Source organism: Hemiscyllium ocellatum, chromosome 19 (assembly GCF_020745735.1).
Source record: "Hemiscyllium ocellatum isolate sHemOce1 chromosome 19, sHemOce1.pat.X.cur, whole genome shotgun sequence".
NCBI lineage: Eukaryota > Metazoa > Chordata > Chondrichthyes > Orectolobiformes > Hemiscylliidae > Hemiscyllium > Hemiscyllium ocellatum.
Genome location: NC_083419.1, coordinates 33,196,479 through 33,268,567, shown reverse-complemented (window position 1 = coordinate 33,268,567; position 72,089 = coordinate 33,196,479). Strand labels below are relative to the sequence as shown.

The window sequence follows — 72,089 nt, the reverse complement described above, 5'->3', positions numbered from 1 at the left end:
TTTCAATGTGGAGATCAGTATTTGGTAGACTGTGACATCTACCAAATGAAAGTGTGGTGCTGGAAAAGCACAGCAGGTCAGGCAGCATTCGAGGAGCAGGAGAATTGACATTTCGGACAAAGATTGGTTCACTAGTCACGACACAATAATATTTTCCAAGATGTTAATCTAATTCTGTATGCACATAGTTCTAGTAGATACAGAACAAACCAAACCAATCTAGGTGACTCCCTCCTTTTCCCATTGCCCCTGTGAATAGTATGGTGAAGAGGGAAGATTGCCTTGATCTGCTACAATTCACCTATTATCACAACTGGTCCATGGCATTTCCCTCGTGCTACACTCACCCCTGAAACATCTGGATAACAAATACATCAGACTCCTATTTATTGACTTCAGCTCCGCCTGCAACACCATAATTTCAACAAAACCCATCTACAAACTCAGAGGTCTAGGATTTTACTCGTCCCTCTGCAACTGAATCCTTGACTTCCTGACTCGTAGGCCAAAAACAGTAAGGAAAGGTAACAAATCTCCTCTACAATAATCCTCAACAGTGGTGACCCTCAAGTCTGAGTATTCAGTCCCTTACCATACTCCCTTATAGACTCACAACTGTGGGTCAAATTCAGCTCCATTTCCATTTACAAACTTGCTGATGATACCACTGCAGTGGGTCAGATTTCAACCAACAAAAGGGAGTACAGCAGAGAGTTAGACAGCTTAATGGCATGGTGTAAAGACAACAATCTCCCCTTCAATACCAGCGAAATGAAAGAACTGGTCATTGACTTCAGGAAGCAAAGTGGAGGACACACTCTTGTCTATATCAATGATGCTGAGGTGAAGGTGGTTGAGAGCTTCAGGTTCCAAGGAGTAAATATCAGTAATAATCTGTCCTGGTCCAACCACATCGACTCTCCAGTGAACAAAGCACACCAATGCCTCTACTTCCTCAGAAGGCTAAGGAAATTTGACATGTTCAGAATGACTCTTATCAATATTTATAGATGCAACATTGAAAGCATCCTACTTGGATGCATCACAGCTTGAAACAGCAAGTGCTCTGCCTAAAATTCCAAGCAATCACCAAAGAGTTATGAACATAGCCCAGTCCATCATGAAAACCAGCCTTCCTTCCATTGATTTCATCTGCACTTCCCGCTGCCTTAAGAAATCAGCCAACATAATCAAAGACCCCTCCCACCCCAGTTATATTCTCTTCCATCGAGCAGAACATATAAAAGTTTGAAAACAGGTACCAAGAGATTTAAGAACAGCTTCTTCCACTCGGTTATCAGACTTATGAGCAGACCTGTCATATATTAGAGTTGATCTTTCCTTGCACCTTCTCTGCAGCTGTAACATTATATTCTGCATTCTGTTCTATTACCCTGATGCACTTATGTAAGCTATGATTAGTTTGGTTAACATGCACAACAATACTTTTCACTGTATCTCAGTGCACGTGACAATAATAAATCAAATCAAATCAAAGTGATGTACACAAATAATTGAGGCAAAGAAATGTCTCTCATGGAGAATACAGGAAATGGCATGTCTGCTAATGGAACATGCTGAATCTGTAATGGGGACATCAAATGATCCACCAGCATGAAGACTTTTTATTGCAGTAATGAAAGTTTAAGTGATCTTTAATTCCAAAGGTCTGCCAATCTTGATTCCAAGCCTGGAACATGATTAATCTGGTGTCACTCTGCCTTTGTTAAAGGAACTGATAAGATGAAACCGTGCAAGTTGGTGCTCTGGGTAAGATTAAATATTACAGCGTTAAGGTTAAAATTACTGCTAAATTTGTAACAAATGCACCACATGGTCTGGTTGCTTGGAAACCAAGAAGTTGTTGGAGATGAGATTTTTCAAAAAGTCATCCACAGGATGCAGGTGTTGCTGGCTAGGCTTGAACTTATTGCCCATCCTTAATTGCTTAGAAGACAGTTAAAAATCAATCACGGTGCTGTGGGTCTGAAGTCACATGGTAAGGACAGCAGTTTCCTTTCCTAAAGCACATTAGCAAACCAGATAAGCTTTTCCTGACAACTGACAATAGTTTCTTAGTCATCATTAGATTCGTAATTCCATATTTTTATTGAATTCAAGTTTCACTAACTGCCATGATTGGACTTGAACCCTCGTCCCCAGGACTTTCACTGGATTTCTGGATTAATAGTCTAGTGATAAAACACTTAGTCATCACGTCCCCAATTTTGTTGTTGATTAGTGGTGTGAAGGCTAGAGAACAGAGAATTGTGAGGTACTGCATTTTGGAAATGCAAATTAGGCAGGACTTATACACTTAATGGTAAGGTCCTGAGGAGTGTTGCTGAACAAAGAGATCTTGGGGTGCAGGTTTATAGTTCCTTGAAAGTGGAGTCCCAGGTAGACCAGATAGTGAAGAAAATGTTTGGCATGCTTTCCTACATTGCTCAGAGCAATGAGCATGGGAGGTGAGAGTTCGTGTTGCAGAATTACAGGACATTGGTTAGGCCACTGTTGGAATATCGTGTGCAATTCTGGTCTCCTTCCTATCGGAAAGATGTTGTGAAACTTGAAAGGGTTCAGAAAAGATTTACAAGGATGTTGCAAGGATTGGAGGATTTGAGCTATTAGGGAGAGGTTGAACAGGCTGAGGCTGTTTTCCTTGGAGCGTCGGAGGCTGAGGGTTGACCTTGTAGAGGCTTATAAAATCATGAGAGGCATGGATAGGTTAAATGCATAGTCTTTTCCCTGGTGTGGGGGAGTCCAGAACTGTAGGGCATAGGTTTAAGGTGAGAGGTGCATGTATGGAATGTGCTGCCAGAGGAAGTAATGGAAGTTGGTACAATTACAACATTTAAAAAATATCTGGATGGGTATATGAATAAGAAGAGTTTAGAGGGCCAAGTGCTGGCAAATGGAACTATATTAATTTAGGATACTTAGTCAGCATGGATGAGTTGGACTGAAGGGTCTATTTCTGTGCTGCATATCTCTCTGACTCTATAACTAGCAAGGAAAGACAATAAAAAAAACCTTAATGTGGCTATCAAGAACTCAATTGACTTATCACTGAACTTGAAGAATGCAGATTTGACCTTTATGGAGTCAATCACATGGGTAAAATGCACTGCTTGGGTAATAACCCAATGTGGTCCGATATAATAGCTCGCTCACTCAGGAAGAAACGGCAAGATTAATTGGAGACCGGAAGTAAAGAAGTGGTCACTTCCTCTATCCTGATGCTGAGATAAGCTGAGTGAACTTTTCATACATGGACACTAGGATATGTTAATTAGATCAAGATGAAGTAGTGTGATCAACTATTTGGAGACCAGAAGGAGAGAGCTGATCACTTCCTTTGTCCTAGCCGAAACGTCTGATTGGGTGCCACTTTACATTACTACTTTGGCTGCCTTCCCACTGAACAGCGATTTCATTGGCTTTCTGATATTCAACAAACTGAGGTGATTGGGGCAGAACTTAGTGGACCACTCCTTTTCCATTCTGCCTCCCTTACCCCACCCAAATAAACATAAAAACCAACCCATGACTTCTAAGTGGACTTGAGTGTCACTTGCGATCTTGTGAGAGATTTGAGGTCTTGGGATTTTATCTAAGATATGGGATGGCATCTCAAACCTGTCCTCTGTCAGCTTGGGTATAAAACCTGGAGTGAAATTGTTTGCAACTGCATGATGCATGCTTCTGACTTTTGATGAGTCTCTACAACATTGAAGATACTTGCAGTAGCAACCTTGTGGGGTCTGGCCTATGGTAGTTCATAGTGGCCTGCCTTTAAACTTCTCTCTTTTCTAATTTACTGATGAGATTTGAGCATTGTTGGTTTGATCACCATTATTCATCCCTAGTTGTGTTTGAGAAGGTGTGGTGAGCTGTCTTCATGAACTGCTGCCGTCCATTCACTGTATATAGACCCTCAATGCTTCAAGGATGGAATTCCGGGATTTTGACCTAGCCACACTAAAGGAATGGTGATATGATTTCCAAGTCAGGGTATTGAGTGGCTTGGAGGGGAATTTTAAAGTGGTAATGTGCCCATCTATCAGTTGCCCTTGTCCTTGTAGATGGTAGTTTCGTCAGTTTGAAAGGTGATATCTAAGAGGCCTTGGTGAATTTCTGCAGTGCCATCTTGTAGAAGAGTTACCCAACATCAGTGGTGGAGCGAGTGGATGGCTGTGGGTTTGCTGCCAATCACATGGGCTGCTTTGTCCTGGATAGTATCAAGATTCTTGAGTGTTTTTGGAGCTGCAATCAGCAGGGAAGGGGAGAAATATTTTGTCATACTCATCTCTATTTATGGCCTGCCTGGACATCTGGCATTTTAATACTGTGTACCCTGAGAGAGGTATTGTGTCTTTAAAGTCACCACTGTGATGAAGTGTAAACCCCGAAGAATGGAACTATATTTTTGAATAATTGCAAAGGGAGAGAGGAACCTTGGTTGGTAACTATTTACTTCACTATATGAGGAAGTGCCTACAAAGCAAGGAGCTGATGACCAGACATAGCCATGCAATGTAACCAGAGAATTAAATACTTCAATGGAAACAAAGAATTGCAGATGCTTGAAATCTGAAATAGAAACTGAAAATGCTAATATCCCTGGAGATGGAAACAGGGTTAACACTTCAGATTGCTCTTTCATCTTATTATGCATTTAACCTGTCCTTAACTTAAGGTGTTCTTTGTTAATACAAATTTCAAAGGACTACAAACTTTAAAGAATGTGTCGTAATGCAAATCATATTTCCTCCCCTTCACTAGCTGTGTTTTGATCAGAACATCTTCCTGCCTACCAGTATTGTTGAGGTATCTACACAATAAGGACCCTAATGGTTAGGAAGGTTACTCACTAGTATTTTCTCAAGGACAATTAGGAAAGGGCAATATAGGCTGGCCTTACCATTAATGTCCAGGTGAAATAAAGAAAGCCAAGAAAAGAAAATCTCTTTGCCTCCCTGTCTTCTCCTTTTTCTGAGATGTCCTTCAAGACATTTTAAAAATGTTTTTAATTACTCCCTTCCTAACACCTCATGTGGCCCAGCTATGAGGCATACCTTGTCTTTGCCTCTGTATTCGACTCACCTTTCTACATAACCCTCTCTATGACTGCCATACCACACTTACTCACCTATTCCCTGAGGCTCCATTGCCATGCCTACAACAATCCAGGATCAATAATTTGTACATTTGAAATAAATTATCCAGATAAACAGGTGAATAACTTGCATGTCAATAAATTTAATGAACAATATAACTTTTTAATTCAAATTTTTACATTCTTAACTGTAACTATTGCAATGTCAGTATCGAATTGTTCAAGCCACAACCTGAAATGTTTTTTATGCACATATTTATCGAAATAACTTTTCACTCTTTTATAAAAAAGCAAATCAAACAAATTATGAAAATATAAAAGTATAGAAAAATAGAAATAATATTATACTATAATATTATATTGCAGCAATGTTGACAATAAACTACTGTCTATTCTTCAAAATACAGTTGTCTCATTTACTTAACCCAAATTAGCATAACCTCAAATTAAATAAAATAACATTAAATTAAATTACAATCCACTAAAATTAAAATACACTACATTGTACTATATTTCATTACTCCCCTTGCTGCACCTCCATCGAGGCTCCAGTCCACGGGAGCAAATGTTATTATACCTGTATTTACTAGGCCTTCTCCCTCTGCCCAGGGTCTAAGGACCACCGTATATGCCCCTCAGGGCTATGCAAAGACCCTAATCAGTACTGCCGACAGGTCCATGACTATGTAATTTAGAAAGGGATTGTGAAGGAGCAAAAATAGCCTTTGCAGTGATATGTATTTCTTGTCAGATGTGGGAGTTTAAAGAGAGTTTAAGGGTTACTGCAGATTATATCTGCCATAAATGCTGTTGGATGCGAATGTTATCAGATCAAGTGGATCGGTTGGAGAGACAGAAGCGATGAGGAACTTGCAACAGCAACAGTATGTGATGGATGGCAGTTATAGGAAGGGGGGGAAAGTCTCCGATACAGTCACATAGATGGGTTAACTCCAGGAAGGGTGAAAGAGGTCAGCACCTAGGGCAGGAGTCTTTTGTGGATATACCCATTTCAAACAGGTACGCTGTTTGCAAAATGTAGGGGGTGATGGATTCTCAGGGGAATGTAACACGAACAGCTAAGTTTCTAGTATTGAGACTGGCTCTAATGGAACGAGGGAGACGTCGGCTTCCAAGAGATCAATTGTGTTAGGGGATTCTGTAGTCAGAGGTACAGACAGACGTTTCTGTGGCCAGTAGAGAAAAAGCAAAATAGTGTGTTGTTACCCTGGTGCCAGGATCAAGGATGTCTCAGAGAGGGTGCAGAATGTTCTCACGGGGGAGAGGGGCCAGCAGGAGGTCATTGTCCACATTGGAACCAACAACATTGGAAGGGAAAAGATTGAGACTCTCAAGGGAGATTACAGAGAGTTAGGCAGAAATTTAAAAAGGAGGTCCTCAAGGGTAGTAATGTCTGGATTCCTCCCAGTGCTACAAGCTAGTGAGGGCAGGGATAGGAGGATAGAGCAGATGAATGCATGGCTGAGGAGCTGGTGTATGGGAGAAGGATTCACTTTTTTGGATCACTGGAATCTCTTTTGGGGTAGAAGTGACCTGTACAAGAGGGACGGATTGAACCTAAATTGGAAAGGGATTAATATACTGGCAGGGAAATTTTCTAGAATAGCTTAAGAGGATTTTTACTAGTAAGGTGGGGGTGGGTGATAGTGAGGAAAGAGATCGATCTGAGTCGGGTACAGCTGAGAACAGAAGTGAGTCAAACAGTCAGGGCAGGCAGGGACAGGTAGGACTAATAAATTAAACTGTATTTATTTCAATGCAAGGGGCCTAACAGGGAAGGCAGATGAACTCAGGGCATAGTTAGGAACATGGGTCTTGGATACCAAAGCAATTACGGAAACATGGCTCAGGGATGGGCAGGACTAGCAGCTTAATGTTCCAGATACAAATGCTACGGGAAGGATAGAAAGGGAGGCAAGAGAGGAGGGGGACTCGCATTTTTGATAAGGGATAACATTCAGCTGTGCTGAGGGAGGATATTCCTTGAAAATACATTCAGGGAAGTTATTTGGGTAGAACTGAGAAATAAGAAAGGGATGATCACCTTATTGGGATTGTATTATAGCTCCCCAAATGGTCAGAGGGATATTGAGAAACAAACTTGTAAGGAGATTTCAGCTATTTGTAAGAATAATAGGGTAGTTATGGTAGGAAATTTTAACTGTCCAAACTTCGGCTGGGACTGCCATCGTGTTAAAGGTTTAGATGGAGTGGAATTTCTTAAGTGTGTACAAGACAATTTTCTGATTCAGTATGTGGATTTACCTACTAGAGAAGCTGCAAAACTTGACCTACTCTTGGGAAATAAGGCAGGGCAGGTGACTGAGGTGTCAGTGGGGGAGCACTTTTGGGCCAGTGAACATAATTTTGTTCGTTTTAAAATCGTGATAGAAAGGGATAGACCAGATCTAAAAGTTGAAGTTCTAAATTGGAGAAAGGCCAATTTTGACGGTATTAGGCAAGAACTTTCGAAAGCTGATTGGAGGCAGATGTCCGCGAGTAAAGGGACGACTGGAAAATGGGAAGCCTTCAGGAATGAGATAACAAGAATCTAGAGGAAGTATATTCCTGAAAGGGAAGGCTGGTAGGTATGGGGAATGTTGGATGACTAAAGAAATTGAAGGTTTGGTTAAGAAAAAGAAGGAAGCATATGACAGGTATAGACAGGATAGATCGAGTGAATCCTTAGAAGAGTATAAAGAAAGAAGGAGTATACTTAAGAGGGAAATCAGGAGGACAAAACGGGGACATAAGATAGCTTTGGCAAATAGAATTAAGGAGAATCCAAAATGTTTTTACAAATATATTAAGGACAAAAGGGTAACTAGGGAGAAAATAGGGCCCCTCAAAGATCAGCAAGGCGGCCTTTGTATGGAGCCACAGAAAATGGGGGCAATACTAAATGAGTATTTTGCATCAGTATTTACTGTGGAAAAGGTTATAGAAGATACAGATTGTAGGGAAATAGATGGTGACATCTTGAAAAATGTCCAGATTACAGAGGAGGAAATGCTGGATGTCTTGAAACGGTTAAAAGTGGATAAATCGCCAGGACCTGATCAGGTGTACCCGAGAACTCTGTGGGAAGCTAGAGACGTGATTGTTGGGCCTCTTGCTGAGATAGTTGTATCATCGATAGTCACAGGTGAGATGCCGGAAGATTGGATGTTGGCAAACGTGGTGCCACTGTTTAAGAAGGGTGGTAAAGACAAGCCAGGGAACTATAGACTGCATTTAGATTAGATTAGACTTACAGTGTGGAAACAGGCCCTTCGGCCCAACAAGTCCACACCGAACCGCCGAAGCACAACCCACCCATACCCCTACATATACCCCTTACCTAACACTACGGGCAATTTAGCATGGCCAATTCACCTGACCCGCACATCTTTGGACTGTGGGAGGAAACCGGAGCATCCGGAGGAAACCCACGCAGACACGGGGAGAACGTGCAAACTCCACACAGTCAGTCGCCTGAGGTGGGAATTGAACCCAGGTCCCTGGCGCTGTGAGGCAGCAGTGCTAACCACTGTGCCACCGTGCCGCCCTCAGCATGATCTCAGTGGTGGGCAAGTTGTTGGAGGGAATCCTGAGGGACAGAATGTACGTGTATTTGGAAAGGCAAGGACTGATTCTGGATCGCGTCGATTCTCCTGCTCCTTGGATGCTGCCTGACTGGCTGCGCTTTTCCAGCAACACATTTTCAGCACTGATTCTGGATAGTCAACATGGCTTTGTGCATGGGAAATCATGTCTTACAAACTTGATTGAGTTTTTTGAAGAAGTAACAAAGAGGATTGATGAGGGCAGAGCAGTAGATGTGATCTATATGGACTTCAGTAAGGCATTCGACAAAGTTCCCCATGGGAGACTGATTAGCAAGGTTAAATCTCATGGAATACAGGGAGAACTAACCATTTGGATACAGAACTGGCTCAAAGGTAGAAGACAAAGGGTGGTTGTGGAGGGTTGTTTTTCAGACTGGAGGCCTATGACCAGTGGAGTGCCACAAGGATTGGTGCTGGGCCCTCTATCTTTTGTCATTTACGTAAATGATTTGGATGCGAACATAAGAGGTACAGTTAGTAAGTTTGCAGATGACACCAAAACTGGAGGTGTAGTGGACAGCGAAGAGGGTTACCTCAGATTACAACAGGATCTGGACAAGATGGGCCAATGGGCTGAGAAGTGGCAGATGGAGTTTAATTCAGATAAATGTAAGGTGCTACATTTTGGGAAAGCAAATCTTAGCAGGACTTATAGACTTAATGGTAAGGTCCTAGGGAGTGTTGCTGAACAAAGTGACCTTGGAGTGCAGGTTCATTACTCCTTGAAAGTGGAGTCGCAGGTAGATAGGATAGTGAAGGCGGTGTTTGGTATGCTTTCCTTTATTGGTCAGAGTATTGAGTACAGGAGTTGGGAGGTCATGTTGTGGCTGTACAGGATGTTGGTTAGGCCACTGTTGGAATACTGTGTGCAATTCTGGTCTCCTTCCTATCGGAAAGATATTGTGAAACTTGAAAGGTTTCAGAAAAGATTTACAAGGATGTTGCCAGGGTTGGAGATTCTGAGCTACAGGGAGAAGCTGAACAAGCTGGGGCTATTTTCCCTGGAGCATCGGAGGCTGAGGGATGACCTTATAGAGATTTACAAAATTATGAGAGGCATGGATAGGATAAATGGATAAAGTCTTTTCCCTGGCGTCGGGGAGTCCAGAACTAGAGGGTATAGGCTTAGGGTGAGAGGAGAAAGATATAAAAGAGACCTAAGGGGAATCTTTTTCACACAGAGGGCGGTACGTGTATGGAATGCGCTGCCAGTGGAAGTGGTGGAGGCTGGTACAAATGCAATGGTCCAAGTCACCCAGCAAACCTCCTTGGCACCTGCTCGGGTCATAACAATGGGAACATCCTCATAGGATATAGCAACCGAGGAAGAACATTCCATGATCGGCGTAGTCCCTCCCATTGCTGCAAGTCCTCATTTATTCTCTCAAACAGCTGCACAAATTTAGCACTGTACAGCTGCTGGAAGTAAGGGATAATAAACATTCCCAGATAGAGAAAACCTTTCTGTTACCATCTGAAAGGCAACTCCATTCCATCCTCCAACTTCAGTACTTCCACCAAATCCCCCCATGGGCATGACTTCTGATTTATGAAATTTATTCTGTATCCCGAAAAGCTGCTGAATAATTAATTTTTTTGTATTAGCTGGGGTATGGAGTTTTTGGGGCTCGCCAAAAACAGAAAGACATCATTCGCATCATGAGTGATTTTGTGTTCCCCAACTCCTACCTTTGATGCCACTGTTGCAGGGTCCTTTCAGATATCCTCCGACAATGGTTCAAGTACCAAGGTAAACAGCAGCAGTGACAGGGACATCCCCATCAGCTGTCTCTCCCAACACTAAAATTGCTCGATTTAACCCCAATCGTGATAACCACCACCTTGGGGTCTTTGTATAACGCTGCCACCCACCTGGCGAAAGCCCCTCCGAGACCAAAATGATCTGGAACAGCAAAGACATATGACCATCCCACCCAATCAAAAGTCTTTTCTGCATCAGGGAGACCACCAAACCTGGAATCATTCTCTGCTGACATATTTGCACTATATTCAATACCCATCCAATATTGTTGGAGGAGCTGGGCCCTTGATAGCATTTAGCCCATATCCCTCTAAATCTTTCATGTACCTGTACAAATGTCTTTTAAAAGTTGTACCTGTATCAGTATCTACCACTTCCTCTGGCAGTTCATTCCACATATGAACCACCCTCTGTGTGAAAAAAATTGCCCCTCAGATTCCTTTTGAACTTTCTCCTCTCACATTAAAATTATGCCCTATAGTTTTTGACTCACCTACCCCAGGGACAAAACATTTGTTATTCACCTTATTTACGCCCTTCATGATTTTACAAACCACAATAAGGTCACTCCTCAACCTCCTACACTCCAGTTAAAAAAAACTCAGCTTATCCAGCCTCTCCCAGTAACATGCTTGTAAATCCTTTCTGCACTCTCTCCAATTTATTAATATCCTTCCGATAGCAAGGTGACTAGAGCAATATGCAGTATTGCAAAAATGGCCTCACCAACATCCTGTACAACTGCAACATAACTCAACTCATATACTAAGTGGTATAAGCAACAAAGGCAAGCATGTTTTCTTTACTATCCTGTCTACCTGTGACCCAATTTTCAAAGGACCATGTGCCTGAAACCCTAGGTCTCTCTGTTTGGCCCTGCCATTAACTGTATAAGTCTTGCCCTTGTTTGTCTTACTTAAATGTAACACATTGCATTTATGCAAATTAAACTCCATCTGCCTCTCCTCAGCCTATTCGCATATTTTACCAAGATCCCATTGCAATCTTAGATAATCTTCTTCACTGTTGACTATACCACCAATTTTGCTGTCATCCACAACCTTTCTGACTATGCTTCCTAAATTCTCATCCAAAGTGTTTGTATGAATGACAAACAACATTGGACTCAGCACCAATATTTGCGGAATACTGCTGGTCACCAGCCTCCAGTCTGAAAAAATAACTCCCACTACCACCCTCTATCTTCTACTGTCAGGCCAGTTTTGTATCCAATTGCCAATTATGACAGTCTTGGCAGTGTGTGTTAGCTAACTATTCAACATTAGACCTCTCAGCAGAAAACACCGGAGAGTGACCAGAAACCCTAGTTGACATGTTCCACAGCCTATATTTCAGGCTTTTCAGACGCAGTATAATTTGCCATTTCTAACTGAATAATCAGGAATGCTGTCCTGCAATTCAAGCAAAGGGAACAGACAATAAAAAGGCCAACTGGAATAATTAGATTATACTTGGGTTTGTAAATCAAATGCTTATGGTGGAGACTTGTAGAAGAACCCTCTTGGTAAACTGTAAAAGACATTTTTCAAAGAAAAAAATAGAAAGGGTATGAGTCTCAGTAAATTGACATTTGGAAAGAAATTCCTAATATTAAAAAAAAGTTAATTTCATTCAATCTTGTCAGATTTAGCAAACATGCATAGTTATAGTTAAGGATGTAAAAATTTGAATAAGAAAATTAATTTCATCCAATAAATACATTGACATGCAGGGTATTCACTGTTTATCTGGATCATTTATTTGAAATGTACAAATGATTGCCACACTACAACAATGCAACAAGGCAGTTTCTTCCACTGTGTGCATGCACATGTACTGTGATTATTTTCAATATGCTATATAATCATTCGTGGCAGATTATGATTCACTGTGAATCAATACCAGAAGATCATTTTTAGAATGTAGAATGTTTGTGGAAGGCAACTCAAGCAGAACATTTTAACTGAATGTAGAATTATGGACTATGTTATTAGAAAAGGCAACAGAAGCGAATAAAAATAGTTCAGAGACAAGTGGGGTGGAGGACCAAATGAAAAGTTGGTAGGAGTGGATAATTTTTAAAACTGGCAAATGGATGCTTAGAGTCATAGAGCTATACAGCACAGAGACAGACCCTTTGGTTCAACTCATCCATGGCAACCAAAATTAATATAGTTCCATTTGCCAGCACTTGGCCCATTTCCCTCTAAACCCTTTCTCTTCAATATCAATCCAAATACCTTTTGATAAAATTGTACCAGCCTCCACCACTTCTTTTGGCAACTCATTCCATGGACACTACATGGTTTGTGTGAAAAAGTTGTCCATTAGGTCCCTTTTAAATCTTTCCCCTCTCACCTTAAAAGTGTCCTTTAGTTCTGGACTCCCTGACCCCAGGAAAAGACTTTGGTTATTTATCCTATCCATGGCCCTCATGATCTTATAGACCTCAATAAGGTGACCACTCAGCTTCTGACATACCAGGAAAAAGAGCCCCAGCCTATTCAGCCTCTCTCGAAAGCTCAAACCCTTCAACCCTGGCAACATCCCTGAACTCTTTCAAGTTTCACAACATCCTTCATATAGCAGGGAGACCAGAACTGAATGCAGTATTCCAAAAGTGGCCAATTCAATGTCTTGTACAACTGCAACATAGCCTACCACTCCTATACTAGTGCACTGACCAATAAAGGCAAGCATACCAAATGCCTTCTTCACTATTCTGTCTACCTGCAACTTCTTTTTCAAGGAACTATGAACCTGCACTCCAAGGTCTCTTTGTTCAGCCACACTCGTCAGAACCTTACCATTAAGTGTGTAAGTCCTTCTCTGATTTGCCTTTCCAAAATGCGCACCTCACATTCACCTCACATACTCCAACTGCCACTACTCAGCCCATTGGGCCATCTGATCAAGGTCCCATTGAACTCTGAGGTAACCTTCTTCATTGTCTACAACAGCACTTCCTTTCTAAATTTTTTTTTGTTTTTACTTAGATTTCCAGCATTCGCAGCAAGTGTTTTGTTTTAGAAAATGTAGTACTGAGAAAGAAAAAGGCAACGCAAGCAGCAAAGAAGTATTTGTTTTTTTGAAAAATGTTTCTAATTTTTGCAAAATTATACAAGTACAAAAGGTAATATAACAATCTTATGTTACAAAAACATTAACAATAAACTGTCTTCTACTCCACAAAACAAAACAATATTATCACAAAGGTACAAAACAATTCAATAGATAAATGAATTTAGTAAATTAGTTTAAATTAACCTAAATTATGCTGGACTAACCTAACTTAGATTGTATCAAATTAGATAAAATCAACTTAAATTAAATTAAAATTAAATTAAATTACACTTCCTGACACACCCCCACCGAGGCTCCCATCCACAGGAATATCAGTTATTATACCCATATTTATTCAAGCTTCCTGCCCCCAAGGCCCACGGACTGCCAAATCCAGACTTCATGGCGATATAAAGTCTCTAGTCAATATGGCTGAAAAGTCTGTGTCTCTATTATTTGAAAAGGGCCGCCACGTCTTATAGAATAATTCGATTTTCTGGTGCACCACATTCATAAGAAAATCCAGAGGAACGTGCTCCATCTCTAATCTATGCCACTCCATGAGACCTGGGATGGTTTCTGAGATCCGGCTTCCTTGCACAACACTTGAGAATGTTGAATAAATGGTATCGAGTACTAACCGAGAGAATGCCCGCACACTGGAGCACTCTTCTCTCCATGTTGGACTTGTACGGTTGAGCTAAAAGTGTGGTCCTTCTCTGTATATAATCACTAATCTGAAAATGACGGAAAAGGTCCCGATAGTTAGCCCACATTTGTGACTTAGCTGGTGAAAATATATCAGGACCTCTCCCTCAAATAGGTCTCCCAAACACAAGACTCCCTTGACCTCACATGCTTTAAAGCTGGAAACCATTGACCCCGGCCTGAATCCTGGGGCTCCAACTAAATGGTGCGGGTTGCCCTCGCCCTGCTGCCTCATCCTTCATGCTTTGACTGTGACCACTAGAAAGGAAATTGTGTTCCATTCTCCAGGATCATACACACCTTTTGATTTTGTAAAATTTATTGTACATCCCGAGAACATGCTGAATAAGTTAATCTTTTGTAGTAACCAGAGTACAGACATTTCTGGGTTAGCCAAAAAGAGAGTGATCTTGTGCATAGAGAGTGATCTTGTGCTCTCCCGTTCCTACCTTTGGGACAACTATTTTAGAGTACTTCCAAATGGCTTCCGCCAACAGTTCGATTACTAAGGTGAATAGCAGCGGCGAGAGAGGACACCCTTGTCGCCTGCCTCTCCCAATGCTAAAGTCAACTGATTTTATACTGTTCTAAAGGATGCTGCCATAGGGTTGTTATAAAGCACTGCCACCTACCTAGTGAAAGCACCCCTAAGGCCAAAATGTTCCAGGATACCAAAAAGATACGGCGACTCCACCTGGTCAAATCGCCTTTTCCAAGATCACCAAGCCCACAATTGAACTCTGCTGCTGTACGTATACTATATTCAACACTCTCCTGAGATTATTGTAAGAGCAATGGCCATTAATAAAAGCTGTCTGTGCTTCCTTTATGATAGTGGGCAGTACCTTCTCCAATCTCAAAGCAAGCATTTTGGACAGGATTTTAAAGTCTTCATTCAGCAGCGAGATAGGTCTATACAAGGCACAAGTCCTCAGGATCTTTCCCTCTCTTTAGAATAAGGGAAATATTAGCTTCCCTAAGAGAGGGCAGAAGGCAGTCATGGCTCTATGAATGATTGTGTATTCTCAATATTGGCTTGGCCAACATGTTTATGAACTCCTTGTAGAACTTGCTCTGAAATGGGTCCATGACAGGTGCTTTGCCACTCTGGAGCTGCCTTACCGCCTCTTGTATCTCTTATATTGTCAAGGGTGCATTCAAAAGGGAGGTCCAGATTTTCAAAAAAGGATTCCATCCTTGCTACTCCATCCTCACCAACCTCTGACCAGTATAAATCTGCATAAAATTTCCTGAATATTGCATTAATCTTTTTAGACTTGTGAGTAATGGCACCAGTTCTCTCCCTAATGGACACAATGGACTGCAAGGCACTTTTCTTCCTAGCCAAATATGCCAGGTATCTACCTGGCTTATCACCATATTCAAATAACCTTTATTTCGCAAAAGAGACCGCTCTCTTTGCTGCCTGATAAGTACTGAATTCAGAGCAATACAGAGAGCTGTGACCCACTGACAGTCTATCATAATATGTTGATTCAGCTGCCTTCAGCCAGGCCTCAGGCATATGTTGCTGTTCTCCTCTCTACCTCTTCCTGTTTGTTGAGTATGAAATAATTAAGCCCTTTAAATAAGCCTTGGTGTTCTCCCAAAGCAGCGATGGGTTACTGCCTGTCCCTGAGTTAATGTCTTTGAAGTCCTGAAACTCACTTGTAAAGTACTCAACCATCACATGGACCATCTCATACACTTGCTATCCTTCAAAAGAAATAGATCCATGTGCCAATGTTGTGTATCTATTCCACTACCTCTGATCTTGACATCCAAGTATGCTGCCGCATGGTCCGAAATGGCTATATTCCCAATCCTGCAGGATAACACCGAATCCAGACAGATTGATGGAACAAAGAACAAATCAATTCTTGTGTGGCACTTGTGCAGGTTGGAGTAAAAGGTAAAATCCCTCGCATTAGGGTGGAGACATCTCCACACATCTACCAACGTCAATTCCCTATATAAGTCCACCAACTATCTGGATGGCAGGGAGATATCCGAGAGTCCCCTTGGCATCCTGTCCACCTCAGGGTCCATGAGATGGTTGAAGTCTCCTCCTATAATCATACTGCGCACCCCAAGAGCCATCAATTTGGAGAATGCATCAATTAAGAATTTAAGGGGGTGTGCCAGGGGTCAATAGACATTCAGGATACCATAGTCTTCCCCATGTATTAAGGCCTTGTGGATGATGAACTGCCAATGTTCATCCTTAATTTGGTCTATTATCTGAAATGGGAGGTTCCTCTGTACTAGTATGGCCACTCCTCTGCTTTTAGAATTGAAAGAGGAAAAGAATACCCTCCCAAAGCCTCCCTGATGTAATTTCAAATGTTCCTTGTCATTCAAGTGTGTTTCTTGTAGCAGGGTGATGTCAACCATTTCCATTCTGAGGTTTGAGAGCAGCTTCTTTCTTTTGTCTCTCCTTTGTGTTGCAGGTGCACCATCTAAATGAACCACTAACCATAATTGTCTACAGTGGCCCACGGCTCCCTGAGGGACAGAAGCTTACTCATGGTGCACCAAGTGGAGAAAAAACAGGATTTATAAAATCTAAACACTGCTGCTAGAGATACTTCAAAAACTAATAAAACAAACCACTTATCTTAAATTAAACAAACAAAACATGCAAACAACAAATAACTGGAGATCTCTCCCCTCACCTATAGAGGCATTCGTCCCAATCGTTACTACCATCATGGTTCCTTCCAGGTAAAGCCACGCCCCAAACCCAAGCAGTACAGAGACAAAGAAAACCTATTATTTACACACATGAAAATTAAAAGTGGATGCCCAACCCATCCCCTCATACATCAACTCCAATGGTCTTTAATAAAATAGATAACTGCCCAGAGAAAACAAGGGATTAGCAGGAATTAGTTTAAAAAAAGGACATTTACATCAAAGCAATGACAAGCATATAAAACCAACAACCAAGAGAGCAAAGGATATACCATTTTTTTTTTCTGATCCAGACCATCTATTTCAGAGTCTCGGAAACCCTTTGCTTTCTATGCTGAGTCAAAGTCGGAAACAGACCCTCCTTGGTTGAAGTGCAGTACAAGGTACCTCACAGAATATTGGATATTCAGGTCTCTCAACCTCTTCTTGAATTCATCAAAAGATTTCCCCTTCTTGATTATAGCCCCAGAGAAGTCTTGAAAAAACAGAATGATCGATCCCTTGTACATCAGGGTCTGTGAGTCTTTTCCCATCGTTCTGGAGGCTTCCGTAATCATTTGCTTCTCTTTGCACTGGAGTCATGCTAGGACCGGGCAGGGGTGCTGATCCCACCCGGATGTGTGCATCGCAATCAGGTGGAACCGCTTCACATGCACCCAGGCCTGACTTAACTCCTAGCCCCAGGAACTGCGAGAGCCACTGCTCTAGGAAGCTAACCAGGTTTTCGCCATCTTCACGTTCTGGGAGCCTGATTATCCATAAGTTCTTCCATTGACCTCAATTCTTGATGTCATCGACCTGGTCTATCAGGGCCTGAACCTTTTTTCCAGCATTCAGATCCTCCCCTTCAAATTCTCTACCACGATCTCTGATACCGCAGTCCTTTGTTTGACGGCCTTGATGCATCGATCAAGCATTTCGACCTCCTGCTCATGTTTTGTAACATGATTTGGAGATGCTGGTGTTGGACTGGGGTATACAAAGTTAAAAATCACACAACACCAGGTTATAATTCAACAGATTTATCTGGAAGCACTAGCTTTCGGAGTGCTGCTCCTTCATCAGATGGTTGTGGAGTATAAGATCGTAAGACCACAGAGTTTATAGCATAAGTTTACAGTGTGATGCAATGAAATTATGTATTGAAAAAAAACATTTATTGTTTGTTAAGTGTCTCATCTGTTAGAATGACCAAGTTGGTTTCAGTTCTTTCATATGTAAATTCCAGAACTTCTTATTTAAAAAGTTACATTCTCAAGAGAACTTTAAAATAGGTGCCATGTCAGCTAAGATAATGCTTTGAAAGTGGGAGATGCCCTGGATGAGACAGTGTGTGCTGCAATTTTCTAAAATTATTTCTCAGAATATTTCTAAAAAAAAACAATACTGGAACAGCTACAATCCTCTGGCATTAAGAATTCCAAAGAATTCACTACACTTTTAAAAGGGATTTCTCCTCATTTCAGTCCTAAAAAAAGACCTCAAATCCTGCATTCCCATCTTCTCCATTTTCCAGCCTCTGCAAACAATCTGCACATTTTGTGCAATAGCCTAACGTGGGGAGACTTATCAAACGCCTTACTGAAATCCATTTACACTACATCAACTGCTTTACCCTCATCCATCTGTTTGGTCACCTTCTCAAAGAACTCAATAGCGCTTGTGAGGCATGGCCAACCCTTCACAAAGCAGTGTTGGCTATCCCTAATCAACTTATTTCTCTCTAGAACATTATAAATTCTATCTCTTATAACCCTTTCCAACATTACCCACAAACGCAGTGAGGATCACTGGTTTATAATTTGCAGGGTTGTCTCTACTCTCCTTCTTGAACAAGGGAACAACATTTGCTATCCCCCAGTCTTCTGGCGCTATGCCTGTAGACAATGACGACATAAAGATCAAAGCCAAAGGCTCGGCAATCACCTCCCTGGTTTCCCAGAGAATCCTAGGATAAATCCCAGCCGGCCCAGGGGACTTACCAATTTTTACACTTTGCAGAATTGCTAACATCTCCTCCTTATGCACCTCAATCCCATCTACTCGAGTAACCTGTATCACAGTATTCTCCTTGACCACAGTCTTTTTTCTAGTGTGATTACTGACGAAAAGTGTTTAGTGATTCCCCTATCTCCTCTGATTCCATGCACAACTTCCTACTACTATGCTTGATTGGCCCTAATCTTTCTCTAGTCATTCTTTTATCCCTGATATAGCCATAGAAAGCCCTAGGGTTTTCTTTGATCCTATCAGCCAATGACTTCTCATGTTCCATTCAGGCTGTTCATGATTGTCTCTTTATGTCTTTTCTGGCTAACCTGTAACTGTCAAGTGCCTTAACTGAGCCATCACATCTCATCCTAACATAAGCCTTCTTCTTCCTCTTGAAGAGAGATTCAACCTCCTTAATAAACTACGGCTAACACGGTCGACAACTTCTTTCCTGCCTGATAGGTACATACTTATAAAGGAACCACAGTAGCTGGTCCTTGAATAAGCTCCACATTTCAATTGTGCCCATCCTATGTATCCTAAATTTTGTCTACTTGCATTGTAATTGCCTTTTCTCCAGCTGTAGCTATTGCCCTCCAGTGTACACCTATCCCTTTCCATGGCTAAAGTAAACATAACTGATTTGTGGTCACTATCATCAATGTGCTCACCGACCTTCAAATCTAACACCTGGCCAGGCTCATTACTCAGTAGCATATCTAAAGTGATCCTTGTTGATCTGTCTACCCTCCTGCATACATTGGACAAAAACTGACCCATCTAAAGTATTTGAACTATAGTAATCCCAGTCAATATTTGGAAAGTTGAAGTTCCCCCATAACAACTACTCTGTCACTTTTGATCCTTTTGAGGATCACCTTTTCTACCCTATCCTCTACATCTCTGCAACTATTTGGAGGTCTATAGAAAACTCCCAACAGGGTGACCTCCCCTTTCCTGTTTCCAACCTCAGCCTATACTGACTCAGTAGAGGAGTCCTCAAACGTCCTTTCTCCAATCATAATACTGTCCTTGACTAACAATGCCACAACACCCCCTCTTTTACCATCTTCTCTATTCTTACTGAAACATCCAAATCCCAGAATCTGCAATAACCATTCCTGTCCTTGCTCTACCTATGTCTCTGAAATGGCCAAAACATCGAAATCCCAGGTACCAACCCATGCTGCAAGTTCACTCACCTTATTCTGGATGCTTCTAGCATTGAAGTAGACACACTTCAAAACAACTTCTTGCTGCCAGTGCCTTCTTGAGATCTTGAAATCTTAGTTCTGACTTCACTACCCTCATCCTCCCCTACAAACTACAATTCAGGTTCCAATCCCCCTGCTGAATTAGCTTAAACCCACCTGAAAAGCATTAGCAAACCCCCTCCCACTCCGCTCCCCCCCCCCAGGATATTTGTATCCCTCTGGTTCAAGTGAAGACCAGCCTGTTTGTAGAGATCCCACCTCCTCCAAAAAGAGCCTCAATTACCCAGGAATCCAAAACTCTCCCTCCTGCACCATCCCTATAGCCATGTGTTCAACTGCTCTTTCTTCCTATTCCTCATTTTGCTAGCATGTGGCATGGGCAACAAACCAAGATACCAACTCTGTTTATTCTAGCACTAAACTTTCATCCCAGCTTCCTGAATTTCTGCTTCCTACCTTTGTCATTGAAGCCTAGGTGGACCATGACTTGGGGCTTCTCCCCCTCCCCATCAAGGATCCTGAAAACACAATCAGAGACATCATGAACCCTGGTACCTGGGAGGCAACACACTAACCATGAATCTCTCTCATTCCCACCGAACCTTCTATGTGTCCCCCTAACTATGGAGTCCCCAATGACTAATGCTCTGCTCCTCTTCCCCCTTCTCTTCTGAGCAACAGAGACAGATTCTGTGCCAGAGACCTGTGCCCCATTGCTTACCCCTGATAAGTTTCACTGCCCCCACCCGCCTCCCCCCCCCCCCACCACAACAGTATCCAAAATGTGATACTTGTTGTTGAGAGGAACGGCCACAGGTGATCCCTGCACTGCCTGCTACTTCCCTTTCCATCCCCGACAGTAACCCACGTATCCTCTTCTTTTACCTGAAGTGCGACTACCTCCCTGTAACTCCTCTCAATAACCCCCTTTGCCTCCCAAATGATTCAAAGTTCATCCAGCTCCAGCTGCAATTCCCTAATACCTTCTCCAAGTATATTGGTGTGGTCACATTATTTCAAAGGTCTCCTCAAAACGTAGCCCTTTGAACCATACCTGCAAGTCTCCCTCCCCAAGTTAGTTATCGATTCACACAGCATTGAAACAGACTGGTCCAACCAGTCCACAGAGATGGTGTTCCCAATCTAAACTAACCCCACCTGCTTGGTTGATATCCTTACAAATCTTTCCTATTCATGAACTTATCCAAATGTCCTTTTAAATGTTGTAACTGTACTTGCATCCACCACTTTCTCTGGCAGTTCATTCCATGCACAGCTTCATTTTCTCAGTGGCAGTTGCAGTGGGAGGAGTGACAGCAAGGACCAGAGCCCCATCGGGAAGGTAGGAATAAGGAATAAGTTGGTAGGTCATGCCTCACAAATCTTATTGAGTTCTTTGAGAAGGTGACCAAACAGGATGAGGTTAAAGCCATTAATGTAGTGTATATGGATTTCAGTAAGGTGTTTGATAAGGTTCCCCATAGTAGACTACTGCACAAAATATGGAGGCATGGGATTGAGGGTGATTTAGCAGTTTGGATCAGAAATTGCATAGCTGAAAGAAGACAGAGTGTGATAGTTGATGGAAAGTGTTCATCCTGGAGTTCAGTTACTAGTAGTGTACTGCAATGATTGGTTTTGCGGCCACTGTTTGTCATTTTTATGAATGATCTGGATAAGGGCATAGAAGGATGGATTAGTAAATTTGCGGACTACACTAAGGTCAATACAGTTGTGGATAGAGCCGAAGGATGTTGCAGGTTACAGAGGGACATAGGTAAGCTGCAGAGCTGGACTGAGAGGTGGCAAATGGAGTTAATGCAGAAAAGTCTGAAGTGATTCACTTTCGAAGGAGTAACAGGAATGCAGAGTACTGAGCTAATGTTAAAATTCTTAGCAGTGTAGATGAGCAGAGAGATCTCTGTGTCCATGTACAGAGATTCCTCAAAGTTGCCATACAGGTTGACAGGGTTGTTAAGAAAGCATGTTGTATGTTCACTTTTATTGGCAGAGGGATTGACTTTCGGAGGCATGAGGTCATGCTGCAGCTGCACAAAACTCTGGTGCGGCCACATTTGGAGTATTGCATACAGTTCTGGTTACCCCTTAGGAGGAAGGATGTGGAAGCTTTGGAAAGAGTTCAGAGGAGATTGATGAGGAGCGAAGGTCTTACAAGGAAAGGTTGAGGGACTTGAGGCTGTTTTCATTAGAGAGAAGAAGGTTGAGAGGTGACTTAATTGAGACATACAGGATAATCAGAGGGTTAGACCAGGTGGATAATGTGAGCCTTTTTCCTAGGATGGTGATGGCTAGCACAAGGGGACATAGCTTTAAATTGAGGGGTGTTTCATATATAGGACAGATGTCAGAGGTAGCTCATTTACTCAGAGTAGTAGAGGCGTGGAACACACTGACTGCAACAATTGTAGACTCGCCAACTTTAAAGGCATTTAAATGGTCTTTGGATAAGCATATGGACAAGAATGGGATAGTGTAGGTTAGATAGGCTTCAGATTGGTTTCACAGGGCAGCGCAACATTGAGGGCTGTAATGTTCTAAGTGCATGAATCACTTTCCATGTAAAAACATTGCCCCTCATGTCCTTTTTAAATCTTCCTCCTCTCATCTTAAAAATATACCCCTCAGTTTTGAATGTCCCCATTCCCTTGCCTTGTACCTCATGATTTTATAAACCTCAGTCTCCTATGCTCCACTGAAAACAGAAATTCCAGTCATAGTCATGCAGCACAGAAATAGATCTTTTGATCCATCCAGTCCATGCCGAACATAATCCCATGGAAAAGACAACCCATTAATATTTTATAAACTTCGGTAAGGTCACTTCTGAATCTCCAAAGCTCCAATAAAAATGTCTCAGCCTGTCAAACCTTTCTTTATAACTCAACCCTTCCATGCCTAGCAACATCCAGTCTATTTTTATGTGTCATAACTTCCATTCCTGGCAACCCTAAACCCTCTCCAGTTCAATAATATCCTTTCCATAACAAGGCAACCAGAACTGCACACATTACTTCAGCAGAGGCCTTACCAATTTCCCGTACAACCTCAACATGATGTCGCAACTGCATACTCAAAGGTCTGAGCACTGAAGGCAAGTGTGCTAAACACCTTCTTAACCACCCAGTCTACCTGTGATGCAAATTTCAAAGAGTTATGTACCTGAACCCCAGCGTCTAGCCTTCCCTTTACATGCCATTTGGGCAAGTTTTAATTTTGCAATGTCGTATTGTCATCCAATTTGTATATTCAAAATAGACGTCCAGTAAAATCAATAAGTTCATTTCCAAGTATTATTCGAAAATCAGAGGATCTTCCCTCTGAGCAGACCACTGTTATGTGGCAGTCTAAGTGTCTAAATTCATCAAACATTATACAGAAAATAAGTTGAACACAGTCATAGAGCCACTCAGCATGGAAACACACCGTTCAGTCCAACTCGTCCATGCTGAACGTCAGTCGAGTTCCATTTGCCAGCTATTGGCCCATATCCCTTTAAACCTCTCGTTCATTTATCCACCCTGATGGCTTTTTAATGTTGGAATTGCAATGTTTGGAGATAAGCAGTGGAATTTTCTTGTTAGTGAGAGGGGGAGGGAAGGTTACCTTTATCTCAGTCATGCAGCTGCACTTAAAGAGAACAGACAAGAGGATGAAACCAAGCGTTTGGTTTGGAAGAGTTTTGGTCACTATCTGCGTATAGAGATCCTTTGAGTGAGTTGTGTGTACTTTCATAATGTAAACGGCATTGCGAGGCATACCTTCCAAGTGCAGCACTGAATAAAAAAAAAGTTATGTGTGCCGCCGCCTTCCACCCAGTGGTTAACTCCTGCTAAAGTTTCAAATGAAAACATTGAAAGCCAGTCCCTTCATGATCCTTGAGTTTATCTGGGCGTTAACCGATGGACGCTGTGTAATATCACAACACGCTTCGAGATGTCATAGGACTGTTAAATCTGGTAAATGAATCAGCTGTTTTACTGTATCAAGGCAATAAACCCGAATAATATTTTGTTCTTTGGCTGGAGCTTTTAAAGAAAGGCGGTCTGAATCTTATTTTGGTTTCGAAACATATTTGACTACAATTTGGCATATAACGGAAGTAAGTCAAAATACAAATACATCAGATTAAGAGTCAAATGTAAAGTAAGAGGTTTGATTGAGTTCAAGACAGTTGTGAACGGCGGCCGTGTGGACCCTGCACTTCTCAATGGCCCTACTCCAGCGCTGAATACCATTGGCATCCGGAAATGATGAAAACTGTGGTCTGGGGTGAAAAAGGGAGAGAGAAAAAAAAAGCCTCTCTTGTGAAGAAATGAGTTGCAGAAGAGTAATGTAAGTATAGCAAGTTTACTCGCAGCGTGGCTATCTGGCTTCATTCAGTCCTCGTTGCATAAGTGTCTGGGCTGCAGAAAGTAACCGAATGGTGTCGTTTGGATACTTTGTAACTTTTTTTTTGTTGATTTGATATAACTAAATCACCTTCGAATAAAGGTAAAGGTTGGGAATGGTTTGCAGGTACGTAACCCAAGGAAACTATAGGGCTAAGATCTGAGTGCAATCTAAATAATAACATGCTTTTCTCTGGAATTGTTTTCGTTCAAGGAAAACTATATTTCATGTTTTTTTAAAAAAAGATTCGGAACAACTATTGACGTAGTTCAAATAATAGTTTACGATTGGGATGTCAAAGTAACTTTAGAAATTACATAAAGGACTAAATGCAGTTTTTGTATATGTTTATGGTCTGCTGCTTTTGTAGTTTTGAGATTCTCTCCTTGCATTTCCTAGGATTGCTGGTTCCGTTTCTGGCATCTGTGCCTGAGTGAGCTGCTTGGCAGATGTCCCGAGTGAAAGAACCTCTAAGGCCTGAAGGGCCAGAAGAGGAGGACATTTTTAGTGAAAACAGTCTTTTACTTCACACTGATGGTAAGAAAACTTAGGGTTTAAAAACTCCAGCAACCTCATACAGTTGGGGAAATTCAGTTGGAACGAAATCTAATACTCAATACAAATTATGCATAGTTTAGACAATAGGAATTGATTAGAAGCACTTTACTCACTAATGTTACTTTTTATCTATAAAACTTAAAAAAAAGTACCAAGCTTTCATACATGTAGATATACAAATGATTGATGTTTGGTTTCAGGATGTTAGTTGAGACTTGAGCTTTTAAAATATGCAACTAACCTATAATTGGTCTTGGGAGTGTATTCAAATTTGAAATCCTGTTGTTGCTCTTTTATAAGTTTCCCCAAGACTTTGGTTTGTTTCAGATGATTAAATTGCTGTGTTGATTCTCACTGAAGCATTTGAGATTCAAACTGAAGTACCTTACACCTGAGTACAGTTATTGGCTTTCAGACTTACACTGTTAGTTGAAAGTGATATGTATTCCAAAAAAGTGCATCCTTAAATTTCAATATTAGTATCATTTTGAAATATTTATTCACTACATAGTGAAATCTAAGCAATATTTTTGGTTCTTGAAGGAATTCTTTCTGTGTGTAAGATATACATTGAAATTTAGTAAATTTTTAAAAATGCTGTGACAATCAATATGTCAAACTATGTATAAAAGTCTCTTACTTGAAATTCATGTTGTGGAAATTGACCTTTCTTTTACTTTTAAATAATTTCCTTTAGGATTTGTGTTTAATGTTATCCATATCTTGTCATATCCTTCTCTAGCTAACACCACACAGTTAGATAAGGAATTTTATATGAAAATTAAATAAACACTAGAGAGATTGCTGCGCATATGAAATTGATGCTTGGGTGTGTCACCTGATCAGTAGCCAAAAGCTTAATTTTGGCAATTCGTAGTGAATTATGTGCTGGACAGCTATTTCTGGCATCTTTCTATTGTTTGTTTATTTTAAACCCTTCAATTGTTGTGAACTGTAGACTTACTGAATTGCTTCTGTCTTTAAGTAATGAAATGGCCTTATTATTCAATTGTTAGCAAACATGAAACCAATTGCTAGAACTGGTAAACTTGATGTCAGTGAAAGTGTACTATTTGATACGAATGCTAAACTAAAATGAGTTTAATTTATTAGCAAAGGGAGCAAGGGTTTAACTTGGATGTTATGAAATTGACTATTCTGCTATTTTCTAGGTGTAGAAACTACAAAGAATGATTTGTTTTCATTTTTATTGGGACATCTAAACTAGTGTATTTAGCCCTTCCTGTGATCTGTGTTCTTGGTCTTGACAACTGCCTGAACCTGGAAAACAGCGCACAACTGCAGTGTTATATTAGACTGCGAATTAACTTTCAAACACACATCCACATGATAACCAAGACCACTTGTCGTAATATTACATGACCGAAGTGAGACTGCAGCTTGTTTACTACTGAAACTCCCACGTGATGCCTACTTGCTAGCTTTTCATCTTCCACCTCCATAAACTCAAGCTCAACCAAAACTCCACTGCCTGTGTTGAACAAAGCTCTGTTTAAGTGTTAGTACTGTTTACTTCAAGACAAGTAATTCCTATCTTTGTTCTCAAAGCCCTATGGATGTCCTTACCAGTTCCACTACTGCTTCCTCCCCAGTCACTCAATTCTTTGAGACATCTGTGCTGCTTCAATTCTCTCCAGCACAAACCAGATTTTAATCACTCCATCACTAATACCCATACATTCAGCCACTGATACCTTGAGCACTGAAACTTCCCTCTCCATCCAAACCCCTCTACTTTTCAATACTCCTTTAAGATGTTCCTTACATCTTTCTCCTCAACCAGATCTTTTGATTGTTGTCCTTAATATCTCCTTATGTGGTTTAATATTAAATTGTATTTAATACTCTAACTTGCTTTGGAACATCTACCCATGTTAACTTGCGTTTATATTATGCATTTGTTTTTCAGATGAGATTTAAAGGTTTTTAAATTTTCACCTTACATTTAAGCTGGGTGTAATTAATGGTACAGATGTTTAGCTCTGTAATATTACAGATGTTTACACATGTCCTTTCACCTCTACAAACGTAACTGAAGTTTATAGAATTACAAAGAGGTTTCTGTGCCAAAATATTTCAATTAGCTTCTAATGCTCAGCATTAGCCTGCTCCCATTCTACTTTATCCCAATTGAGCAACATATTCTTCTTCTCCTATCTCCCTCATGCTTGTATTTAGCTTTATATACATCTCTGCTAAAATATTTTGACCACATATTGTGGTACTGGGTCTCTCACTCTTTTTTCTCAGTACAGAAATTGTTTCTCCAGTTTCTAATTGCTAAATTCAATAAAAATTATGGTTTCCAGTTAAGAACAAAGCAACAGGAGGAGGCCATAATGCCCCTTGAACCTGCTTTGCCATGTAATAACATTGTGGTTCTCAAATTCCACTCCAGTTTCCTACCCCAATAAACTATTGATTTCTGCTTCGAATATAGTCAACAACTGAACATTGTAGGTTAGAGATTTCCAAATATTGTCGGGTTTGAACAAAAATTCTTCTTTATCATGGACCAGAATGGCCGTAGCCTGAGATTATGTCCCGTAGTTGTAGACTCTCCAGCCGTGGAGAAAAAAACACCTTCATATGAAGAGGCAATCTTCATATCCCAAGAAGCAACCTCATGAACCTTTGTAATCTTTTGAGGTTTTTCTCAGGCCATGGAATTCGTAGTTGCTAAGACCAAAAATACAAGTAGTACTTTGATTGGGAACTTGCCAAAACGCTGCACAATTGTAGCAAGATTTCTTTATTAATACTCTAAACCGCTCATAATAAAGACTAATCTACTATTTCCGTTTCCCATTGTTCGATGTATATACATGTTCACTTTGTGATTTTTTTAAAAATACATGACAGTTAATACCCTCTGTCCATGCCATTTAACCAACATTTCATAGTTCTGAACCACTTTGGAGAACAAAAACTTCCTCTCAAAATGAATGACCTTGCCTTCATAATTTATACTCTTTTTGTATTACCTGCTTACTGAGGCCTCAGCAGTGATGCCCCTTGCGGCATCCCATTTGTAACCACCAGTCAATCTGAAAATGACCCGTATTGTTCCTGAGTTGGTTTTATCCTTTAATCAATCTTCCAGTTGTGAAAATATAATATCCCTATCTCCTGAAATATTATCTTATGCAACGTGCTTTTCTGTGGCATTTTGTCAAGTGCCTTTCAAGATGTGAATGTCACACCTAGTGGTTCTTTTAACTTGCCCTGCTGGCTCATCTATCTAAGACATCCATCAGAGATATCAAATTGATTTCCTTTTCATAAAACTATGCTGACTTCAACAAGTCATATATTTAGGTGTCCTGTTGGATTTAGAACTGGGTAATGAAACAACAGGCCAGGTGTTAGATTTGGAGGTAGATGTGCACTTTGGTGATAGTGACCAAAATTCGGTTATGTTTGCTCTAGCGATGGAAAGGGATAGGTATATACTGCAGGGCAAGAGTTATACCTGGGGGAAAAGGACTTACTTACGATTAGGCAATGTTTAGGATGCATAAGATGGAGAAGGAAACTCCAGGGGATGATCGCAATTGGAATGTGGTGCAAGTTCAAGGGACAGTTACTGCGTGTCCTTGATAAGCATATACCTGTCAGGCAGGGAGGAAGTGGTCACTAGAGGGAAATATGGTTTATTAAAGAAGTTGAATCTCCTGTCAAGAGGAAGAAGGAGGTTTATGTAAAGATGAGATGTGAAAGCTTAGCAAGGGTGCTGAGAGTTACAAGTGTGCCAGGAAGGACCTAAAGAGAGAGCACAGAAGAGCTAGGAGGGGACATGAAAAGTCTTTGGCAGTTAGGATCAAGAAAAAAACCCTAAAATTTTCTATAGGTATGTTAGGAAATAAAGAATGACTAGGGTAAAATTACAGCCGGTCATGGACAGTAGTAGGAAATTGATCCAAGAGATAGGAAAGGTGCTAAATGAATATTTTTCATCAATGTTGTAGAGGAGAATACTGAGAAACAGGCAATTAGACTAGAAGGGATTGAAGTTCATAAGGAGGGGGTGCTAGCAATTCTGGAAAGCGTGAAAATAGTTAAGTCTCCTGGGCCAGATGGGATTTATCCTAATATTCTTTGGGAAGCCTGGGAGGAGATTACAGAGCATTCGACTTTGATCTTTATGTCATCATTGTCTATAGGAATACTGCCAGAAGACTAGAGGATAGCAAATGTTGTTCCTTTCTTTAAGAAGGGGCAGAGACAACCATGGAAGTTATAGACCAGTGTGCCTTACTTCTGCTGTGGGCAAAGTTTTGGAAAGGATATATAATTATCTAGAAAGGAATAATTTGATTAGGGTAGTCAGCATGGTTTTGTGAAGGATAGATTGTGCCTTTCAAACCTTATTGAGTTCTTTGAGAAGGTGACCAAACAGGTAGGTGAGGGAAAAGCAGTTGATGTGATGTATATGGATTTCAGTAAAGCGTTTGATAAGATTCCCCACATTAGCGCTATTGCAGAAAATACAGAGGCGTGGGATTGAGGGTGATTTAGTGGCTTGGGTCAGAAATTGGCTAGAAGACAGAGTGGTGGTTGAATGGAAATGTTCCTCCTGGAGTTCACTTTGTAGTGGAGTACTGCAAGGATCTGTTTTGGGGTCCCTGCTATTTGTCATTTTTATAAATGACCTGGATGAGGGCATAGAAGGATGAGTTAGTGAATTTGCAAATGACGCTAAAATTGGTGGAGTTATGAACTGTGTGGAAGGATGTTGCAGGTTACACATGAACATAGATAAGCTGCAGAACTGGCAAGTGGAGCTTAATACGGAGAAGTGAGGTGATTCACTTTGGAAGGCACAACAGGAATACAGAGTACTGGGCTAATGGTAAGATTCTTGGTAGTGTGGATGAGCAGAAAGATCTCTGTGTCCATGTGCATAGATCCCTTAAAGTTGCTACCCAGATTGATAGGGTTGTTAAGAAGGTGTACAGTGTGTTAGTTTTTATTGGTAGAGGGATTGTGTTTTGGAGCCATGAAGTCATGTTGCAGCTGTACAAAATCTGGTGCGGTCGCACTTGGAGTATTACATACAGTTTTGTCGCTGCACTATATGAAGGATGTGGAAGCATTGGAAAGAGTGCAGAGGAGATTTACCAGGGTGTTGCCAGGTATGGAGGGAAGGTTTTAAGAAGAAAGACTGAGGGACTTGAGGCTGTTTTTGCTAGAAAGAAGAAGATTAAGACATGACTTAATGGAGGCATATTAGAGGATTAGATAAGGTGGACAGTGGGGGCCTTTTTCCTCAGATGATGATGGCTAGCATGAAGGGGCATCATTTTAAACTGAGAAGTAATAGATATTGGACAGATGTCCATAGTAGGTTCTTTACTCTGAGAGTAATAAGGGCATGGAATGTCCTGCCTGCAACAGGAGTGAACTTGCCAACATTAAGGGCATTTAAACGGCCATTGGATGATAATGGAATAATGTAGGTTAGATCGGTTTTAGGTCTGAGCTGTTATGTTCTATGTTATCACTTCTTTGAGAATTTTCAGCATTTTGGTCATGGCTGGTGTAAGGCTAATTGGTATGCAGTCCATGGTGTGCTCTCTGTCTGTTGCTGCCTTGCTCTTGACTCTGTGTTACATTTGCCACCTACTAATCCATAGGAACAATTCCAGAATCTAGGGAATTTTGGAAGATCACCACTAATGCATCCAGTATTCCTGTAATCGCCTTTTTTAGAATCCCAGGACTTAGGTGATCAGATCGCTGGGTTGGGTCAACTTTGATGCCCATTAATTTCTCCTTTCCCTTTTCTTTAGCCCTTCCTGTTACCCACCTCTTTTTCTCTGCTTCACTCTCAATTGGCTCATGATTCTGCAGTATGTCAGGAATTATTTATATCCTCAGCTATGAAGAAGGTCACAAATTATTTGTTTAATATCTTTGCTATTTAGAGTCATAGAGTCATATTTTCTTTATTTCCCTTTTTTATTTTCCCTTGTCTCAGCCTTCGACATCCAGATTGACATTTCAGGGGTAAAAAAGCTGGTTAGACTACAAGTCCCTCTGGTGATGCAATTGAATAAATTGAAATGATTGGACTTGGCACTAAATTGGCCATCTCACTTTGAAACAATGGGTGACCTGTAAGACAAATAGAAATTGTTCACTGTGCTCTTTAATATTCCTGCAAATCAGTTGATGGAGGCACCAAGATGTTAATCTTATCCAGGAGTGAAGAAACCTTCACAGCATTCTCATTTAGTTCTCCACAAAGTTCTATTTGTCCAATAATATATACTTTAACATCAGTATAATGGTGGAAGCAGTACTACTTACATAACCACTTGTGGTTGCTTATGAGTAAATACTAGAGTGATTTTTATCCACAGTCAGTGAAAATATCAGCATAACATTGGTTCGCGTGAGCCCCAGAAGGTGAGAGCACATGTTCCTGATATCAGAAAGGGCGGATCGTTACATGACTGCTGGAGCATCAGGATTTAAATGCTGTTGATTGAATGATGATTTATCAGGTCTTCTGTATATTTATACCCAAGTGCACATTTCTTTCCGGCTCTTAGTGTTATCTTGACAGAGGAAATTTCTTTTAAAAAATTGACTTAAGGCCAAATGGCCTTCATTGACAAGGTTAGCATTTTATTGCCCAACTTTTACTTGTCCTTGGGAAGGAAGTGATGAGCTGCTATTGTTTATCTGATGTTGGAATGCCCACATTGCTGTTCGTAAAGTAGTTCCAGGAATTTGACTCAGTAGCAGAGGAGGAAAAATCTATTGGTCCAAGTCAGGATAGTGCATGGGTTGGAATGGAATTCAGGGTGGTGATGTTGTCCTTTGTCCTTCTAGTAGGTAGAGGCTATCGATTAGTAACATGGCATTTAAAAAGCCTTGGTGGGTTATTGCTATGCATGGTACACATCACTGTCACTGTGTGGGTTGGTAGAGGAGGGTATGAATATTTAAAGGTATTAGAAGTGGCTCCAATTAAGTGAATTGCTTTATCCTGGATATTGTCAAACTTCTTGAATGTCGTTGGAGCTGCACTCATCTAGGCAAGGGGGGAGAATTCCATCACACTCCTGACTTGTGACTTGTAGATGGTGGATTGGCTGTCAGGTGCTCAGAGGTGAGGCACTCAGCGCAGTATTCCCAGCCCTGACTTGTTCTCGTAGCCACACGTATGGCTTGTTTGGTTCAGTTCCTGGTCAAATGTAACCTCCAGGATGTTGATCTTGGGGGATTTAATGATGATCATGCCGTTGAATGTCAAAGTGAGATGATTAGATTACCTCTTGTTGGAGATGGTGAATGCCTGGCAGTTGAGGCCTGAATGTTGTTCAGGTCTTGCTACATTTTGACACGGACTGCTTCAGTATCTGAGGAATCATAAATGCTGCTGAAACTTGTGCAATTGTCCCCACCTCTGAATTTTTGATGGAAGGAAGGTCACTGAAGATGGTTTAACCTACCACATGACCTTGAGGAACTCCTGCAGAGAGATTCTGGAGCAGAGATCAGTATCTCGAACAATCTCGAGCATCTTCGTTTTGTGTCCAGCATAAGTCCAGCAAACATAAAGTTTTTTACCCTTGCTTCCCATTGACTCCAAATTCACCACACACTTTCAAATACTGCCTTGATGGGGCAGTAACTGATAAGGTCCTGATGAGGAGTTATCGGACTCGAAAGTCTAACATTGCATTCTTACAGATGCTACCAGACTGCTGCATTTCTCCAGCAATATCTGTTTTGTTTGCTTGAGATGGCTTGTCCAATTGGCATTTCTGGCTGAAGGTGGGTGCAAACCCTTCAGCCCCTATCTGTTCTAATATGCTGGTTTCCCCCATCAAGGAGGATGGGAATGTTTATGGAGACACCTACTTCTGGTAGTTAATTTTCTGGCACCATTTGAGACTGCGGCAAGACTGCAGAGATAAATTGGGGTCTATTGTTTGTGGCATAACTTTAGCCTGTCATATCACGTGTCACTTGCACCTCTTGGCAGGCAAGTAATCCTGTGCTGAGCTCCATCAGATTAATATTTTATTTGTAGACCTGCCTGGTGCTGTTCCTGTATCCTCTCCTGCACTCTTCATTGTACAAGGGTTGATCTCCAGCTGGGAGCATGATGGATATATTGAGTCATGGATACAAATTGCGTCTTTGAGTCTGACTCTGCTGCTGCTGGTTTCTCACAGTGCTCCATGGATGCCCAGTCAGAAATTGCCAGGTCTGTCAAAAATCCATTTCGTTCAGCATGAGAGTGATGCCACACAACCTTCTGGGAGGGATTAGTTCCATTCATCTCTAGGAGTGAGATTTGTGAGGGTGATTAGAGAGCTTTAGTTTTTGGTATTTCCTACTCCACCATGTTTTCATTTTCAGGCTTTACCATTCTGTGTTGTAAATGAGTGAGTAGGTCAGTTGTTCTAAACTATTGTCTGTGCCATCCTGAAATTTTTACTTTGTTAGTCAGGAATGTAGAGCATTCTACACTGTTTGCTTTCTTTTGAATATTCCATTCATTGCATTTTGTTTCCATTTTGACTGTGCTGCCCGCTGGCTCTGCCAGCTCCTCCAAATTATGCAAACACAATTCTATAGGACACCATTTATGTTCATAAACATAACTTGATATTTTTAAATGTCAAGGATTGAAAATTCTTGGGAAGGCCTCTTTGTGGATCTGGGATATGTCTTATGTCTGTCCAATGGATGGACTGCTGACTCTCTACCAAGTTCCTGTGTCAACATAATATAGGCTGATGTTTATTTATGCTCGGTTAGCATGGGGCACTTGTTTTAGCTGATATAGAAGAATTTAACTCCAACTCCTATCTTCCTGAGAACTTCACAGAACATCGCTCACTGACAACAGCAGTTTGCCAAGATCAGTTGGTTGCTTTATGAAAACAATTCTTGAAGATTTAAGGTTTTTTTTATCCCCCGTTTTGAGTCCTCGTGAATTCTGGTGGCAGGGACACCGCGTCACTTATGACTCCATTATTGTGTAGCTTCATCAAACACCAGTGAGAGAACTAATTTGAAACAGAAGCAAAATGCTGGCAGTATTCATGATTGAACAGAAGGTTATTGATTTGAAAGGTTCATTCTGTTTTTCTCTCCACAGTTGCTGCCTGACCCGATAAGTCTTTCCAGCATTTTCAGCTTTTGAAAAAAATTTCATGGTACATGTACTTTATAGGGGTAGGTTCATGGTAATGAAGTGTATTTAAACAACAAATTCTGAATGTCATACACAAGTCAGAACATAAAAATGTGTCCATGTGTCCTGTCTTAAGGAATTCTAATTGTTAAAAACCGAAAGAACTGCTGATGCTGTAAACAGAAACCAAGACAGAAATTGCGGGAAAAGCTCAGCAGATCTGGCAGCAAGTGTGAAGAAAAATCAGGGTGAAAGTTTCTGGTCTGGTGACCCTTCCTCGGAACAATTTTCTAAATTCTACTTGTTTTTCTCTTTTCTGTCTACCTTTTTGACAAACAATTTTCATAATTGGTCATGGCAGTAGTAGTTTGCCTGGACAAATTCTAGCATGTGTGAGTGAATTTTCTTGTCAGTTAGTGACAGAAATGTGCTTGCAATTTAGTGATCCTCCAGGGACATTGTTTTCCTGATTGCTGTGCTGGAGGATGTTTCACAACAGAAAGAAGAGCATCTTTAGCAAAAAGGAAATGCAAAAGACCTCCTGAATCGAAATATGTCACTAAGAAAAACTTATAAGTGGACTTGTTAATATGAGCCAATTGATTGATTAGCCTGACTAATATGTTATCATAATATCTTTTTAACAAAGGTTCCGTGTTTTCTCTGCGTGCATTTGTATCAATATAGTACCCTCTACCTTTGGTGGGGTTTTATCTGTTTTCTGTGTGGCAAGCAGGCATGAAGTAATCCGAGCAGAATGAGTAGAAATTGACTATCTGTAGAGCGTTCACCTGAGAATGTAACTTTTTAAATAAAAAGTTCTGGGATTTACGTATGGAAGAACTGAAACCAAATTGGTCATTCTAAAAGATGAGAGACTTAACAAACAATCCAGGTCTTTTTCAATGTATAATTTCAGTTGCATCGCACTCTAAACTTATACTATAAATTCTGTGTCTTAAGATCTTACACTCCACAGCCACCTGATGAAGGAACAGCACTCCAAAAGGTAATGTTTCCAAATAAACCTGTTGGACTATAACCTGGTGTTGTGATTTTTAACTTTTGTACAACTTAGTCCAGCACTGACACCTCCAAATCATATCTGTTGGGCAGAAGACCTGAATGATATTTTGATGTAGAAAAAACATAGAGTTTGCACCTGCATTAAGCTTTGTATATGTAAATAAAGGAATACTTTTTTACATTTGGGATGCCTATCCCACCTCATTCAAGAATCAAGATTATTAATAATGCAACCAACAGACATTAAAATATCACCATCAAAAAGGTATTTTCTTGGGAATTGTTACTTCTGGCTCTCCTTCTCTTCTCCCACACACATTTACCAGTCCTCCATTTCTTGAGTAGTTACCACTGCAGTTGTGTCACACCATTACTGCCACCCACTCCTTCCAGTTGACTATCCTTCTGGTTCGTCAACAGGCCTTATGCATGTGATTAATGCGGCTCTAAGTTCCAAATCCCTTCAGTAAGCTGCCTCCGGTCAGCCAGCAGCTTGGTAACAGCAAACTCTGCTTTCACTTGTATCGTGGCTTATAGCAGCAAATTAGTGAAAGCAGTAACACATCCTCATCTAAGTTTTTTTATTTGAATTACAAAAAAATTTAGCCCTGCCGTCTCTTAAGAAGTGTTATAAGCAACCCACTGAACTGTGTATGTGCCACATGGTGAGTTGGAAAATAATGAAATGTTAACTCATCCGTTTGGTTGAATAATGGACAGATAGAGGTATTAAAAATGAGTTGATAAGCAAATACAGTATCAGGATTTTTAATCTAAAACACGGTTCCATAAAATGTGCATTACTACACCGTCCAAAGGAGTCTGCACTGAACATAAGTAAATCTTCACACATGACTAACCGTGTTTGTGGTATTCACAGTGTCATTGCTCAATTCACTGTCCCTTTGCATAATTGCATTTTAATATAGAATTAACCTTTCTGAGAGTATCTGTTAAGGTATTATCATTCAGATTTTCTTCTTTTAAAAAAAGGTAAGCCAAAATTAAAACACACTGTTTCAATAGTGATGCTGAATTTGCCATCTAAATGTTTGAGAATTGTTAGAATGTAAAATTGAGATAGTTAAAGGATGTCCACTTTGAGGCACAGGCCAAAAAAATGCATAAATAAGTTAAATGATGATACCCATCATGCAATCTTTGACAGTGGAGGAATGAGGTCATATGGGATGCTAAATGTGAAGCTGAAAATGTTTCGGAGCAGCATTGACCTGGTAGTTTGCAACAAAGAAAGGTAGAATAATTACAATGGATATAAAATTGGAATGTCAGAGATTTACAGGTTTTCAATATCTGATAATCAGCATTGCATGTTCCCCAGCATGCAAACAGGATCTAGAAAAGTCTTCATAGATGTGGAAGAATTAATCATAACTGTCTTGGGGTTTGTTGAACGTTCCCAATTAAATTACAAATGATTTGTCATGCAGTCTAATGTAGCTTATCCATCCAGGAAGACCCCAGTAACTTCCAGATTGGTAGCCAGCTGTTTTCATATTATCTCGAGGAATTGCCTCAAATTCTCAACCTGAAAACCCCATCCATGGTATTTAATTTGGAGAAGGACTTCTTGATGTCATTGCTAAATTTGCACTTCACTTTGAAGCTAAACCCATTGTCTTACTTTCATGTAGAAGTTTGAAATTGTGTTCTAAATTTACCTTTTATGCTTTTATGTGGTTCTTCAAAGACCCCAAGTTACACTACCTATTGTAGAATTGTAAGGAAAAATAGTTAATATTTAGTTATTTACTAAATCACTTCTAGCACTTAATTGTATCCTGTTCACCGGCATAATGAGGTAACAGCATTCAAGGTACTGTCTGACCAGAGCATTTTATAGTTAAAGCAGGCATGTCTTCTGTCCTTTTGCCACTATCATTTTGTATTCAACTTGCTTTGTTGATAGCTGCCCAGCTGTGATAAGGTCAGTTGAAAGTTCTTTCAATTCCACCTTCGTCAATTTGAGCACAATTTGATATTTATATTTGTATTACTTGATATTTATTTGTCTTGCAGTTTACCTTTTTATTGATGTTCTGCGTAACATTTGTGGGTGGCACGGTGGCACAGTGGTTAGCACTGCTGCCTCACAGTGCCAGAGACCCAGGTTCAATTTCTGACTCAGGCAACTGACTGTGTGGAGTTTGCACATTCTCCCCGTGTCTGCGTGGGTTTTCTCCGGGTGCTCCGGTTTCCTCCCACAGTCCAAAGATGTGCATGCTAAATTGCCCGTAGTGTTAGGTAAAGGGGTAAATGTAGGGGAATGGGTGGGTTGCACTTCGGCGGGTTGATGTGGACTTGTTGAGCCGAAGGGCCTGTTTCCACACTGTAAGTAATCTAATCTAATTTGTTTAGATCTTGAATTGTATCCTTTGCAGTTACTTTTCACCCTTTCCACCATTCATGTTGTCTGAAAATTTGACCAGGTTGTGCTAAGATGCTGAATGAACATTAAAGCAGCTTGGTTCTCAATATCAATCTTTGGAGATATTCATTCATCCCATTCATCTTTATCTATTTACTGACATAACTTCTCAAAAATGATTTATTACCATCTATCCTTAAACTTTTTATTGCTCCCAAGGGTTCACCCCAAATCCCCAGTCTTTCTGGTCTCAAATTGCAAGCATATAGAACTTTATCGAACTGTCTTTCCTCAAAGAAAAAGATGGTTAATCAGAGGTTTAATCTTCAGGATTGTTATTTGCTGTTTATGTTGCTATCATATCGACAATGCTGACACTTGTGTAGCTCATTGCATCATTGTTCAGGATTGATAAGGTTGCTTTTACAATTTTTTGTTTTACTTTTCTAAGGTAACATTTCTTGGTTCTATCATTGATTTTTTTTTGTCTAGGTGTGTTCTGTTGTCTGTCATCTGATGCTTTATAAAGTTATTTTCCATCAAATTTAAGACAAAATGTATAACCTGCTAATGTAACTAGGTTGTATGACTTTTGCTCAAATGTTTGAGAAATCCCTAGTATATTTATATTCTCATATAGCCAGCAAAAAGGAAGCATGTTCATAAAACATGTTCATATAAACTAGAATAAACATGCTATTTTACATAGCTTTATTATTTGGAGAGCTGAGGTAAACATTGAATAATTACGTCTTTCAGATACCAATAAACATGATGAGGGGAGAGAAGTTACACAGCGGGAGGACTTACCTTCACCAGGTAACTGGCCCATACATCAGGATGCAGAGCACCCATCATCCCTGGTGAATGACACTACTGGTGACCTCATCAGAAGTAAGTGCATGGAAGGTCTTTTGACTAATGTAGTGCATTCTGGAACAAATTGCTGTCTGACAGTATTACAATAATACCACAATTACACAGAGTGGCAATATTGACATACAGTTAACTTGTGTCAAATGTGATAATGTCAGTAAAGTAACATGAATCAACGGAAATCGCTTTAACAGAATGATCGCTGTCTGAGTGCATTAACAGTTTGCGCAACTGCTACAGGTATTTGCTGAGCCAGCACTACTTTGATTACCATGCATATTGTCAAACTTGAGTGCACTTATGACGATAATTGCGTTACAGATTTGTTGCCATTGTTTTGAGGAACAAGAAAAAATGATTGGTGAAATTATTCTGGCCCACATTCATTGGCTGCTGGCTGAATGTACACAATTTCCCATTCTCTGTTGAGGATTTAGAACAGTTCTATTCTATAAATTCCGTTTCTCACAGTTTCTTGTCAAAAATGTAGAAGGAAATAGATGTACTAGTATGTACATCTTACAATATGGAAAGCATAGTTTTGAATCAAAATCTGATACTCTGCTCTTTGCTTTTTTTTATTAAATCTACCTAAATTAATCATCATTACAATTATTTTAGAAAAGTTCTAGAAAGTATTCTCTAAAAACCAACTCCACTGTTCAATTTTAGTCAAGCAAAATGGAAATGTGAAAGCAAAGTTGAGAGATCAGCAATGGGCTCTTACTGCTATTGCTCATTGGCAATTATTTTTGTAAAGGAGCCTTACAACAATTATTAAACCATAATGGACATATCCAAGGGAACTATTGCCTGGTTTTAGGAGCCTCTCTGATATATGCTCGAAAGGAAATCCAATCTAATGGAAATGGTCGTTTTGACACATTCAGGGAGACTGATTTAGTAAGGTTAGATCTCATGGAATACAGGGAGAGCTAGCCATTTGGATACAGAACTGGCTCAAAGGTAGAAGACAGAGGGTGGTGGTGGAGGGTTATTTTTCAGACTGGAGGCCTGTGACCAGTGGAGTGCCACAAGGATCAGTGCTGGGTCCTCTACCTTTTTGTCATTTACATAAAAGATTTAGATGCAAGCATAAGAGGTACAGTTAGTAAGTTTGTAGATGACACCAAAATTGGAGGTATAGTGGACAGTGGAGAGGGTTACCTCTGATTACAACAGGATCTGGACCAGATGGGCCAATGGGCTGAGAAGTGGCAAATGGAATTTAATTCAGATAAATGCGAAGTGCTGCATTTTGGGAAAGCAAATCTTAGCAGGACTTATACACTTAATGGTAAGGTCCTAGGGAGCGCTGCTGAACAAAGATACCTTGGAGTGCAGGTTCGTTGCTCCTTGAAAGTGGAGTCGCAGGTAGATAGGATAGTGAAGGAGGTGTTTGATATACTTTCCTTTCTTGGTCAGAGTATTGAGTACAGGAGTTGGGAGGTTATGTTGCGGCTGTACAGGACATTGGTTAGGCCACTGTTGGAGTATTGCGAGCAATTCTGGTCTCCTTCCTATCGGAAAAATGTTGTGAAACTTGAAAGAGTTCAGAAAAGATTTACAAGGATGTTGCCAGGGTTGGAGGATTTGAACTTTAGGGAGAGGCTGAACAGGCTGGGACTTTTTTCCCTGGAGCATCTGAGGCTGAAGGGTGACCTTTTATAAAGGTTTACAAAATTATGAGGGGCATGAATAGGATAAATAGGCAAAGTCTTTTTCCTGGGGTGGGGGAGTCCAGAATTAGAGGGCATAACTTTAGGGTGAGAGGGGAAAGATATAAAAGAGACCTAAGGGGCAACTTTTTCACGTGGAGGATAGTACGTGTATGGAATGAGCTGCCAGAGGATATGGTGGAGGCTGGTACAATTGCAACATTTAAGAGGCATTTGGATGGGTATATGAATAGGAAGGGTTTGGAGGAATATGGGCCGGGTGCTGGCAGATGGGACTAGATTGGGTTGGGATATCTGGTCGACATGGACGGGTTGGACCGAAGGGTCTGTTTCCATGCTGTACATCTCTGTGACTCTAACCTTCATGATTTTTGTAGTTGTCACCCTACTTAAAATACCCAGGATCACCTACATTTTAAATGCTATGTTATCTTCAACTATTTTTTTGAATAGAGCATATACACCTCCTGGTACTTGTCTGGTTCTGTAGCCCCTTAGTAGTGTGTGATTTGGGTTAATTTTCACCCCCCAATCATTCTTCCTTATAAAATATACTACTTCAAACTTTGTATTCAATTCTGTGTTGCAGGTCTGCACTTTGCTTCAAACTTTATCTGCCACATGTCCAGTGGTTGTATGAACTTGTCTGTTACCATCCAAAGTCATTCACAATCCTTTTTCTTATTTCACGATTTGAATGTTTGTTATCTGGAAGTGGGGAAATTGAATGCTGCACACACCAATCAAGGTCATTACTATAGGCCAACGAAAGCAGTACTGCTATTAGCCCTACTGCTGGACGTTAGGAGATGAAACACAGACTGGTGACCACTTTACAGAATACCTGCGTTCTGACTGCAGAAATGACCCTGAGCTTCCTATTACATGCCATTTCAACACACCACCATGTTCCCTGGCCAACATCTTTGTTTTGGGCTCGCTGCAGTGCTCCAACGAAGTTCAGTACAAGCTAGAAGAACAGCATCACATTTTCTCCATGGGGACCCTGCCGCCTTCCGGAGTTGATACTGAGTTCAGTAACTTTAGGCCTTGAGCACTTTCTCCAATGTCTTTATCCCAACCCTGCACACATCAGGCCTTGTCATCACATGGACTGCTACCAATAGGTGACATTAGCTGCTATTCTCCCAGACTGATTTTTACCTAGTCCTTTGTCTGCCCAACAGTTTGTTTGTTTTTCTCTCTCTGTCTCTCTCTGGGCTCCATCTCCATCAATTGCTCCCTCCTTTCCCCTTTCACCCCTTCATCAACCTTTTCCTAGCTACTAGCGGTTCTCAAAGAGGGTCACTGGACCTGAAACATTGACTCTGATTTTTCTCCACAGATGCTGTAAGACCTGCTGAGGTTTTTGCAGTGTGTTCTATTGCTGCCTCTCCATATTATACAGAGTTGTCAGTGTAGATTCCATCCTCACATCCACAATTTGTACTCTCAATTTCCTGATTTATATGCAAGAAAACCTCTGTTAGGTTAATGGAGGTCAAACATTGGGGTTATATTTACAAGGTAGTGGCATGTGTTAATACAGTTACAGCATCATCAAAGTGGAGATCAAAAGTTGTGTTTTTTTTCATGTTGTTATGAAAGTCCGGATTTTCCACTAGGATGGAAATCCTGCTGGAAGCATGGCAGGATGAGTATGACTCACACTCGATGACGTTGATACTGACACTGCTCAAATTACTGGTGTTTTTGAGGATCAGTTTAATTAGGATAATTTTACATTTACTCCCCTAATTAAGAGTTCACCTTCATCAAGATAGGCCAGGTTTTGAAAAGTGAGTAATGGGAAAAGAACCTGTTAATAACAGCAGTCAGTATGTTTGTTGTCTGACTATTACGTTGACGTTTCCTGTTCCCCAAGTTGAATGTGCTCAGTTTTTTTAGTTTGTTTCTGACCAGAAAAGCTCTTCCTGATTCCATCACTATCTCCTCTTGAACACAGGAATATAGGATTTGGGAGCAAGAGTAGGACTTGTCATCCTTTTGAGCCAGCTCCACCATTTATTAAGATTGTGACTGATCTGATCTGATTATGATCTCACCTCTACTTTCCTGTCTGCTCCTCTCCTCCATATACCTTGACTGCCTTGTCAATCAAGGATCTATCTGATTCAGCCTCCAATAAATGCAATTACTTTCTAGGGAATAGAGTTCCACAAATTAACGAGACAGTGAGGGCAGGGAAGAAAAGACCTCCTCATCAGCAACTTAAAAGGCAGACTCCTTATTCTTAAACTTTGTGATCTCTATTTAGAGTCAGAGTCATAAAGATGTACAGCATGGAAACAGACCCTTGGTCCAACCCGTCCATGCCGACCAGCTATCCCAACCCAATCTAGTCCCACCTGCCAGCACGTGGCCCATATCCCTCCAAACCCTTCCTATTCATATACCCATCCAAATGCCTCTTAAATGTTGCAATTGTACCAGCCTCTACCACATCCTCTGGCAGCTCATTCCATACACCTAACACCCTCTGTGTGAAAAAGTTGCCCCTTAGGTCCCTTTTATATCTTTTCCCTCTCACCCTAAACCTATGCCCTCTAATTCTGGACTCCCTGATCCCAGAGAAAAGACTTTGTCTATTTATCCTATCCGTGCCCCTCGTAATAGATAGTTATAGAACCAGCACGGATCCCTGTGGCACACAAGTTGCAGTTTGACAACCTGAAAATGATACGACATTGGGTTATAGTCCAACAGGTTTACTTTAAACTGCAAGGTTTCGGAGCCTGAGGAAGGAGTGGGGGCTCCAAAAGCTTGCTTTTGCCTTTGACTTTGTCCACACCCGCTCAACACCAGCACCTCCACATCATGAAAATGATACATTTATCCCAATATTTTTAATATCCAGAAGTGCTCTTATACAAAACTGACTTGTTTTCCCATCACCAAATCGTCTGTGTTTTTTTTATCTCCAACTATTAAGTATCACCAGTAAATCACCCGTGTTTTCCAATTGATTCATTTACACTCAAGTCTCGTTCAGGACGGTGCAAACCATCAAAGGTGAGGAAGATGTCGGTAGACGGCTAAATCAAAATGGAGTTAAAAGATGTCTTCCTTCTGTTAGCTAAAGAATCCTTTATTACCTCCTACATTATGTAACTTAACAAATGCCTTTTGGAAATGGAAAGCATATTAACTCTGCCATGATGATTTTATAAGCATTCTATTTTGACTTCCTTCATAATAGTTTGAGTAATTTCTCTAATCATATGTTGGGCTAAATGTCTTGTTGTTTACATCAGATTGGAAAATACCAAATGTAGTGTGGCTACTCCAGAATCAGAGGAATTTTGGAAGATAATAAGCAATGCCTCTATCTTTGTAGTCACTTGTTTTAAGGTCCTAGGGTGTAGGCTATCAGATCCTGAGGTCTTGTTAGTCTTCAGATCTTGTTGCTTTTCTAAGATCATTTTCCTTGATAGAAGTAAATAGTTTGGTTTGTTTTATTTTATTGCTGTTTCTTTCAGTTAATAAACATGTTGTATTGTTTAAGTTCCTTCTTTCTGTTCATCTCTTGATTTTCAAATAACTTTGGACAATGAACTCCATCTTCAACACTGAGAACAGACTCAGCATAACATCTTTTAACATCTCTATCATTTCTCTGTTTTCCATCAATTCCTCAGCCCCTTTCCAGAGGACCAAATCTAGACTGACTTTTTAAAAAAAATTTGAATGTTTATTGAAACTTGTATCATAGTATTTTTATGCTATGAGTTAGCTTTCACAAACTCTATTATTTCTCACTTTTGGTTTAGTAATTATTTACTGGGTTTCAAAATGTGATCAATCTCTGACTTACCACTAATCTTTGCAGATTTGTTTGATTTGAGACAATCCTCAACCTTTTGCAATGGATGTCGCATCCTTCGAGTCAATAAATACTTCTTTATAATGTTTGCCACTGCAGCTCCCTTGTCCTACCTTTTGACTAGTTGTTCCAGTTTACTTTGGCTCTCCCTTCATACTCCTTTATTGAAGTTTAAAACGCATGCATTAGACCCACAATTTTGACCTTCAAACTGAAAGTAAACTTGATCATAGCATGTTGCCTAAAGACTGCATTTTCCATAAGATAAAGACAATTCCAATTGTCTTCAGAACTTGTTGCTATTGTTTCAATCGTCAACATCATACAAAAAAGGAAAATAAGGTTCTGATGAAGACTCACTGGAATCGATGTTAACTCTGCTTTCTTCTGGTTTGGTTCAGCCTTCGCTTTCTGTGGTGTTTGTATGTTCTCCCTGTGTCTGTGTGGGTTTCCTTTGAGTGCTTAAACAATCTGTTTGTTCAATAAATCATGTCACTTGCATGACACCATAAATTCTGTGTCTTATAATCCTGCTCCACAGCTACCTGATGAAGGAGCAGTGCTCCAAAAGCTAGTATTTCCAACTAAACCTGTTGGACTATAACCTGGTGTTGTGATATTTTAGCTCTATCTGTAGTGATATTGCAGCCAGTGAGGACTGGCGGACCTTTAGATCGGTTCTCGACTCTTTCTATAATCACGCCTGTAAATTAAGTTAATCAACTTGAGTTTTACAATTAAACTGTCCAGGTCCTTGTGCTATAAAGCAACAGTTGTGTTCCTCTACAATCTCATGCTATAGAAAATTGCGCCATGAGAAACTGCTGCAGAAAATTGCATTGTAGAGGATTGTTAATAGAAAATTGCTATATCCGTTCAGTAGAAAGTTTGCATTATCTAAGCAACGTCCACTATTTGTTGATCGCATCATAGCCGATTCATGCTGACGAAACACGCATTATAGCAGAGCGACTTGTAATTAAAGTTTAATAGGCGTTGTTTAGGCATGCTATTGGTTTGATTTATGTGGCTGCATCAAGGGATAATATATTTCAGAGAGGATTCCAATAACTGGTTTAATGAAACTAATTTGAAACATTAGAACATCTTGTAAGATGGAACAGTCCCTCAATTTATGCAGTTGGTGCCATAATACTAAAGGTTCTGTCTTCCCTGCTGCCTACCATGCTGCTTTTTAAGTGAAATATCAATTGGCAGATACTTCAATACTGTAAGATGTTATTGGGGTAACATTACTCCGATAAGGAATGGCAGGTGGCTTAGCTTTGAAGGGTTTCATTGACTCGTGACCATTCCAAAATAACACAGTTAGAATACACAGGTCCTTTAACAAGTGAGAAGGCTTCCACATCCTGATTTGATGGATGGAACGGCCTGGACTGTGGTACTCGCCAGAATGATCTCTTCCATCCCTGTCAGCTGATTGGGATGTTGAGCCAAAGCTGGCAACCCTGAAGAGTTTTCCTCTATTCATTTTTCCTCTTCTCCACCTAATTGTATGTTTTAGGGATTGGTGAGTGCGTTGGAGCAAATAATTGCAGTTTTTAATTCAATTTGACCAGTTTTCAAGGGATAGGCAACCTGCTTCTGGGTGTAGGGGGAAGGCGGGAGCGCGGTCACCACATTGCTTACTTTCTGAAAAAACCTTTCTGTTCTCTTATTTGGATAAATGGGTTTGGCCTCAATTTTGTCAGACTCTGTGCTCCTCTCACATGAAAGTCTGTGGTCGAAGGAACTATGTCATCTAGGTAAAACAATGGATAATTGACTTGCTGGGTTTGTTATCTCTGGCGAGGGCTGGAAAGTTTGGACTTGGGAGAGAAAGAAACTTTATAACATGAAGTAACCACAGCCTTGATGTTTCTTCGACAAATATTATTTCCAGCAATTCTGATATTCTCAACCACTCGTTCAATTTACGTTCATGGTTCTGCAATTTTCTTGTGGTTTGTCATATAATGTATACAATTAGCTGATGTGGTTACACTTGTTCGGTTTAATTTTGCCATGTTCACAGCCATACAGCACAGAAACAGACCCTTGGTCCACTCATCCATACTAACCAGGTATCCCAAACTTAATTAGTCTCATTTTCCTGTGTTTCACCCATATCCCTCTAAAACTTTCCTATTCATGTATCTATCCAAATAGCTTTAAAATATTGTAACTGTACTTGCATCTACCACTCCCTCTGGCAGTTTGTTCTATGTACCCTCTGTGTGGAAAAAGTTGCCCTTCTGGTCTGTTTTAAGTCTTTCCTCTCTTAGCTTAAACCCATGCCCTCCAGTTTTGGACTCTCCTACACTTTGAAAAAGACCTTGGCTATTCACCTCATCTATGACCCTCAGGATTTTATAAACTTCTGTAAGGTCACCCCTCAGCCTCTGATGCTCCAGGGAAAATAAATCCCAGCCTGTCCTTTATAAGTCAAATCCTCCGAATCCAGCAATATCCTTGTGAATGTTTTCTGCACCTTCTCAAGTTCAACAACATCTCTCCTATAACAGCAAGCAGAATTGTACAGAGTATTCTAAAAGAGGCCTTCCCATTGGTTTGTACAGCTGCAACATGATGTCCTAACTCCTATACTCTGTGGTCTGACCAAAGAAGGCAAGCATGCCAAATATTACCTTCACCAACCCAGCTACATATAGGGCACATTTGTGGAGTTATTTTCAAAGCTTATCTGTGGTGCAAAAAAGTGAATGTGACTCAAGTAGTTACTTTCAAATTGACTGGGACTTAATAATTTATGAAAATGTCAAACTGATGTATATAAGTGCAGGAGAATTCTTATTGCATTTCAAAATGAAAATCTCCTTTCTTCCTGTTCGATGTAAGTGCTACTGAATTTGTCCATCTGGATTGATGTATGATGTTAGCTACATCTACAACAGCAAAGGGCAGCAAAATATAATATATATCAATGTGATACTATCCTTGACATTTGCAGCTGCTCACTGCAATGCTTCTTTCTTTAATGTCTGTCTCTGCAAAGGATTATTTTGTAGGGTCAATTTTCTGCTCCTGTGTACAAAGTGCAGTGGGTTTGGAATTGTCATCAAATGTTTGCTAAATGTATTACAAATTTGAAATCTGAGCTTGATTTGGACATTTTTGTTCTCAGCATATTGAAGGGGATGTGGAAAAGATTAGTGTACAGATGTAGTTTCTAGAGCAGTTGTAAAACCATAGGAATAAGAGTGTGTCACTTGTCCCCTCTAACCTACTTTGCCATTCAAAGGATCATGGCTGATACCATTGAAACAAGGGTCCAAGGGCCAAAATGGCTTGCCCCTTTTAGGTAAGTTCTTTAAGCTTGCCCATCGATCTTTAAAAGTCTTTTGACAAGTGTGTTTTCCATGCTTTATATCCATGTGTTTACAGACTTAAATGACTGGTGTGTGCTCCCAAGAGACGCAGGAAGGAAAACTAACTTAATTTATTTTGTTAAAGTATGACTTTCACGATTGTAGAACATGTCTGATCAAATTGCCTCTATTTGATGCTCTCTGGCTATTCTTTAATTTCCTTGTGGGTGAGAATGTATTGGAAGTATTTACAACAATAGTCATTTGGTTTCCGTTTCAATCTGGCTGAATAGTAAATAAATGAAAAATTCTGAAAGCTGAAGAGTATAGTTAAGAATACTTCAAGTGTATTTAAATGCATGCCATTTTTAAACTTCACAAAGTTTTTGCTTTCACCTGCTGATCATCTGTTTCATCACCCACTTTCATGCCAACGTAAAGCAATAAGTGGCTGGAGCTTTCTATTTCAGGTTTACACTTTTTAACAATCCCCCACCCTGTGCTCAATCTGATGGAAGAACTTCCCTCGATCCAAATTTCAGTATTTGAAAATGCCATAAATAACTTTTTTCATTAAGACCTTTTTATAGACTAAAGTTCTTTTGAATTCTGATCTCCTGTGAAAAGTAACTTTATAACCTATTTCTTGACCACATAAGTTTTATTTATATGTTTCAGATCACATGAAGTGTATGAATTAGGAGCAGGAGTAGGCCGTTACTTCATGTCTGTCCCTCCATTTGATAAGATCATGGCTAATCATCGTTGTGGTATCCATCTATTCTCCTGTCTCATCTTTATCTCTACATTTCCTAGCTAACCCATGATGCCTTCATCTGTCAAGTGTGTATGTAACTCAGCCTTGAATAAACTGTGACCTAGCCTTTTTAGGGAAGAGAATTCCATAGATCCTCTGGTTCTCCTCCGGGGAGAAAAAAAAAACTACTCATCTCAATCATAAAAAGGAAATCTTCATGTTCTTAAACTGCATCCCACCAGTGTAGTCTTCCCCCAGACGAGGAAACATCCTCAGTGCTTAACTTAGGCAGAAGTGGGTACTGCAGATGCTGGAGATGAGAGTCAAGGTAAGAGTGGTGCTGGAAAAGCACAGCAGGTCAGGCAGCATCCGAGGAGCAGGAAAATCAGCGTTTTGGGCAAAAGCCTTTCATCAGGACTCCCTCAGTGCTTATCCTGTCAAGTTGCCTCAAGATTTTATCTAATTCAATATGATCACCTGTCATTCTTCTGAAGTCCAGTGATTATAGGCCCAACTTATTTAACCTTTCCTCAAAAGCCTTTTATCTCAGAAATGACCTATGAGGCTTTTCTAAACTTATAATTATTAAAATTATATATATTTTCTCAAAGAAGGAAACCAAAACTGTGCATCATACTTGGTCTTGGTGAGACCATATCCTCATGTACAGCTGCAGTAAAACATCTGTTCTGTTGTATTCCATTCCTAATGCATAAACCTCAATGTTCAACTTTCCTTGTGGTTCCTGCAAATTAATATTTTGCTGATCATATGCCAGGATGTCCAGATCCCTTAGTATTGCCAATTTCTGCATCTCTTTCCATTTAAAGATTCAACTTCTTCAAAAATTCTTTCTCCCAGAGGACAAGTTCACATTTACTCACGTTTTATTCCAGTTGCCAGTTTTTTTTTTGTGCACTCATTTAACCAATCAATCTAACTTTGCAGGCTGTTGAACAATTACACAACAGAAGAAGGCCATTTGGCCCATCATAAGCTTGTCAGGCAACAAAGATCCAACTGCATTAAGCCCATTTTCCAATGCTTGGCCCATAACCCTGGAAACTTTGGCAAAACAAGTGAATTTCTAATTGTAGCTTAAATGTCACAAGAGTTTCTGACTCAAACACCCTTTCAGGCAGTGAAGTGCAGACTTCCAAAACCTCTGAGTGAAAGAAAGTTCTTCTCCACTCTCTCCTTAACCTTCTATCTTATAGTTTAAATCACTGCTGCTAAAAAAAAATCTGACCACATCCACATAAGAAAGGGAATTCCTACACCCACAGTCAGTGTGAGGAAATTTAGCAGAGTGACACGAAAGCTGAGTGTGTATGCTTTTGGAAATTTGAGTTTAAGTGGGAATTTGGTGCAAAGGGGGACAGAAATGATTTCACTAAAGTCTATTGCAGGAAGTAAACTTTCAAGAGTGAGAGGTCAGTGGGAAAGGATAAAAAGTATGAATCAAGAGGCCGAACCACAGTAAGACCAGTGGCAGAATGATGTCACAAACCACAACAAATATCGAGGAGCTGAATACTACTTAACTGAAGAAAGGTTGCAGAAAGCTACAGCACAGTGATTTGGCAGTCTTCTTGCTTAAATTTCAAAAAAGCCAGCATTCAAATTAAGAAGGTAAAAGGGAAAGTAGGTTTTTGATTGCCAATGGGATCAAGGGTTATGGGGAGAAAGTAGGAGAATGGGTTTGAGAAACTTACCAGGCATGATTGAATGTAGGTAAAAACAATGACTGCAGATGTTGGAAACCAGATTCTGGATTAGTGGTGCTGGAAGAGCACAGCAGTTCAGTCAGCATCCGAGGAGCAGTAAAATCGACGTTTTGGGCAAAAGCCCTTCATCAGGAAGGGTGGAGAAAGTGAAGACTGCAGATGCTGGAAATTGGAGTTGAAGAGTGTGGTGCTGGAAAAGCATAGCCGGTCAGACAGCATCCAAGGAGCAGGAGAATCAATGTTTCAGGCAGAAGCCCTTCATCAGGAACCTGGTTTGAGTCTGCTCCATTATCCAATGGGCTGAATGGCCTACTTTCTGCTCCTATTCTTATGGGAAGCAAGTGGACTGTTGACCTTTATTTCAATGGGATTTGAATCTAAAAATATGGACGTTTTGCTACATCTATGCAAGGCACTAGTCAAACTACAACAGGAATACTGAACTGTTTTGGGCCCCTTATCAAAGGAAAGATACACTAACATTGGAGGCAGTTCAGAGAAGGTTCACTAGGGTGATACCAGGTGTGAAGGGACTGTCTTATGATAAGAGGTTGAGTAGGTTGGGTCTTACTCATTAGAGTTGAGAAGAATGTGAGGTGACCTTACCGAAACTTTGAAAACTTGAGAGGGTAGATATGGAAAGGTTGTTTCCCTTATGGGAGAATCTAGGACCAAAGGGCATTATCTCAGTAAGGCGTCAAGACAGTGATGAGGAGGAATTTGTTCTGAGTGTAGTGAATCTGTGGAATTTTTAATTGTGGAGGACTGTCAAGGATCGATTATCTCTCTCATCCCTGATCAGATTTAACAATTCGTATAGGATTCAAGGGTTACAGGGAAAAAACAGGAAAGTGGAGGTGAGAATGATCAGACTGGACATGATCTTGTTGAATGACCTGGCAGACTTGATGGCATGCTTTTGTTCCTGTGTCTTGCGGTCTGAAAGTAGACTACCATCCCTTTTTAATGGCAACTTGGGATGGAAATAAATGCTGGCCAAGCCAATTTCACCCACATCTGGTGGAAAAAAAAATCAAAAACATCTATAATCAGCACAGAAAACAAATTTTACTGAATGGTTTTCACTTCTTATAACTTTAATTTAACGATCAAATATCAGTCAACATAAATTACACCCGACCACGACTTGTATACTAATTCAACTTCTATTGAATATTGAACTTGTAATAAAAAAATGGAACAAATATGTTTCATGTACTCACTGGACAGTGCCCCTGGACTAAATGGCACCAATTCCAACCACAAAATCCTTCAAAGCAATGGACATCAGCAGAATTCCAGTTTCTTTCATTTTGATTTTAGTGACTGCTCCCGACCAGTTTGTGTACATAGGCAATGTTTTTAAAATAGTGCATTTCTCCAGATTCTGGGCAGCTCTGCTCCCAGCAGTCTCTGTATCTATTGACACTAAACAATTTTGAACAATTGGTGACAAATCTGTTAACTGTGGGGTCAGGCTTGGCAGACAAAAAACAGCTGTTGCAACCGCTGATTTTGTTTATTCCCAGCTCCAGGACCAACTCTTCATTTTCTGCCTGTGCTTCACCGCTGGCTGATCTGAACATGGTTGGCTCTTTATCTTGTATTTGGTTCAAGCAGCTTTAGTTTCCCCAAAGTTCTCGAACTTCAGGTTTCCTTTTGGCTTTCATCACCACAGACTTGAAGGTTTAGTTTCCCTTTTGTTCAGGGTCTGACTCAAAAAAAAGAACAAATTTTGAAGCTATAGTATGTGTGCCTGAAAGTATTAATACGGAGGGGTGCCATAAGGGTGTTGTGTCATAAGAATCTCAGTGATAAGGTTGAACATCCCAGTCCTCCTCAAAGTCTGTGTAATGATGTCTCTCAATCCTTGTGATCTGTTGGGTTGTAAGTAGTTTTTGTTAACACTCGAGATCAAGCACACCCTGTAGATCCTTGAAGAATGGTTGCAGCAAACCTAGTGCATGAGGTGCATTCTGCAGCAGAAACCCGAAATTCCATACCGAGCTTTTTTTTGAAGGCTCACTTTTTCCACTTGCACCAGCATTCAGAATTTTGGAAAAGGCTGAACTTTATCACATTCAGAAACATGGTGTTCCTCGCCTTATTATCACGATGTGGCATGGCAACAAAAGCTGTGCATGCCATGTGCAAGGCATAGTCTGATTGACTTTAAATGTTGCACTATGAAGAATGTGAAAAACAAGTGGTCAGTTCATCCATTTTGTTTTGAAGAAATTGAAAGGCTGACAAAGAATGTGAATGGTTGTGTGCTGTTCGAAAGTAGACTACAGGAGCATTTTGAAAGTTAAATTTAAGTCACCTATTTCAAGCAGTATTTTCTTTGAATATGAATAAATTTGTGGACAGTTATTTTCCACATCTGTTTGTGATTTAAGATATAGAGAACTTAAGTTTTCTGAAGACAATGTTTCCCTGTTCTGCCTGAGCAATGTCATTTAACTTGGAGATGTTTAAATAGGAGCATTTCTAAATGCCCAGCAAAGGGTGGTTCTGTAACTGGAAAACATTTGAAAGTCATTAATTTTATTTTTATGAGGTTGGAGAGTCACAAACACGTGTTAATAATTTAGGAGCCAGAACTTTATTTTTAATCTGAATTGTAAAATAGGTCGCTACCTGAGTGTAGATGCCAACATTTTTCATCCAAGAATGAGAGGAATGGGTAAAAATGTTCCAATGTAAAGCTCTGATTTTGCATCACAAAATGCTTTTGAATAAGGAAGGTTTGGGAGGTTAATCATTGGCAAGGTATTTTGTATGGTGGCCATGTGTGCTTCTAATTACAAATGCAATGGGAGAAATTTTATCTTTGTTAATTACTGCCACTTTTATAGACGATCAACCAGATGTTTTGGACTTGAGCCCTTTAAAGTCCAGTTGTGTACTTTAAAGTCACCTCAGTGTTTATATTTATACTTTTCCCCCTGAAGGGTATACAAAATAAAAGTATGGTCAGTTAAGTTGTTGTTGTTTGTTGTTGTTGTTGTTTCTGCTTTTGAAAGTTAATTCTAAAATTAGTTGCATTCTGTGCAATATTTTCTTTTGAGTTTGTATTTTGAGACTGTAAACAGTTGATTGTTCACATATATTTATGATTGACATTTTACAAACTTTTTTCCAATGATTTCTGCATAGAGTAGTTCCAAAGCAGAGTATGAAGATGATATAAAACATAATTTTGGAATGGTTTTTGCAGTGAAAATGTTTTCTTACCAATTGAAATATTCCATCCTTTTTTTAAAAAAAGCTTTAATAAAATTGCACAACTAATTATCCAAAAATAGCATGATTGTGAAACCAACAGAAAACTTCTCTCATTCTGCCGTCAGATTTTTTTCAAATGAAACTTTTTTTGTTGTTGTTTACAGGATATTTTGATTTGAATGCTGAAATGTACTTTTGCAGGATAATATTTATAATTTTTAATGAACAAGGTATTAGGAAATGAAGTATTATACCTCACTGACTCAGCCACTATAGTTCAGAAAATACCTTTTTTTGAAAAAAAACTTTATGCAGCTGATTATCAACATTGTCTTATTTTAAGAAATTTCTGTAGCATAGTTAGCTCTCAATTATGATAGCTGTTCTGGAGTGCCTCCATTTAATTAAGGTTGAAAATCTCTCAATACCAGGTTATAGTCCAACAGGTCTATTTGGAAGCACTAGCTTTCAGAGAACTGTTTCTTCATCAAGTAGCTATGGAGCAGGACCATAAGACACAGACTTTGTAGCAAAAGATTAGCGTCATGCAACTAAAATGATATATTGAATAAAGCTAGGTTGCTGTTAAGTCTTTCATCTTTTGAATGGATTTCAGGTTTCAGTTCATTAACACTTAAATCCCAAGACTTCTTTTAAGTCACATTCTCGAGATAACTTAAAAGTTTAGAAAAAACAGTGACATCACAGCTTAGACAATGCATTAAAGGTGTGAGGTTAGAGTCTGTCTGTATCCCAATCTTGAGTCAGACTTGTACTATTTCCAAAGTGGAATTTATAAAATATTACATGATTTATTGACTGCCTGCAGATTGTGTTTTTGTTTGAGCAAAATAGAATGTATTTGCAAATATAAGTCTGTAAATTCCACTTTGGAAAAAAAACCAGTCTGACTCATGATTGGGATACAGACAGGGGAGAGGACATAACAAGTAGTTATGCTGTCAATCCCATTGAAGTGAAGCAGCGTTGGAGAGAGGCTTCAGCAATGCTGCAGGCCCCTTACAAATAGGTGTGTGTCTGCTCAGAAACTAACCCTGAGACAGAGAGGGAGCAAGGTAGGCTGAGCGAGGAAAAAGGAAACTTCAGAAAACTTCAGAGTCCCATAGGAGAGGCATTGAATCAATTATCTGAATAATCAATTATCCAAATGAAATACTGCTTGCCCATCTTGTTCAGATAATTGAGGTTCCTCTGTATTTCTGAATTTTATGCTCCTCATTAGTAGAAAAGTCTGCTCAGTAAGGTTTACAATACTGGCATCTAGTACTGCCCTCACATATCTAGGGTAGACTAAAATGTGCATGAGATATTTGTCTTTGTGTTAATTGTAAACATTTCTCATCCTTGAATATCTGACTTTGACTTTGGATCAACAGTCAAAGTTGTTGGTAACTATCTGTTTGATCAGTAGATAATTGGTTATCCACATATCATGTCTGAAATTCTGAATCTGTGTATTGTGGTGTTGATTTGATGGGAGGTTGGCTCCCTGGAATTACATAAAACATATGGGATTCTGTTGATTATTAAACTACTTCCCCATTGAATATTTTTGATCTGTGTACTAGCTGTGATGTAAGACCTACCAAGAAGGGTGTGAGGGTTTTATTCTGATAAATGCAAACTCTGGTCAGTTTTAACTGGGTTGGACACATTTGTGAAGGTGAGTGGTCTAATTGTTCCATGTTAGATTTGGTCCATGCTGGCTGAATTTTCCTTTTTATTGCTTCAGTGTTGTCTCATGTATGCTGTTAAATTGGTTCAGAGAAGATAATCATGGATTTGCTGTTAATTTTGATTGTGATAAGGTTAACAGAATGCTGTCTACCTATTTCTAAACATTTCCTTGCTTTCAACATTTGTTGAAAATGTTTCATGACTGACTTCTATACGAGTCAAGGGTGTGGTGCTGGAAAAGCACAGCAGGTCAGGCTGCATCCGAAGAACAGGAGAATTGACATTTTGGGCATAAATCCTTCATCAAGAAAGGCTTCTGTATGAGGTTGATGATCGCCTTTATTTCATAGAACCTTTTTTATAATTCTCACATGACCTAGTTCGTGTATTTGGGTTATGTTTTAAGCATATAAATAATATTGTTGAGCTTGTGCAGATTACATAATAATCTAATTGCCAGCCCAGATTCATGTTTGTTTTTATGTAGCTTAGTAAATTCTGAGGATGCCATTAGCTGAAGTTTCCAAGGAATGCTAATTTCTTATAGATTGCTACTCTGCCCCTTTTTTTTAATGAAGACAAGAGTTCTGCAGTTTTGGCAGGAGGTTCTGATCACGCCTTCTTCAGAAAGGCAGTTCTGGACTTCATTTTTTTGACACTTCTCACATAGTGAAGAACTATCAGAGGAGGGCAAATGACACTTGCTTTCCACAGCAACCAGCTGTTGTATTTTGACATTTAAAGGTTCAGAATCACATTGAGACACTTTTGATAGCTGCTCTGCAATGGTAAGTGAGGGGTTAAGGGCTAGTAGGTTGGGTGGGTGGCAGGATGCAAAGTGAGTTGGAAGGCACATTGTGTGATATAAGATGGAAAGTGGTCTAAGTGCATCATGCAGTGCTTAGTGTAGGTCAGGATAGATAAAAGAAATTTGGGTTTGACAGAGAATGGTGGGTGTTGGATTGGGCGATTTGAGCGGCAATAGGTTCTGCTCTGGGGTAGGGGAAGAAGTACGGAGAGTCCTAATGGGAGGAGAGGCAGTGGGATCCAGAGTGGGCCAAGGAATGTGGATCCGAAGCATGCTGAGGTGGTCAGATTCAGAGAGGAATAAGGGAATGTCTCACTGTGGCCTTGCTCCCTCCACTACATCCTCTGCCCCATCCCACCACCTCTCCCCAGCCACCACTACCACAACATCCTCCAATCCCTCAGCCCTCTGACTTTTCCTTTTAGTTCTGGCCTTTGCTGTATCTCTTGTATTAATTACTCCACCAATGATGCCTGTTGTTTTTATCTGCTTTGGGTGCAAAGCCTAGAGTTCCCTACCTTAACTTCTTGAGCCCCCCTCCTCTTCTGAATTGCAGTTTAAAACCTACATCTTTGACTAAACTTTTGGTCAAATGTCCTCTTGTATCCTTTTGTGGAACAGTATCAAAGCTTTTTCAAAGCATTGCCATGGAGAATCTTGGGAAATTCATTGTATTACAGATGCTATGCAAATGTAAGTTATAGATGGTATTTTGTTGAAATGTTTGTTTCCGCAGGAGTTGATTCTATGCTTTGAAATTTCACCAAACTTAGATTGATAAAAGACTTGTGCTAATTCAATACAATTAGCAATCTTGTAAACTTTTTACAGCTGAAAGTATTTTTGAGATGTCGTCACTGTTGTGTGGCTTTCTGCTTCCTGGAAAAAGGCAAACTCTGGCACTTACAGAATAACTGTTCTTGCTGTTTTCAATTTGCTTTGAGTCAGTTCAGTTGTTTTCACTATGTACCAACTGTGCACTAACTCGTACCGAAACTAATGCTGCTTTCTAGCATTTTTAGAAAGCAAAATTATTCCACAGCAGTTATCTCTCGTGTTGAGTTGAAAGTTTGTGTTCAAGGAGTTCTGCAGGAGTTTATTTTTGATATTGATTTTATTGCACAAGTCAGTTATTGTTTGGAGAATAAAACTGAGTTTTCTTTTGTCTTCCTTTCATATATTCTTTCAGCTCAACCTCAATCACTGCCTTGGCCAACTACTTCAGCACTGGAACAGACTGAGGGGGAAACTGGCAAATTACAAAATGGCCACATGAGTCTGAGTAATGTAAATGGAATTCACAATGGGGTCACACGTGGGATTTCAGACCACAGAAAGCTCGCTGCTCCAGTCTCTCAAAAAATGCACAGAAAACTCCAATCAAGCCTTTCTGTGAATAGTAATGGTAGCAGGAAAAGCAAATTAAGCTCTACAAACTCTCAGAAACCAACTTCCACACCAGAAGGTAAGTTTGTCATTCTGCAGAAGTGTTTTTTATAACCTTACAGTATTCATTTTAAATAATTCCATAGAACAATTCCATTAAATATTTCTGTGAAACCTGGCACCACTTATCAGTGCTGAAATTTTCCCTGAGCAGCCTTTTTCTTTTTAGATATGCTTTTATCATTCACCTGATTAGAATTTTTAAAATTGCACCATTATTTTGATTCCCCAGAAATAATTCATTCCGTAAACTTTTGAGGACAGTTTTTTTTTTAAACAGAAAGGAATGAGTTATTTCCCTTTTCCGCATGTGATTCATTTTTTTTATCTGGACATCCTGATTTACAAACCGGAAGTATTTTCTAATTTAAGGATATGACATCTTGCAAATTGTTTGCTTACGTGATCATTCATAATGGTTTATCTAGTATTTCACATAGATTTTGCCGATTTGTCACCCTGAAAATATAATCAGCTTTTTTTATTACAAAACCCCTTTAGATTATGTAAGATATGCATTTTCAAGGACCTGAATTCCTTTTGTCTTTCTATCCTTGTAAAAAAAATAACAAGTTCTCCTTTCTTAAGGAAGTGTCATATCCAGATGTAAGGTGCCTCACTTTTAATAAATAATTTAAATAGTACATCCTGGAGGCCTGTGACCAGTGGAGTGCCACAAGGATCGGTGCTGGGCCCTCTACTTTGTGTCATTTGCATAAATGATTTGGATGCGAGCATAAGAAGTACAGTTAGTAAGTTTGCAGATGACACCAAAATTGGAGGTGTAGTGGGCAGCGAAGAAAATTTCCTCAAATTTAAACAGGATCTGGACCAAGTGGGCCAATGAGCTGAGATGTGGCAGATGGAGTTGAATTCAGATAAATGCAAGGTGCTGCATTTTGGGAAAGCAAATCTTAGCAGGACTTATACACTTAATGGTAAGGTCCTGAACAAAGAGACCTTGGAGTGCAGGTTCGTAGCTCCTTGAAAGTGCAGTCACAGCTAGATAGGATAGTGAAAAAGGCATTTGGTACGCTTTCCTTTATTGGTCAGAGTATTGAGTACAGGAGTTGGGAGGTCATGTTGCGGCTGTATAGGACATTGGTCAGGCCACTGTTGGAATATTGCGTGCAATTCTGGTCTCCTTCCTATCGGAAAGATATTGTGAAACCTGAAAGGGTTCAGAAAAGATTTATAAGGATGTTGCCAGGGTTAGAGGATTTGAGCTATAGGAAGAGGCCGAACTGGCTGGGGCTGTTTTCCTTGGAGCGTCAGAGGCAAAGGGGTGACCTTATAGAGGTTTGCAAAATGATGAGGGGCATGGATAGGATAAAGAGACAAAGTCTTTTCCTTCGGGTTGGGGAGTCCAGAACTAGAGGGCATGGGTTTAGGGTGAGAGGGGAAAGATATAAAAGAAACCTAAGGGGCAACTTTTTCACGAAGAGGGTGTACGTGTATGGAATGAGCTGCCAGAGGAAATGGTAGAGGCTGGTACAATTGCAACATTTAAGAGGCATTGGATGGGTATATGAATAGGAAGGGTTTGGAGGGATATGGGCCGGGAGCTGACTGGTGGGACTAGATTGGGTTGGGATATCTGGTCGACATGTACGGGTTGGACTGAAGGGTCTGTTTCCATGCTGTATATCTCTGTGACTCTATGACACCCATATGATCATGTCACAAATATTGTACGTGAGCCAATTCCACCTCTTCCTCACTTGGCAACCATTCCTTTGCACTTGATGCAGGGTAATTGGATGCTATATTCATTTAGCAGTTATGGCTGATTTTCCACTCTCTATCATATCAATGATTGACTGTATTGAATCACCCATAATCTTGCTGAGATCAGCTAACTCAGCATGGAGTGAAATTTGAAGTTGAAAATCAACTGCTTTTGATGACTTCGTAGCAAAATTTGGGGACAAAACAATCATTTTTTTTGAGTGCAACTCCTTCTATTATGCCATACTGATAAATGTTGTTTTGCAGATTTCCTGGATGACTGCCTAAAATGAGTACTAGGTTGTTAATGTAAATAAGTGAGGGGAATACAGTTTGCCTTAGACAGGCTTGTAAAACTTGTGTCAGTAGTGGAGCAGAAGCTGGGAAATACGCTGGGTGGCTGGAATTCTTAGGCATTGGTGCCTCTTAAGCGGTAACCTGCACTGTTAGGCAAATCTTGATACAGACTGAGAAACAATTTTGGACAATTGTCAGACCTTCCAGTTTGGTTGCATGCAATCAGCCTGCAAAAGTTTGCAGGTTGAAAAATAAACCATAACCAATTTTCATACTGGATCTCTGAAAAAGAGGAATCTTTTCAACAAATCTTTTCAGCCTCACTTTTTACTTTCACCCAATTTGAGATGAATAATTCAACAATGAGATACGATTTGCAGGTGTAGATGACAGAGTCCTTCATGACTGCAGTTGTACACACTTCATTTAAATTTAGGCAGTAAAAGTTAACATTCCTGGGATGCTTGAATTCTGATCAAGTAACTAAAAGACTGATGTTTAACTTTTTTTTAACTTATCCAACCAATTCAGTTGTTTGTTAATGTACTGGAATAGCTGTCACAACTTTGTCTTGAGTATTCTTTTGTTTTCAGTGTTTGCATGGGGTTTAGTGTGTGTGAGAGAGAGAGAGAGAGAGAGAGAGAGAGACTGACCAATACAATCTTTAATCATGGTGGATGATGGGGGTGAGGTGTGCATAGAAGGATGGCCAAACTAACATGGATGACCTGAACTTGGTATTTTGGCTTTTGTATCAGCCCTTGTGCACTTGTACAGTTTTTGTTTTGTTGGGTTGGCCAAAGTATTTCAATGAGATGATGTCACATATAAAATCTTTGTTACTTTATTGTGCAGATAGCTCAGGAATTGGAGAGTGACAGTTAGTAAAAAGAAACCATTGGCTTCACTTAAACTTGTGAATAAGACAAATACAAAGTTTTGAATCTCTGTATCCCTGCTTTGAAACTGGGGGGTGCAGGTGTGAATGAAATGATCTAAAATCCCAACATGGCATTGAAAATTGCTGGTAGTTGATGGATCTATAACTTAATATAGCATTTAAATTGCTATTACTTTCATCATCTTTTGAAAATTCATCTCCTGGGACTGTTTTAAAAAAAAATGCATTAACCTTTGGCATGATTGTTTGTTAGTTACACTGGACGTTAAAATCCTAGGAAGGAAAATAAATTGCAGGAATTCTAAAAGGATGTTGAGAATTGATAAGTAACCTAATTTGTTTCTTTAAATTAGGCTCCCACTGATCTGTGGCACATATAATCAACACCAAAATTGTATCTTAAAAAATAGATTGTGTCTAAAGCTACTTTAGTTTCCGTGTAACCTTTTGCAAATTGAGGTTTTTGACTTAAGAATAATGCAAATCCAAAGTTTCAGGACTGATTCTGGACCAAAGCAAAGTAAGAGTCATACTGCTTCCACTTAGTGTCAGTTTGATGATTCTGGGTTTATACTTGATGGAGTTTAGAAGGATGAGGGGACATCTAAGTGAAACATCCAGAATATTGAATGGCCTGCACAGAGTAGATGTTGGGAAGATGCTTCCATTGATAGGAGAGACTAGGAACCGAGGGCACAGCCTTAGAGTAAAGAGAAGATCTTGTTAGAATGGAGATAAGGAGAAACTTCAGCCAGATGATAGTGAATCTATGGAATTCATTGCCACAGAAGGCTGTGGAGGCCAGGTCGTTGAGGATATTTAATACTGAAAGATTTTTGAGAGTCATGGGGATCAAAGGTTACAGGGAGAAAGCAGGAGAATGGGATTGAGAACTTGTCAGCCCTGTTTGAATGGTGGAGCAGACTGGATGGGCTGAATAACCTAATTTCTGCTCCTATGTCTTATGATCAATAACAAGGGCTGGTGTGTGGGGCTTGGCATTAGAACATGGTAGATGGTGCCTCGAGCCCTAAGGTGGTTGAACTCAACATTGAGACAAAAAAGCTGTAGAGTTTCCAAGGAGAAAATGAGGTGCTACTCTTCCAGCCTGAGCTTCACTTCATTGAGTATTGCAGCAAGCCAGAGACAGAGAGGTTGGCCAGGGGACAAGACATGTTGACAAGACAACTGAAAGCTCAGGGTCTCTTTTGCAGACAAAGTCCAAAGATATGCAGGTCAGGTGAATTGGCCATGCTAAATTGCCCATAGTGTTAGGTGCATGAGTCCGAGGGGAATGGGTCTGGCTGGAATACTCTTGGGAGGGTTGGTGGGGGCTGGTTGGGCTGAAGGGCCTGTTTCCACACTGAAGGGGATCTAATCTAATCTAAATGTAGGTGTTCTGCTAGCAATCACCAGTCTACGCATTGTTTCCCCACTGTTAAGCAGACCACATTGTGAGCAGTGGATATAGTGGGCGAGATTGAGTGAAGTGCTGTTTCACTTGGAAGGTGTATTTAGGACCTTGGGTACCGAGGAGGGAGGAAGTAAATGGACAGATGTTCGACCTTCTGCAGTCTACATTTATGGATAAATGTAGGCCATGTTAATACTACCTACATCCCATTTAAAAAAAAACATCTCTTGGATCAACTGCACTCCTCAAGCACTTTTTTTTTCAAAAACCTACATTCAAATAATTTAAGGTATGACTACAAGTCTGAACATTTTGAACATAACTGTTGGGCAAGCAATGGTGTAGCTGACCAATAAATTCATGTATCTACCAGGCTGGACACTTTTAGACTGAAATTGAATTCTGACACTGGAGAGACACCGCAGCTTTTAGAGAAGAAAATGTCACCTGTTTCTTTTCTAAATGCCGCTCAACAAATTACACTCAAAACTGCCATCAGTTTGGTGATGGTTTGCATTTCTTGCAATGTAACTAGGTGTTTATTCAATTTAATTTTCACTTCTGCAGGGGACTGGCACATCTATTGCATAAATATGAAAATTTCTGAACTGGATTCCTTTATTGGGTTTAAAATATAGTGGCTTCATCAAATGCTTAGTTAGATCCTTTTCCTAATTTGCATTTAAACAGAGACTAGTCTGCTGAGTTTCTGATCTATATTGAATAAAAATGTGATTTATTCATACTTGCGAATTTCCCTCTTCCAGTTAAATCTTCGCCAGTAGTTTATTTTACTAGTTTATTTGCATTTTATAATGGAGCAACTCAGTCATATATATTTCTTGTATTTGTATTTAACCAAAGGAATGCCAGTTCTCTCTAGTCTTTGATGTACTTTTTGTCTTTTCAAATCACTTTGGGTTTAGTGAAGCTAGAAAGTGCATTTATAGTCTTTTAATCGATGTCTTGAACTTGCATAATACCTGAAAGTGGAGATAAATTGATGAGTCAATTACTGCTTCTGCCTTCGGGGCCTAACAGTCAGTTATATTAATGATAATTAATAGACTTTAGTGAGCAACTAATTTTTCAGGAAATCAAAACAGGATGTACAAGACATGAAGGAAGTGAGTTGAGGGCTCTATTTGAAGCAGAATGTTAATGGGTGATTTTTTTTCAAAGAACACAGCATTCCTGCCTGTAGGCTTCATAGACTTCAACTCATTATCTCATTGATCTAATTTTGTAATGTTTCACTTTTGTACATTTTTTGGGGGGACAGAAAACAAATTTACACATGGAACTATCCCATAAACAATACAGATATTTCACTGAATCTGTAGACAGAATATGTGTGCAGCCCATTCTTTTTTTTTCTCTCCTGGAATCTAAATATGCATTTGTCGCTTACAAGAATAGGTTACATGTCTACATATGACTTGGGGAATGTATGAAGCAAGGGGAGTGATCAAAAATAGATATTCTTCTTCAGGGATATTCTTTTTTTTCCAAGTGCATTTTGGTATGGCAGTATTCTTAATTAATTCAAATTGGGACAGAGAAAATGTATGCCACAATCCATTTCAAATGCAGTACCTGTACAATAAACAACAAAATATATAAAACTGTCGCATATGCAACAAAGTTGTGGAAAGCTGTTGAATAAGCAAAATAGGATATAGCCTGGAGGGCATTTTTGTTTAGTATAGTTATTTTTCCCCATACTATGTGCAAATTTGACAAAAAAACACCTTCAGTTAATGTAAATGAATAATCTGCAGTAACTTTGCAGGTGTATTAGGATGCATTTAGACTAGTTGGCTAGATGGTTACAGGATGATGCAGAACGATACCAATAGTGCAGGTTCAATCCTTGTAGAGGTTGCTATGGTTTGTGGAGGCTCTGTCTTGAACATGATGTAGAATTGTCTTCCTTAAGCCATGTAACCACTTCTCTTCTTTTCCCCCCCCGTCCACCTGTTGTATGACTAATCATCTATTGTATTATTTCCCTTATATTTGTTCATGGGATGTGGGTGTTGATGGCTAGGCCAGCATTTTATTTTGTTAATCTCTAACTACCCTGTTTCTATTTTGTTTTAAGTAAAGTTTACTGGAACTATATTTGTGACGACCTTCTGTACTTTGCTGGAATCCAAGATTATAAGAGATGTAGTTTTTTTTGCATGTTTTAATGTTTACTATTTTGGTAACCTTTGTAGAGGACAAATACTCGAAAATCCACCACATCCACATCTGCACCATCCTGGCCGAAAATCTTATTCTGTACTTTTTGTGCTCATCTTAACACTTCAGCAATATTCATACTGCTACCAAAAACAAATGTGCATAGAGTAGGAGTTGTTATTCTTGTGTGTTCACCAGCAGCAGAACTTTGTTTCTGTAGACCTGTGCTACGGCTATGCTTGCTGTCAATGGTGAACTAGGCGATCATATGACTGCCTTGTTCTGGTGAGAGCAGTAGCCTGCATCTTCAGGAGATGTTCCCAGGTGCAGACCCATGCTGTTGGTGAAACTGTCAGTCAAAAGGAAAACCAAGTTGCAGGTTAGTATTCTCAGCGCTAAGAGCCTGCAGCTGAATGAGATTGCAAATTGAGCACTTGTTCATGTATAGTCACTGGAGGCAATTTTAAGCTTACCTGTTCAATTGGTAGAATTTTGAGTTCTTTACCCCTGATTTTTTTATTTTGTATTTGTTATTATATTTTTAATTATCCATTCAAATCAATCCAGAGACTTGGAGTCAACATTTCCCTTGATGTTGGTGGGTTTCTCAGCTAGCGAGTAAGCCTAAAGCCCCCCGATCATTGCCTCTTGATGTGCTTACTAACAAGAATATGGTTTAAAGTGCAAACCTCACTTCATGACAACAAGTAGAATAACCTGCCATGGAATGTCTCTCCAATTTATATTTTCCTCCTCCTGGAGTGTTGCTGAACAAAGAGACCTTGGAGTGCAGGTTCACAGCTCCTGGAAAGTGGAGTCACAGGTAGATAGGATGGTGAAGAAGGCATTTAGGAGGTCATGTTGTGGCTTGTACAGGACATTGGTTAGGCTACTTTTAGAAAATTGCATGCAGTTCTGGTCTCCTTCTCATCAGAAGGATGTTGTGAAACTTGAAAGGGTTCAGAAAAGATTTATAAGGATGTTGCCGGGGTTGGAGGATTTGAGCTATAGGGAGACGTTGAATAGGCTGGGGCTGTTTTCTCTGGAGTGTCGGAGGCTGAGGGGTGACCTTATAGAGGTTTATAAAGTCATGAGAGGTATGGATAGGATAAATAGACAAAGTCTTTTCCCTAGGGTGGGGAAGTCCAGAAGTAGAGGGCATAGGTTTAGGGTGAAAGGGGAAAGATATAAAAGGGACCTAAGGGGTAACTTTTTCAGGCAGAGGGTTGTATATGTATGGAATGAGCTGCCAGAGGAAGTGGTGGAGGCTGGTACAACTGCAATATTCAAAAGGCATATGGTTGGGTATATGAAAAGGAAGGGTTTGGAGGGATAAGGGGTGAGTGCTGGCAGGTGGGCCTAAATTGGGTTGAGATATCTGGTCGACATGATGAGTTGGACTGAAGTTCAGTGCTGTACATCTCTACGACTCAAATTGTATTCTTAATCGCATTTTGAATTCTATTATAAAATGGTCTTTCTGGATCTCAAACTTAGTTTAAAGCCATCTGAACTTTCATTGTGATAAATTTATCAGTGAATTACTTAGTATTAAATTTAAAGAGTACACCTCAACAGAGTTTTCAATTCTATATTTTGGATGTTGCTAAGTGTGTAGTTTGATATCCTTGTTTTAGAGACTTCAATGAGTGCCTGTGTAGTGTAAAATCTACAAGTTAAGCTTGATGTATGTAACACAATCCATTAACTTTGATGTCCTTTAGACTGACACAGGGACTCTGAATTAATTTTTGCAGTCTCAATCCACTTGATTGCATTGCAGGTATTTACACACATCTGTCCTGGTGAATTTGGGTCATCTTCTGAGAGTGTAGGATAGGATAGACTACTCTAACGGAATGAAGAAACTTTACCACACGCTTAATATGTGAGATTGCCAAGATTCTGAATTGAAATTTCTTGGAAAAATATTCATTCTTCATTTTGGTCAACCTTTACCTTAATGAGCATTAAAATAACTGAAACCAGTTTCATTTCTTGTGTTCCAATGAGCTTTCGCCGTTGACCTTTTTGTTATGAAGGTTGTTATGTTTTGGCAGTAGCATTTCTCTGCTGCTGGCTAACAAGAAGCTGCATTCCTTTGATATTAACTGGATTTGTTCTTGTGGGAACCACTTTTTGAGCTGCACCTGCAAGCACAGGTTTTAAGAGGCAAAACATGATCTGTTAGGATAGGTGAATGATTACTGTTAACTGAGGTGTGGTTTTGAATTTGAGTGCCTCTGTTAGGAGTCCCGGAAACTATAGAGAGTGCAATTGGACTGTCCACTATAAATGCCTTACAAAATTTAAAGCTTACAATATCTAACTGCTATATACACGTGTTTATCTACTTTGAAGGAACAAGTCACCTCGCATATTCTTATCTTTTTTCTTTTGTTCTTGTATCAGATCATAAATTAGTTTAAACATTTGAATATTTCCTTTCTTTATTTGTATATAGGATTTCATGTATACAATAATTAGACTCCAAGTCAAAAATTTTTAAAAGATTATATGTGGGAAGAAGATTTGAAAGAATGTGATAATTTTCATGATCTTGGATTTATTTATTTTACTGGATTTATTTTGTTTATTCAGGCCTTCCTTTCTGCACCAGATTGCTGGGCTTCTTTAGTACAGGGTCTTTGTTTTTGTCACGGTTCTGAGATCACCTTTTAGTTTTGCTCTTGCCACCCCACTATCTGTGATTCTTGCTGTGATTGCAGCGCCTGTTTCTGTATGAAACTTGAGGAAGCCCCTGCTGAGGACCCCACCCACATCTGTGACTTCAACTTTACACTGTCTTTGATTCTTGGTGTGAGACAACCAAATGTCTGGAGATTTGCTTTGACTGCTCTGAACTCTGACAGCATAGCTGGCTAAGACAGTACTGGCCTAAGGTTTATGTTGTAAAAATGACCTTAACGATATGTTAATGTCATGTTCAAACCTTAAATGAGCTACTAAGGGAAAACCTTGAATTAGTTCTCTTCAGTCAGCAAAAAATTAGAGTTCAAAGACTAAATTGGGTAACAATTTTCAATTATAAAGTCTACTTGCGTGCAATTCAAATATATGCATTGGCAGACATTTTCTTGAGTTCTCCAGATGGGCTGATGTAACATCAGAAACATTGTTTAAGTGGTTAAATGAGCATCCCTGATTTTTATCTAGTTTACATGTACCGATAAGGACATAACCAGTGCAATTCTTTAGAATCCTTGATTTAGTTTTATTTATGTAAGTGTGATCTATTTTTAATTCAAGAATCTTGTACAAAATAAAAAAATCTGGTTGAATGTAAGAAACAGTAAGTTAGTATATTAATAAAAAGAAATTATCAGAAACTTAGATGGAAGTGGAATGATCTGTGGAACATAAGTTCAAATCAAGCCCATATACGTCAGCTGAAGATTTGCTAGTTGACCCTATGTGAAGTCATTTGATTATTCCAAACTTCGAACCTGGCCTACAGGGATTTACAAACCAAAACTGGCATTGATTGGCAATTCCCCAGTGGATGGTATAGAAATTGTAAATCAAATCTGGCTGCTCAAATAGATTTTGCTCGTAAGTTGGAGTGGAAGCATGTTTTCGTAAACGAGCAGGGGAAGTTTTGTTTCTGCATCTGAAAAGGGAATGTTTCATGCTGGTGATATTGAACACTCAAGTGGAAAGAATTCCATTGCATAGCACAAAATGCAATCACCAAACAGTTTTTATTATTCATATAAATCATTGAAACTCTATGGAAGACTTCAGTTATATTAGATAAAACCCCTACAGTGTGGAAACAGGCCCTTCGGTCCAACAAGGCCACGTCGACCCTCCGAAGAGTAACCCACCCAGACTCCTTTCCCCCTACCCTATATTTAACCCTGACTAATGCACCTAACCTATACATCCCTGAACACAAGGGCAACTTAGCATAATTAATCCACCTAACCTGCACATTGTTAGACTGTGTGGGATGAAACTGGAGCACCCAGAGGAAACCCACGCAGACACGGGGAATGTGCAAACTCCACACAGACAGTCGCCCGAGGCTGGAATTGAACCTGGGTCCCTGGTGCTGATAGGCAGGGATGTATTGGATAAACGTTTTAGATATTATCTTCAAATTGAACTACTTGCCTCATATTTGTTTTGTTAATGTGTAATTTATGATTCTAGCTAGACACTTGCATGTGATTTCATCTTTTTCAATGCATACTCATCAACACATTAACTTTTAAGTAAAGAACTGATTTTTCATGAACTCCAACATTGATATAAATTAAGCAAAATGGTTTATACTTGTGTGTAACATTCTGTGAAGAATGCAGAAGCCACTAAAACTTCAATGTGTCTTTTATCCAGCCTGTATACTGATGCCTCGGGTTACTTCAAGCACAGTTCAAAAGTACTTTACAGTCCTGGTCTTTTTAGAATCTTAACATGGTCAAGAAAGGAACACCCAGTTTAATCACTTCAAAACAGCATGATATATTTCCTTGGACATATGAAAGGAAATTGAATGCTTCATTTAGTATCCCTTGCCACAGCCAGATGTACGCTGTCATAATATTTGCTTTTGGTGTTTTAGGGAATGGAACACAAAGTAGAATGATTTTTTTTTTCTCTTTCTTTCTATCGGGATCACTGCAGTGTGAATTGGGTAAACCGGAATATTGAAATACTTCAATATTTCTGCTACCCAATATTGATGTTAAATGTAGAAATATAGAAAATAGGAGTAGGAGCAAGTCATTTGGCACTTTGAGCCTCTCCACCATTTGGAATTTATCATCAAAACTCAGTCCACTTTTCCCACTTTCTCTCCTTTTTCTTTGATTCCTTTAGCCCTAAAAACTATATCTAACTCTTGAAAACATTGTGTTTTGACCTCAACTGCTTCCGGTGGCAGAGAATTTCACAGGCTCCCCACTTTCTGGGTGAAGAAATTTCTCCTGGGCTCGATCCTACACGGTGTACCCCGTATCCTTAGACTGTGAGATCTGGTTCTGTGTTATTTGTGCCATCCTTCCTGCATTCACTTGGTCTAATCCTGTTAGAATTTCATAGGCTTTAATGAGATCCTGCCTCATTTTTTTTTTGAAACCTGAACTGCTCCCAGTGCTCAGATCTGCTGCTTTATCTTGGCCAATTTGAATGTCCCCTGTAGATTTCTCAAATAATTCATTTTTACAGTAACAGAATGATCATTGTACATTTACTGCTGATCAGGAAACATCTTCAATGTGTTTTAACTTAGTGTTGTCTATTATCTTGCTATTGTGTGATGCCATCCTTTTATTCCCTTTCCTTCCCCCAATTACAATTTGTGGTGTAACTAGTAATTTGCATTCTGTTTTCCCCATTGAAGATGGCTGTGTACATTGCATTCTCACCTGTCTATTCTGTGAGTTCGTCACCTTCTGCAACATTATCCTGGGACAAGCTTCCTGTGGTATCTGTACATCTGAAAACTGTTGCTGCTGTTGTGGAGCAGATGATCTTGGGGATGATTGTAACTGCCCATGTGACATGGATTGTGGCATTATGGATGCCTGCTGCGAGTCTTCAGATTGCTTGGAAATCTGTATGGAATGTTGTGGGATTTGCTTTCCTTCTTGATCATCTGGAGCAGCATGATTTCTAAAAGCAAGCTGAATAAACTGGAGACAGTGTTCATCCTGTTGCCAAGACAGGAGATGTCAAAATACTCTGGTCGTGTTCAACATTGTGAAGACAAAACGGTTGCACTCACTTCTACATAGACCTAAAAATAACTTGTGTGGAATCTTATATCATCTCTCTATATGAATATGGACCATAGATTTGGTGATTTTTGTTTTAAAAATGTGCAGTTCGAGTTTGCAAATGTTGCTTTGTTAATAGGCAAAGGTGTTGCCAACGAACATTAAATATATACATGTTAGTTAATATACAGTTTCAAAACCAAAGCTGTTTCTCCTCAGACTTTTGAAATGCATTCATGTTGTATGTTGTTTGTGATAAAGAATTTTTTTTAAAAAAGTATGTATTATATAGTTAGATTTACAATCCAGGTTCACAACTTTCTGCCTTAATTTTTCTTGATGCTTTTGGTTCACATTAAAGGAATCTGTTTGGTTGTGAATTCCATTAAATACCATATTAAATTATTAAATATGCATTTTACTGTAAACTACTGTTAAGAACATTCTTTAAGTGTCTGGTTTAAAAACAAATTAAAGATTTGATTTTGTAAATGCTTTTTGATGCACCCTTAAAAACAATGATTTTTTTTTACAAATATTCATCTCTGCTTAATTTCCTGAAGTAATTTTTTAATTGAAAACCAGATTAAGCGTACCTGCATGGGGAAAGTGGGAGGAATTTTTCCATACTCTTGTTTTCTTTAATTTAAGACTTTTTTCCTGGACATTTTCTGGAAACTTTGTGTTGAGTAATAATGGACCAAATTAAGCTGATAAAGCAATATAGTATTGCTGGATGGAAACATTTGCTAACATTTTTAACAAGTTTTTTTTTCCTTTTTGATTTGTATGTAGCTTTATTTTGTGAGATAAACCAAAGGAAGCCAGATACATATATTTTTATGCCTTTCTGTTTTTTTTTAAAGACTAGAACATTATCCTAAGCCATGTACTAAAACAACCGACATCAAAATAAAGTAATTAGACTTTAAAGATGTGGCTATATTTTGTTCAATCCTGTGTGGATGTGTAATCTGGATTGACAAATTGAACTTTATTGAATATGTTCTGAATTGAAGCATTATTTCTCTTCCTCTTAATGTTACTAACTTTTTAAAGGATGTGTAAATATGGATCACACTGAACAATGAAAATGACGACTACATAACAGCTAAAGAGTCTGACAGTGCAAATAATGAAGCCCTTGAATATTACTTCATTTGTTAGACAATAGGTACAGCTGTAAGTCTATATGTAGTCAAGGCAGTTTTGCTAGGCAAACTTTTCTTCATTTTTTAAAATACGATCATTCATGAGTTGTATATGTCAAGCTGTAAGAGTAATGGATTGGTATATAATGGTTTGAGATTAAATGTTGGCTATAAAATATCAACCTAACCCCCCACACAAGTCTGTGAAATGTTGTTTATAAAAACGTACATGAGTGAATATGATTTTAAATCCATTCCTGAGGCAAAAAAATGGTCTTGCAGAGAGTAACCTTTTATTATATTAGGAATGCTGTGGCCAGCATTATTAAGTACTTTGTGTTTAAAAAGCTGATTCCAAAAAGTGCAATTTGATAGTTTGGCGTTTCTCTTGTACTGTTGGCAAACCAAAAGTACTAAACCTCCTTGGTGGCTTTCTAAAAGAATGTATAACTTAAGTATGGTAATCTTTATGTTGTACTTTATAAAATTGATTCTGTGCATACCTGAAAAGTTATTTCCTTTAACTTGAACAGCAAAACATGAGAAGAAGAGTTGGTGACTACCTTTTCATGAGTATTTAATAGATCATCACCTTCAATAAGGCTGGTCTCTGGTTATTTACTTTAGGCTTCAGGGATGCTTTTTGGCATCTTTTCGGTTGATTTGGCCCATATTTTAGGTATTTGTGAGCATGAATTTGTAAAAGAAACCTTGATATTTGCTTATTCATAATGGCTGAACATGAGAATTCTGTAGTTGTACCTTTTAAACTGGCATCACAATTAAACAGTAGCAGCAAGAGCTGTAAAGGATGTGACAGTGAAAAAGGCATTCCAAAACCAAACATTCTGCAACTGGAGAAGCAGGATGTATTGAACTGTCTGCCAAGAAAGAGGCATTACTATTTGTGCCATCTGTTGGAGTGAGAATTGCAGCTCAATGATAGTGTATGCACTACACTGCCCAAGGAAATTCAGATCACTGTGTCTATAAACTTTCATATGTTTGAATTGTTGCAAACGGCATCTAGTGGCATCAGTAAAACAGAAAGCACAGATTTCTGTGCTTGTAGTCTGGCAAGTCACTGATACATTCTTACAATGTATCATCTTCCTCCTGGAGGATTTCCAAAGAAATTTAGAGCATTAGGGCACTGCTTTTCCCATAATAATGGCTTCTTGCAAATTTAGGGAGGGATTGCAGTCATGGAAACCTGAATCCTTCTCTCGAAACCATCATCCCCCTCCTTTGAGTGTCAATCATCCTTTAATAGGAAATTCTTTCAATTAATCAATCAATGCTTAATATTTTGTCAGTGCATATAAAAATATGTTCAGATTTTGGACCAGAAATCATAACACACGCTTGTCTCCCTATTTAATACTACTCTCACTATTTGCATGGCAGGCTGGCCAGTGATGATTAGACTAACCCCTTACAAACTGACTCATGACTCTAAATGGAACCTTGTCATAGGTAATGCGTAGTAATTTTTTTTTTAAAGATATTTTTATTACAAATTTAATA

General features: G+C 39.6%; 1 protein-coding gene across 3 annotated transcripts; it reads left to right on the top strand.

Annotated features, from left to right (window-relative positions):
- Positions 1 to 24,067: 24,067 nt before the first annotated feature.
- Positions 24,068 to 70,310, top strand: mdfic (MyoD family inhibitor domain containing). Of its 3 annotated transcripts, none has more exons than XM_060839358.1 (5): positions 24,068 to 24,158; positions 24,991 to 25,128; positions 38,505 to 38,639; positions 56,884 to 57,159; positions 69,036 to 70,310. In XM_060839358.1, exons 2-5 carry the CDS (start codon positions 25,041 to 25,043, stop codon positions 69,284 to 69,286), a joined length of 750 nt encoding a protein of 249 aa, XP_060695341.1. In that variant the 5' UTR covers positions 24,068 to 24,158; positions 24,991 to 25,040; the 3' UTR covers positions 69,287 to 70,310. The 3 variants fall into 3 exon arrangements, with proteins under 3 accessions (XP_060695341.1, XP_060695339.1, XP_060695340.1); XM_060839356.1 differs by lacking the exon at positions 24,068 to 24,158 and adding an exon at positions 24,230 to 24,534; XM_060839357.1 differs by lacking the exon at positions 24,068 to 24,158 and adding an exon at positions 24,581 to 24,717.
- The last annotated feature ends 1,779 nt before the right edge of the window (positions 70,311 to 72,089 follow it).

Excerpts from the sequence above, each read along its gene's own strand:
- mdfic (XM_060839358.1), top strand. The coding sequence starts at position 25,041 with ATGTCCCGAGTGAAAGAACCTCTAAGGCCTGAAGGGCCAGAAGAGGAG. Across the intron at positions 38,640-56,883 it reads TACTGGTGACCTCATCAGAA|CTCAACCTCAATCACTGCCT; the intron begins GTAAGTGCATGG and ends ATATTCTTTCAG. Across the intron at positions 57,160-69,035 it reads ACCAACTTCCACACCAGAAG|ATGGCTGTGTACATTGCATT; the intron begins GTAAGTTTGTCA and ends TCCCCATTGAAG.